The following is a 71,296-nucleotide window of genomic DNA, read 5'->3' on the forward strand; positions in this document are numbered from 1 at the left end:
AGTACATTTCTTTTTGAACACTGTCACCCTTTTCCCTCATTCTCTCCCAGTTCTTCCCTCCTGTCCAAACTCAGATTTTTATAGGCCTTGAAATCTTAGACAGTGGTTCTTATCTTTTGGAACAGGTTTCAACAAAGTTGGACTAACTTATTGTCTGGAAAATATATTCAAAAGGGGTTTTGTATTGTATGATCCATTTGTAAAGCATACTGGCAAGGACAAAATGACAGAAGGGAACAGATTGCTGGAGGGCAGAGGTGGGAGGTAGGGTCTGTAGCTCTCAGAAGGCAATAGGAGAACCTTTCATGGTAGACTTCTATATCTTGGCTGTGGAGGTCACATGAATCCACACGTGTGATAAGATTTCATAGAATTAAATGCATATGCACACAAGGCACACAAAGCAACATACATAAGTGACTACATACAAATCTGTAAGGCAGATGGATGAATTGTATCAAAGTCAATATTGCGGTTATGGTATTATAAGAGATAATCATTGGATGAAGTGTATAAAAGACCTCTGTGTTATTTCTTTTGTGTGTAGGGGGTTGGGAGTGGTAATTAGGACTCAAAACTCAGGGCCTGGGTGCTGTCCCTCAGTTTTTTTCCCCTCAAGTCTGGTGTTCTATCACTTAAGCTACACCTCCACTTCTAGCTTTTGGCTGCTTGATTGGAGATAAGAGTCACTCTGAGTTTCTTGACTGGGCAGGCTTCAAACTGTGATCCTCGTATCTCAGCCTCTCAAGTAGCTAGGATTATAGGCCTGAGCCACCAGTGCCTGGCTGGAAAGCATTCATTCTTAACAGAAGCAAGAAACAGACATTAATGTAGAAAGTTAGCAAGAGTTCAGGGGCATCACTTGGTGATATTAAATGTCTCTATTTTAATCAAAAAGGCTAAAGGACTTGATTGAGAATTTAAAACACCCCAGGGACTAGAGAAAATTCCTTCCTTTGCAATTTTTAAATTGTTATAAGAGTCTGAGATTTTCAAACATTTCAGAATGTGTCCCAAATCACAGAACAAAGATTACCCAAGAAAAAATGAAGAGTGGCCAGGACTGTCCTCTCAGGTCACAAGGACCAGCCCTGCTGACAGCCCTCCACAGCTCTGGGCCTCATTAGCTGCTCCCTGACCTAGTCTAAGGGACCAGGCTCCACGGGCAAAGGGGAGCCAAGCAGAACACAGGAGGCAGAACCAGAATCAGATCTCAGCTAGAAAAGCCTAATTATTGTAAACACCCAAATGGGGACATGGAAAATTCCCTCCCTTACATCTAGGAAGTGAAAGTGTAGAGAGCTGCGAGAGGCCGCACCTGGAAGATGGTGCCGGCTTCCGCCCTCCGCCTTCCCGATGGCGAGTGCTCTCTGTGGTAAACAACTCCTGATATGGCTAAGGCAAAGAATCTGGCTTGCTTCAGCGCACCTGAACCTATTGGTGGTTCCCACGTGGCGTATCAGGGTTGGCTACCCAGCGGGTACTTAAGGCTGTGGGGAATTCTCCCCGGGGTTGGGGTCAGAAGATTACAAAAAGGTCCTGAATAAACTGCAGAGAGAAGAGTCCGGTGTCGCGTCTTCCTTGCTGGTCGAGGCGGGTAGCGACACGTGGTGGCCCGTACGGGGACTCAGCCATAACCCCAACGAGGACTCAGAACTCTCTGCGGTCAGGGTGGTGCACCGGTAAGTCCCCAGGTAAAAGGGGAATCCGCGACAAAAGCGGGGGTAAGTCCCCAGGTAAAAGGGGAATCCGCCACAAGAGCGGGGAGTAAGTTCCCAGGTAAAAGGGGAATCCGCCACAAGAGCGGGGAGTAAGTTCCCAGGTAAAAGGGGAATCCGCCACAAGAGCGGGGGGATTTTTGCTCTTCTCGGTAGATAAAGAGAGAGTGAGAACCCAGGGCTAGTCAATAGAGTAGCCAAAAGTGAAAGTAAAAGTTTGTTTACCAGCTTTAAATGTTTAAAACATGGGCGCTTCTTCTTCGCACCCAATTTTTTTGGCTCTCAATGAGCTACTGCACTCAAAAAAGTTAAAAATAAAAAAGAGTACTTTAGAGAGATTTTTGAATGAATGTGACATCATTGCCCCGTGGTTCGCTGTCTCCGGAAGCCTCACGGTGGCCTCTTGGGAGAAACTAGGGAGGGACCTAGATTTTGCCTCTGAACAAGGAACGCTTAAGAGCGGAGTGAGACCAATATGGAAACTGATAAGAGGCTGTCTCGAGGACCAGCGTTGCAGTGAGGCGGTAGAGAATGGTCAGGCCGCCTTAGAAATGCTGCAGGAAGAAAGATCGGAAAGGGCAGACAGCGAAAAGGAGGAGAGCGGGGGGGGGGGGGGGGGGGGGTTATACCCTGATTTTGCCGAACTAGAGACCTCTGAGTCTACAGACTCAGAGGAACTACAATCACTCATAGAACAAATAGAAAAAACAAAGATAAGAAAGAGGAGGAAAGGGAAGGAGAGAGAGGACCCAGATAAAGACAAATGCACGCCCTCCGTGCACCGCCCCACACCTTCGGCCCCTCCGCTCTATGCGGAGGACCCCGGAAGTGGCAGCCCCGGCTGTTCTTTCAGTCCAGGCGTGTGGAAAGCGGTCAGAACCGAGTTACATCTAGCCTGTCCAATATTTCAGGATCCACAGGGACAGCGGTATCATGAACCCTTAGATTTTAAGGTTATAAAATCTTTAGCTGAGTCTGTGCGGACATATGGAATCACAGCCTCCTTTACTGTAGCCCAGGTGGAGGCCCTAAACAGACATTGCATGACACCCGGTGACTGGAGTGGGCTCGCACGAGCTTGTTTGAGCCCAGGTCAGTATTTAGATTGGAAGGCCTTTTTGATTGAATTTGCTAGTGAAGAGGCTGCAGCCAATCAGGCTGCGGGGAACCCAGCTTGGGACAGAGATATGCTGCTTGGACAGGGGAGATTCGCCAATCAGCAGATAGGCTACCCGGTTCAAGTTTATGAACAAATCAATAAAATTGGCATAAAGGCATGGAAGGCCTTACCAAATAAAGGCGAGGTGAGTGGCAATCTCACCAAAATCCTGCAGGGCTCTACGGAGCCGTTTTCGGACTTTGTTGCTCGTATGGTCGAGGCTGCTGGCAGAATTTTTGGTGACCCAGACGCAGCCATGCCATTAATTAAACAGCTTGTTTACGAGCAGTGTACTAAGGAATGCAGAGCCGCCATAACCCCATATAAGAATAGGGGACTAGAAGCATGGATGAAAGTTTGCAGAGAGCTGGGCGGACCACTAACTAATGCTGGATTAGCTGCTGCTGTGGTGCAATTAACCCATAAGAAAGGGGCTGGGAAGGTGGCTCAGTGGTAGAGCGTTTGCCTTGCATGCATGAGGCCCTGGGTTCGATTCCTCAGCACCACATAAGCAAAAAGAAATGAAAAAAGCCGGAAGTGACGCTGTGACTCAAGTGGTAGAGCGCTGGCCTTGAGCTGAAGAGCTGAGGGACAGCGCCCAGGCCCAGAGTTCAGGCCCAGGAAAAAACCTATTCAAAAAACGCTGCAAATTTGTCTAAACAGTTGTTTAGTTATCTTTTAGGTAATTGAACTGGGGAGTTCGACAGCCTGATGGAACAGCTCAGGGTTGCCATCGTCATGGTGAACTCGACCCGAGTGGATGCCGGATTGGCGGAGGGGTTATCTTCATGGATCTCCGCTGCTATGATTCATCTCAAGGAGGGGGCGGGTTTGGGAGCCCTGACAGGCCTCCTGGTGTTAGCCTCCTTGGTATGTCTGTGGTGCATTTGCCAAATTAGAGGTTCTCAGCGTCGCAGTGCAGCCATGATTATCCAAGCCTTTACAGTCATTGGAGCAGGTCAGTCCCCCTAAGCGTGACTTGCCACCCTAAAACAATGAACACAGATTGCAAAGCCAAAGTACTGCAGTCGAGAGGCATGAGTTTTGCCCTCGAGGAGAGCATGTTTGATTGCACACGGGTTCGATTCGCCTTTTCCCGTCCTTGTGAAAAACGAATCAATGGACAGGCTGAGTCATCCCTAGAGAAGGCGCCCTCTGGGAGAAGGCTTGTATGCAGTCCTTGCAATTGCACAACAGGGATCAGACCTCTGTTCTCATCTGTGTTCTTTAAACAAAAAAGGGGGAACTGTAGAGAGCTGCGAGAGGCCGCACCTGGAAGATGGTGCCGGCTTCCGCCCTCCGCCTTCCCGATGGCGAGTGCTCTCTGTGGTAAACAACTCCTGATATGGCTAAGGCAAAGAATCTGGCTTGCTTCCGCGCACCTGAACCTATTGGTGGTTCCCACGTGGCATATCAGGGTTGGCTACCCAGCGGGTACTTAAGGCTGTGGGGAATTCTCCCCGGGGTTGGGGTCAGAAGATTACAAAAAGGTCCTGAATAAACTGCAGAGAGAAGAGTCCGGTGTCGCGTCTTCCTTGCTGGTCGAGGCGGTAGCGACATGAAAGGATGGCACAAAAAAAAAAATCCTTCAAGCCAGACACCCACCGGTGGCTCACACCTGTAATTCTAGCTACTCAGGAGGCTGAGATCTGAGGATTGTGGTTTGAAGCCAGCCTGGCACTCTTATCTCGAGACTCTCATCTCCAATTAACCACCAGAAAACCAGAAGTAGAGCTGTGGCTCACAGTGATACAGTATTAGCCTCCAGCAAAAAAAACGCAGGGACAGTGCTCTGGTCCTGAGTTCAAGTCCCACAACTGAAGGAAAAATTTTAAAGTTCCTTTAAGTTACAGAAATTCTATCTTTAACTCAAATGTGGATTTGCCCAGTATTTTACAATATAGTACATGTTCCACACCTATTTATAAAATTGCTGAGAAAGAGGGTGAGGGGAAAAAAATCAATGAATGTTTCCCTCGTAGCCAGATTCTAAACTTAAGAGGAGAAGGAAGGAGGTATTAGCACAATGAACTCTCCACTAGAAGATTTCCACCTCTCTGGGGATGATTTTCTGATCTCTTGGTGGAAGAGTCTTCCTTTTTTTTCTCAATGACCCCAGTGTCCTCCATCACCCTGGGTGGGCAGGTCAGAGCAGCTGGCCATGTGAATAGCCATTGCTCATTGTTACCTTAGAAGCTCATCATCAGGAGTACTGTGCCAAGCACTTTTCTACCAGCTGGCCTCCTTACAACCTCACGTGGCACTTCTAGGGAGTGACTGTCATGGTGTTCACTCAGCACCTCTGAGTGACAGGGTGACATCACTGTCCAGGGGTGGGCCTGGGTCCCTCACCTCCCAGCTGCCCACCAGACAGACCATCATAGCAAGTCATGACCTCTTCCATATTCAGTACCAGTGCCCGCTGATCCCTTTGGACAAACACCTGTCCTTCTGGTCACAGAGATTATACCAAATCCTTTCTTAAATCTGTATGTGGGTGGGACATGGAAAAACCCAGAGTTTCCACTTTGAAAAGGACTTCAATTAGTGGGCAATAAAAAGTGGAGGAGGAAAGAGGGATAAGAAATGATTCAGAAACAGCTGAACTTTGAAAAACAGAAGGACACTGCGGAAAAGTGCATTTTTAAATGAAGCTGTGCCGAGGGACTGAAAAATTGCTTACGAACAGAGGACATTGGTTCAGGGAGCGGTGAACTGACAGAGCAGAAGGAAGAATTGCTGGGAAGACGGTTTGCTCAGAGACAGAAGGAAACTGAGCACACGGTCAATCAGTGACTTATAGGCAGGCACTGAGTTCTACAACTACTAAATAGTATGGCCGCTAAAGATGATGGATTCCAAATACCACAGCCACTAAGTAGCATGCTCTGAAACTGAATATTAGGACTAAAAAATATTACAGGCACTAAATAGCACTGAAATTAAATACTCCTGATACTAAATATTATAGGCATTAAGCACTAGTCAACTACATACTATAAATATGAAATGTTACATACTCTACTAAAGTTACTGGGTTTTTTATTTCTTGGGTGGTGGATATTGGGATTTGAATTCAGGGCCCTCTTGCTTAGCTATTTTGTGTAAGGCTGGTAGTGCTCTGTCAGTTGAGCCATACTTCCATTCATGGCTTTTTGTTAGAAATAAGAGCCTTACAAACTTTTCTGCCTAGGCTGCCTTCAAACACAGTTCTTATTTCTCAGCCTCTTGAGTAAGTAGACATGAGATACCAGCATCTGCATGGTCCTGAGCCCTGAGTTCAAGCCCCAGGATTGGCATGTGCATACAAGGGCATGTGTGCATGCACACACACACACACACACACACACACACACACACACACACATCAGGCACCTTGGGCCTGTGAACTGACCTCATAAGCTCATTGTCTGGAATAGCCAAATAGAATGACAGAACTCTAATTGACAGTTTGGGGCTAGAAGAAGAGGGGAAATAAGAAAGATATCACAAGAAGCCAGAAACACCTCTATTTCCTGGGCCTAGGGAGGCCCAGCTATGCTTCCTCTAAGTGTGAGTTCTCTGCCTAGGCCTGGCAGCTAGCTTATATTCGCCCAGCCTAGCCTAAGGGAGGAGCCAAGAAAGAATCTTGTCCCAACTCCACCTTCAGAGAGGTGAAACTTCTTTTCAATTTGGCTGTTCCTTTAGCTCCCAAAACCTTGTAGCAATGGACTCCTGGGTAGTACTAGTACAGCATGGGTGGCGGATGTTGGGGGTAGAAAGGAGAAAGACCCCCCCAAAAGACTTTATTTCTGAGTCAAACAATTCCTTCCAGTTGCAAAAAGGAAAGGGGAAAGAATACATTCTGGAGAAAAGGCAAACAAGGGAGAAACTAAGTATAAATGGCAAAAGGTTCTCTGTTTCTGAGGCCTGTAGTTTTGAGTTAGAAGAGTAGACAATATTTGGCTCAGAAATACAAGACCCAAAGCTAGGCTTTTGCCTCGAGATAGCTGGGTACCACCATAAGCTGTTCAAACACAAGATAGTGACATGTTACAGAAGACTCTATCCATGGATAGAATTTGAAAAAGCAGCATGGATATCATAGTACAAGTCTAGAACAAGAAACTGAAGGTCTGAACAAATGGGAGGGGACACCAGGCAGCTTGAAGAGGGGTTATCTCAGGGATTTTCTGGGAGATAGAACTGGCAGAGTTTAAATATGCTATGCCACAGAGGTGTGGCCACCATGTAGTATCTAAATTGGATGAGCAGGTGGACCATGGTGAGTTAGGAGAAAGGTGAGGGAAGGTAGGTAGGGTATCGGTCCCTGGTGCAATGTTGTAGCTCCCTCTTAGGTGACTTGAGTTCATAGCTAGACAAGCAGGAGGCTCAAGAAGTAGACCACTCATCAGTTCTTTGGTATGGTAAAGGATGCATGCCTAACCACACACACACACACACACACACACACACACACACACACACACACACACACACACACACACACACACACACACACACACACACACACACACACACACACACACACACACACACACACACACACACACACACACACACACACACACACACACACACACACACACACACACACCAAGACTTATCCCACTTAAATCTACCCTATCTCAAAAAATAGCAATTCAAGTGCCAGGGATTCACAACCTAATCCTAGCTACTCAGAAGGTTGAAATGTGAGGCTTCTGTTTAGAAGCCAGCCATGGCAGACATATCTGAGAGACTCTTTTCTCCAATTAACCAGCAAAAAGCCAGAAGTGGAGGCGTAGCTCAAGCAGTAGAGCACCAGCCTTAAGCAAAAAAGCTAAGGGAAAATGTGAGGCCCTGAGTTCAAGCCCCAGTACTGACAAAATAAACTAAAAAGAATGAATTCCTCATAAGCCCTTAGCAAGCCCCTGGTTAGCACAGGCTCAAAGACAGTGTATGAAATATATAATAAACTCTTCTTCTAGATAGAAGATGCACGCACACTTACACCTAGTGGACAATACAGGTAGGGACACCTTTGATTATCCCACTGGTAAATGACCAGTCATAAAGAGTCAAGAAATTTCCTCTTAAAAGTTTCATAAATGGCCAGGTGCCGATGGCTAACACCTGTAATACTAGTTATTCAGGAGGCTGAGATCTAAGGATGGTGGTTCAAAGCCAGCCCAGGCAGGAAAGTCTGTGAGACTCTTACCTTCAATAAACCACCAGAAAACTGGAAGTGTCACTATGGCTCAAATGGTAGAGCACTAGCCTTGAGCTGAAGAGCTCAGAGACAGAGTTCAAGCCCCAGGACCAACAGAAGAAAAAAAAAGTTCCATAAAGGCTAGGTGCTCATGGCTCCTATCTATAATCATAGCTAGTCAAGAGGCTGATATCTGATGATTGTGGTTTGAATCTAGCCCAGGCAGGAATGTTCATGAGATTCTTATTTCCAATTAACAACCAAAAATTTAGAAGTAGAGATGTGGCTCAAATGGTAAAGTGTTTGTTTTGAGCAATAAAAGCTCAGACATTGCACTCAAGCCCCAAGACTGGTCCCAAAAAATAATAAGAAAGAAAGAAAGAAGAAAAATAAAGAAAAAGGAACATCTCTGAATAGAAGGTATATAGAAGAACCTGTGGTCACCTTTAACCATGATGGTGGAAGCACGTTCAGGGTCCCCTTGAGGACGGAGGCATTGATTTCTCAGAGCGGGTGTTGGCTGCTCACAGATAGGTCTCCCCCCAGGAACCATTTCTCTCTTAGGAAAGGACAGTTCTTGAAGCGTACACAGCCCCCTACATCAGTCTACCCGAGGGCAGTTCCAGTTCTAGAGCCACTCTAGTTGCAGCTGCTTGGAAGTTTAATTTCTGTGTCCCCTACACCCCTACAAAATCTGTTCCCAAGTATTCTGTCCAATTATACCCTGGGCTCAAATCTCTGGAGGTTTCCTAGGAATCTGATTTTTTAAATTTTCTTTTCTTTTTTATTTGTTGGTCTTGGGGCTTGAACTCAGACCTGGGTGCTGTCCCTGAGCTCTTTTGCTCAAGACTAGTGTTATGCTACTTGGAGCCACACTGTCACTTCTGGTTTTCTAGTGGTTACTTAGAGATAATAATCTCACTGACTTTCCTGCCTGGGCTGGCTTTGAATTGAGATTCTCAGGTCTCAGCCTCCTGAGTAGTTAGGATTACACGCATGAGTCACCAGTGCCTGACTTTCAGGAATCTGATTCCAACCATGGAGCTCAACCCTAACAGGGCATGGAGTGGTGAAGGCACCATCAGAGATGGAACCCAAGCTTCTGGCTGATCTGTGAGGCTGCAGTGTGAGGAAAGAGTCTGCCCCTTGCACTGACTGGGTGGTGTGAGAGGCTCAGGAAGCTGAGCCGAAAACAAGGAAACACTGAATTAACCAATCTGCCAATTTTAATAATCATGAGGTTGTCTCCAATGTGTATTGCTATTAATGCAAAATATTGCAATGTATGTCTTTTTGCTTTTTTTTTTTTTTTTTTTTTTTGGTTGGCCATGGGGCTTGAACTCTGGGCCTGAGCGCTGTCCCTCAGCTCTTCAGCCCAAGGCTAGCCCTCAGCCACTTGAGCCACAGCGCCACTTCTGGTTTCCAGTGGTTTATTGGAGATAAGAGTCTCATGGACTTTCCTACCCAGGCCGGCTTTGAACCACGATCCTCAGATCTCAGCCTCCTGAGTAGCTAGGATTACAGGCGTGAACTACCGGCAACCAGCATAGCAATATATGTCTTGATCCCTAAATCCATAGCTCTTTGCACTTATTTTCAGGATAGATTTTATTTACTTATTTACTTAGCCAGTCATGGGGCTTGAACTCTGGGCCTGGGCATTGTCCCTCAGCATTTCAGCTCAAGGCTAGCACTCTACCACTTGAGCCACAGCGTCACTTCTGGCTTTTTCTATTTATGTGGTGCTGAGGAATCGAACCTAAAGCCTCATGCATGCGAGGCAAGCACTCTACCACTGAGCCACCTTCTCAGCCCCTCAGGATACATTTTGAACGGAGGGGATAATGAATTTAAAATATAACTAACCAGCACTATTCACAATAGCCAAGCTATGGAATCAGCCTCAGTTGATGACTGGACAAAGGAAATGTGGTATATATACACAATGGCATACTCAGCAGCAAAAAAGAATGAACTTCTGCTCTTTACAGAAAAATATATGGAACTGGAGATTATCATGTTAAACAAAGTTAGTCAGACTAAAAGGTCATATGTTCTTTCATATGTGGAATGTAGAACTTAAAAAAATGAATGAATATACAAGGAGGTCTGGAAGGGTAAGGGGAGCCAACAGGATGGAAGAAGGCAAAAAAAAAAGGATGATGGGGCCGTAAATATGATTAAAAATACTTTATATTGCATGTCTGAAAATAAACAATGAATCCCATGTAAATTTTATCAAAAAGGAAGGGATAAGGCAAGGAACTAGTGGCTCTTGCCTACAGTTCTAGCTATTCAGGAGGCTGAGATGTGAGGATCACAGTTCAAAGCCAGCCCAGGCAGGAAAGTCTGTGACTCTTATCTCCCATTAAAAAAGTGAAGTAAGCCAGGCCCAAAGAAACATACATGGTTTCCCTTATTTGCAATAACTAGAATATGTCTGAGACAAGCAGAAAAGGTCAGATAAGATGATGTTAAGCGAAATGAACCCCAAGATAAGGACACAAGTGGTTTTTTTCTTGCTTGCTATTGCTTCTAACGTATTTATAAGGTACCACGTGATGTTTTTGTTCCTTTGTATGTCCCTCCCCCACGGTATAACCCCTGTTTTCATTGTATTTGATGTTGGTATAATTTGGGGAGGAGAAGGGAAAAAATAAATTGTTTAAACAGGAATACAGGTTGACCCATTGCAACAATGAGATGTACAAGATGCTATGTCGAAAAACAAACTTCACAATTAAGGTGGGGAGGGGGGAGGGAGGAGAGTAGTTGTGGAGATGGGAGGGAAGGAGGAGACAACAATGCTTGATAAGAAATGTACTTATGTAACTGTAACCCCTCCTCTGTACAATATTCTCACAATAAAAAACCTATTTAAAAAAAAAAAAACGTGGCTGGGAAGGTGGCTCAGTGGTAGAGCGCTTGCCTTGCCCTGGGTTTGATTCCTCAGCACCACATAAGAAAAAAGAAAAAAGCCGGAGGAGGCGCTGTGGCTCAAGTGGTAGAGCGCTAGCCTTGAACTGAAGAGGGAAAGCACCCAGGCCCAGAGTTCAGGTTCCACGACCGGACCCAAAAAAAGACTCTGGAAGTAGAGTTGTGGTTTAAGAAGTAGAGCACTAGCCTTGAACAAGAAACTCAGGGACAGCACTCAGGCCCTGAGTTCAAGCCCCAGGACTGGCACAAAAAAGAGAGGGATAAGAAAGGTTAATTAAGGGGATGATTTGATCAAAATATATTATATGCATATATGCAAATATCACAATGAAACAAACCTCTTTTACAATTAATGTACACTAATAAAAAATAAACAATGTAACTATTCTTGAGGCTATTAAAATGTTTCAAGGCCTTGTTTTATACTTCATTTACACTGCATTCTCCATCAGCCAAATTTCCTCCATTTACAAGAGGCCTGATTTAGGTAAGGTCATTGATTTAGCTGGAGAGTTAATTATTCATTTGAATTGGTTTGTGCAAAAGGCTCCAGAGAGCCCGCAAGAATAAATTGAAAAGCTATTAGAACTAACAGGCGAATTTAATAAAGTGGTTGGATGCAAAATTCAATAGCTTCCTAGTCAACTAGCAATAACCAATTCAAAAATACAGTGGGGGTGAGTGGATAGGGGAGCAGAGAGTAACAATAACAAAAGTGCCTGGAATTTGCTATCCCAACAAGGAATAGAAATGAGAAACCTGACTCTTAAATTTTTTTCAGCTTGAAAAACGCATGAAATAATTAGATGGAAAAGCATTCATATTCTTAAGTGGGAAAATGGAATGCGTCCCAGTTAAAACTTGTACATTGAACACAGTGAAGACAGTAGTTTTGTTGTTATTAAGCATCCCACATCTATTCTGCAGTTTACTCAGAAGAATTACTTAGGCAAGAATAGTGACAAAAATATTGAAGATAATGAGAAAGAATTTTGCCTTTATCAGCTCTTAGATAGTCAATGAAGCTAAAATAATGAAAACGGTACAGCCATGATTAAAGAATTGGCAGGTACCTTCATGGATCATACCTTCCAGCAGGAGTTAGTACATAGAATCTATAGAGTACAACCAGGCACCAGTGCCTCACACCTGTAATCCTAGCTACACACGTACGCAGAGGCTGAGATCTAAGGATCACAGTTGGAAACCAATCTGACAGACTCTTATCTCCAATTAACCCTAAAAAGTTGAAAACAGAGGTGTGTCTCAAGTGATAGTGCACCATCATTGAGCGAATAAAGTAAGAAAGCACAACCCTGGCCCTGAGTTCAAGTCTCAGTACACACACACACACACACACACACACACACACACACACACACACACACACACACACACACACACACACACACACACACACACACACACACACACACACAGAACCTAGTGTCCAGCAAAGATAGAATCACAGATGGGTGAGGGAAGTAGTATTGTTTAGTGAACGATATGAAATGGTAAGTTAATCACATTAACTACTACACACTGTACATCCAAATAAATTCTAGGTAGATGAAAGACTTAAATATTGTTATGGTGGGATTGTCCTGTAGTCTTCATTGTCATCCCCACCTCCCCAGCCAGAAGATATATTGAAGCCTTATCCAGTGTCTCAGGATGTGACTTTATTTGAAATAGGGTCCTTGAAAGCAGAATTAAACTAAGACAAATCATCCTAGATCAAATATAATTAGTGTCCTTTTAAAAAGAGGACATGTGAACTGGGCATCATTCATTGGCTCACATCTGGAATCCTAGCTACTCAGGCTGAGAGCTGAGGCTCATGGTTCAAAGCCAGCCTGGGCAGAAAAGTCCATGAGACTTATATTTCCAACTAATCAGCAAAAAAAACAGAAATGTGGTAAGACCAAAGGAGGAGATTCTTAGGAGAGGAACAAAATCAGAACTGGGCGCCAGTGGCTCAGGCCTGAAATTCTAGCTACTCAGGAGGCTTAGATCTGAGGATCCCGGTTCAAAGCCAGCCTGGCAGGAAAGTTCATGAGACTCTTATCTCCAATAAACCACCAGAAAAAAATAAAGTGGCACTGTGGCTTAAGTGGTAGCGTGCTAGCCTTGAGCTGAAGAGCTGAGGGACAGTGCCCAGGCCCAGAGCTCAGCCCCAGATACCTATATGCATCTGATCATATAAAATAATATTTATCAAAATGAATTCCAGGGGGAAAAAAGCAGAAGTGGAAATGTACCTTAAGTGGCCGAGTGACAGACTTGAAAAAAAAATGCTAAGAAAAAGAGTGAGGCCCTGAGTTCAAGTTCTAGTACCAGCACAGACAAAATAAGAGGACATGTGAAGGCAAAGACTGGAGTTATTCACTGCCTCGTTTGCACCTCTAGAAGCTGGAAGGGGCAGGAACATCCTTTTCTCATAGGTTTCAGAGAAAACACAGCCCTGCCTACACCAGCCTTCTGGGCTCCAGAACTGCAAGATAATAAATTCCTGTTGCCCTAAGCCATCCCATTTGCAGAATTTAGTTATAGTAGATCTAGAAAACTAATACATATTTATAACTTGAGAATCATTTTAAAAAGTCAAAGGAAACACAGGTAAAAAGCTGCATACTTTCAAAAATAGTAAAGGTTTTATGGGCAGAAAAGCAATGGAAAGTGAAAATGAAAAATCAATACTTTTATATACTAAAAACTACATTTTAAAATAGCTTTATCAAAACTAAAAAGTCAACAGCAAGGGGAGGATTACAATCGCTACAAAATGATACACAGCATCTATTTTTAATGTGTGAGGAGAGCCCTAAGACCCTAATAGAAAATGGAGTAAAGAACACTTTCCAGCCAGGCATCAGTGGCTCACACCTGTAATCGTAACTACGCAGGAGGCTGAGAGCTGAGGATCACAATTCAAAGCCAGCCAGGGCAGAAAAGTCGGTGAGACTCTTATCTCCAATTAACAACCAGAAAACTGGAAGTGGTGCTGTGGCTCAAAGTGGTAGAGTGCTAGCATCGAGCAAAAGACCTTAGGGACAGTGCCCAGGCCTCAAGTTCAAGCCCCACGACCGACCAAAAAAAAAACAAAAATTAGACATTTCACAGAACATACTCACACAAACATCAAAAAGTATTCAACCTAATAGATATTTTTCCAAATATGAAAATAGAACAAAGAACCTTGCTGGAATTATTTTAGGAAGAAGGAATGGAAGAAGGGAGTTACAGAGGTGTAAGATTGATTGGACTATAAAATGAATGGAATGATGAACCCCATCCCAAGTATAATTAATATAAACTCAGGAAAAAGTATTCAACTTCATTAGTGATTGAATCCACAGAAATAAAAGGTAGCCCTTGCCTTTCAAATTAACATTTTATGTAACAATTCTTAAACCTGGTAAGAATACAATAAAAATTATAGCCTCCAATAATACTGACCGAAGTATCAATTTCTCCATTTTCAGAATCCAGTTTGGTACTATATAGAAAGAAGTTAAATAATCCACAGCCTTAATTGAATAGCTCTCCTAAAACTCTATTCTGTGGAAATGATTCGAATTTAGGCAAAGATGTATCTACCAAGATGTTTGTCACTGCATTATTTATGATCATTTTAAAATGGAGGCTTGCATGGTGACTCACACCTGTAATCCCAGCTACATGAGAGGTCCTAAGTAAGAAAATTGCAGTCCAAGGCAAAACTAAACCCTACCTGAAAAATAACTTGAGAAAAAAATGGGCTGGAGATGTGGCTCAAGTGGGAGAGCACCTGTCTAACAAATGTGAGACCCTGAATTCAAACCCCTGTTTGAATTAAAAACAGTCTTGATGTCCAACAATAGGGGAATCACAGCACATGATGAAATGTTAAGCTGCAAGGATCAAACGTAGCGATTTCAATGTATTAATGACATGAAAAATATCCACAAAAAAACATAAAGAGCTAATGTGTCTATACATATAGCCAAATTTTATAAACTAGATGCCCGTAGGGAAAGAAAAGTTGAATACATCAAAATATTTATCTTTCCCTCTGAATAGGATGGTCTTAACTGTTTTTTATTTGGATAAAATATGCATAATAAAATTTACAATTTTAGCCATTTTAGTTTATAATTCCATGGCATTATGCATTTTATGCAGTCAGATTATGTAACTATCACTACTGTGATAGAATTTTTTAACCTCCTAGAATTTTTTCATCTTCACCCATTAACCATAGACCCACACCTCTGTACTTCTTGATTCTCTATGGATCTGTCATAGGTACTCTGCACAAGTAGAATCTTAACAATGTTTTCAAAGTTCACCCACGTGGTGGTAGTATGTATCAGAATTCCATTCCTCTTCATGGCTGATTAACACTCCATGATATATAATTACCTACAGCATTTTATTTGACTATTATCCATCGACAAACACTTCTATTCTTTCTACCCTTGGATTGTTATGAATGATGCTATTAATATTGACGTACAAGTGTACGTTGAAGTCCTTGCTTTCTATGGAATCTATATCGGCAAGTAGACATACTGGATCCCATGTGAATTCAGTTTTAACTTTTTTTTTTTTTTTTTGGTCCATTATGGGGCTTTTAACTCTGAGCCTGGGTGCTGTCCCTGAGCTCTTTCGGCAAATGCTCTACCACTTGAGCCACAATGCCACCTCTGGTTTTCTGGTGATTAATTGGAGATAAGAGTCTCACAGACTTTCCTGCTCAGGCTGGTTTTGAACCATGATCCTCATGAGTAGCTAAGATTACAGCGCCCAGCTGTTTTCACTTTTTGCAGAATGATTTTTATTTTTAAATTTTCCTTTACGTTATTCACGTGGTCTTTCTATTGAATGCATCTTGCTATTTTTTAAATAGCATAAAATGAAAAGAATGTCACTATTTCAAATGCCTCTCATGGCTTTTCTTTCTTCTGTCTGCATATCCTAAAGCATTGTTTTCTTGGCACTAAGCAAAGCAACACTTACTATCCCCCTGAGGCCAAGGGCTTTACATGCACGAAATGACCGTTGCAGGGTACTCAGCACTTTTTAATTAGGTAAAAAGACAAAAAGAGACTCTTTTGGTGGGTAGGGGTGTTAAACTCAGAGCCTCAGCTGGCCAGGCAGCCCGAGCAGCATCTTAAGTTATATTTTTGTTTTGCTTTGCTTTAGTTATTTTCCAGAGTCTCATGTTTTTGCCATTCTTGGACCAACACCCATACACACACATATATGGCTTCTGCATGGCTGAGATTTACAGGTATGAGCCACATATCTAGTTTGTTGGTTAAAATGGGGCCTTGCTGACTTTTGCCCAGGGTAGCCTTGGTCCATGATCCTTCCAATCTCTACTTCCCAAATAGCTGGATTACAAGTGTGAGCCATTTAACCAAGGTCTGTTTCTTGAAAGAAACATTTATCACTTACAGTTCCCAAGAGCAGGAGACATGCCATGTCTTGCAGGCAACATAGAAACACATCAGGGTTAGTCAGAAGACAAAGGGAGCACAGGGAAAACAAGCCAGAGCCTTTATTGTGGTCTGCATGGGCAAGGCCAGACCAGCTGACTTCCGATTGACTTGTGAGTAATTTCAGCTGGCTTTGAACTAACAGAGTAGTCCCTAGCTGACCAGCACCTAGCCCTGGGGTGACTTAGGGCTGGAAGAATATTGGCCTGGTGTGTGAGTTAGATAAAGGAGGTGGCTTAGGGTAGGAGCTCCATACTGATTGATTTGTATATGGAAAGTATGCTTTCTGAGTCTACAATCCTAGCTACTCAGCAGGCTGAGATCCGAGGATCACAGTTTGAAGCCGGCCAGGACAAAAAAAAAAGTCTGTGAGACTCTTATTTCCCATTAACCAGCAAAAAGCCAGAAGTGGAGCCATGTGGTTAGAGTGGTAGAGCCCCAGCCTTGAATGAAAAAGCTCAGGGACAGTGCCTACCCAGACCCTGAGTTCAAGCCCCAGGACACACCCATGTACGTATGTTCATTGCCACATTGTTTACTAACTTTAGATCCTGTATTAGCTAGTCTTGGAAGGGGCAATTTGTCCAGGATGGACAAGATTCCAAGATGACAAGCTATCCTAAATAGCAATAAATGATTAGCATAATGCAGTATGTGCAAGATTTCCCCTTACAGCACTTGAAAATAGCAAAGTTTGAAAACCCAAGGGATTTCTACCATTTAAAGAGTTGCTTAAGTAAATGATGTGCCAATATGAGCAAGGATTATACAGCCATGTTAAAGAATGGAGCAAACTTCAAGAGATATTCTAATAAGTCAGCATATTCAGTGTCTCCTTTCTTCAGTAATTGGCTTTCACAAATAACTCAAGGTGGAGGCCCCGTGTGGACAAGAGCTGGAAGGGCCCTGAAGGCCACCTCCCACCAGAAACTCGGGTCTCTAGGTAGGCCCCGGGCAGGGCAGGGTGAGAACATGGACTTAAACACTGTAGTTGCTGGAGTGTGAGTGCCCAGAGGGCAGGACAGATCCTCTGGGTACTCTGCCCAGCTCAGAGAAGCCCTGGCATGGAGCAAAGGCTCAGCTGCTACTGGCTGAGTGCAGGCAGGGGTGCCTGCACACACCCTTTTAGCCTCCACCTCCTGTATTAAGGATGACAGACGCCCTGGAACCCCCTCAGCAGTGCCTGGCACCCAGCTGGAGCCTGCTAAAACGACCTTTTGGCAAAGTCTGTTCCCTTACAGCAAAATTGGCAAGTGAGGGTCACCTCACATGCCAACTGCATGTTGGGTGTGGCTGGATAGACTGCTGTGTTGAAAGGCTGCTGAAGGCCAGGCTGGGCAGAGTAGCAGGGAGCCTCATGACTGAATGGCAGCACTTACCTGGCAAAGGAGGAAGTAGAGTGGCCCAGAGGCCGCCCTGAATAGCTTCTTGCCCCAAGGGCATGGCTGGCACTTCACAGGTGCCATGTAGTGGCAAGATACTCTCTTCTCCCTGTAGCCCTAGACACCCCGGCAGAGACTGGAGGCAGTACTACGCAGAGGACATGCAACCTTCCAGGATCCTGGCTGTTCCTCCTTAGGGTGAATGCCCTTCGCTGAGGGGCAGAAGAGGTTAAACGTCATTAACCACTCACCCTAGAGGCAGGCCACCAACTCTCTCTCCTCTTGCTTGGGAGTAACTCCAGGCTTTGGGGATAAAAGAGGGGGGCAAAAGCATCAGCAATCAGGTGCCGGTGCCTCATGCCTGTAATCCTTGCTACTCAGGATCTGAGGATCATGGTTTGAAGCCAGATTAAGCAAGAAAGCCTGGGAAACTCTTATCTCATGTGGTAGAGTGCCAGCCTTAAGCACAAAAGCTTAGGGACAGTACCTGGGTCCTGAGTTCAAGCCCCAGGAGCAGCACATTTTTTTTTAAAAAAAAGCATTAGAGACCTTTCTTCACATTCTCTCTGGACACTCTGATCCCCAGGCTCATCCACACTGGCTGTTTCATTTAGTGTTGAAAGTGGGCTTTCCTATCTCTAACTCACAATGAACAGAGGACTGGAAGGTCTAAGCAATTTGTTCAAGGTCACAGCCTGACTTTGGCTTTCCCCTGTATCCCCCAGCCTCCTGGAGAAATGAGCAGATAAATTTCAGCCTCTGAAATTTGAAGGTGGACACTGAGCAGAACTTCTCTCGACCTGGAGAGCCACTGGGGGAGCCGCAGCCTTTCTCTTGTTTTCTCCTTGTCACTCACCTTTCTTGAGCAGCTTAATCACTCACTGTCTCCCCGGGAAAAGCCACGAATCCTGGTTAAGGTTTGTTTTCAACAAGAGGCTCCCAACCCAGAGGCTGTGTGGGAGCCCATGTGTTCACTCCAACTTAAACATCATGCTTCCAGAACTGACTGGGTTCCCAGCCTCCTGCTAGAGCCTCCAAAGGAGATGACTCTCCTTGCATTGGTTATAAGGTCTGTTGTACCATGCATGTCCAGAGCTGGGCAGAGAATGAAAGACTTCCTGCCGGTTTAAAAACAGAATTTGAGCAGAGCACTGAGTAGCTCAGGCCTGTAATCCTAGCTACTCAGGAGGGTAAGATCTGATGATCACGGTTCAAAACCAGCCTAGGCCTAAAAATCAGTGAGACTCTTATCTCTAATTAATGAGCAAATAAAGCCAGAGGTTAATTGTGGCTCAGTGATAAAAGCTAAAAACACAGTGAAAAAGCTAAAGGAAAGCAATGAGTTCAAGCTCCCGTACTTGAGTTGGGGGTCAGGGGAAGGGTGGAGTGTTTGAATGGCTCTGCTAAGAGCCTGAGTCCCCAGATGTGTGTTCTGAAGTGTAAAATAATGTGTGAGCTGCCAGGGCCGGCGGCATTGAGTTTCCCACCATTAAACATCTGCAAACACAGGGAAAGGGACTTCTTGGCTTCTCCTAGAAATTTCCTTCTGACCTCTGGGCATGGGTGCAAGCTAAGCCTTCCACTTAGATTTATCTTTTACACATGCCTAACACAGTAGGCAGGGTAGTTTGTAGGTGGTATTATTAATCATCATTTGCGTTGGAGTGCCCATCTTCCTGTGGAGTTTGAGGGGAGAGGGGATAAGAACCTGCCCCCTTCCTTGGCCTTGCTCCAGTGGCTGGCTGCCTGAAGAACCCACACACAGCTGGCTGCGGGCCAGGACAGCAGGGTTCCAACTGGTCAGTGCTGGCAGCCGTCCCTGCAGACCAGATCAAGGGTATGTGATTCTCTGAGCAGCCACTTCCATCCTAATGTTCCTTTAATAGCCCTTGTCAAATTGCCATGTCTCTCCCCAGAGATTTTCACAACTATGGAAAACAGCCATTATCTGATCTCCAGGGGAATGGGGATGTGTGCAGATTCCGGATTCTGGGAAAGGCAGTTATAAAAGCCAGTGGAGTCCATCCACCCCTGCTGGGCACAACTCTACCAAAGGCCTGGCTATGGCCAAAAAAAGTTACAAAAGTATTTGGGCTCACTCTTTATGACTGTATGTATATGAATGCATTTGGCTTCTGGAAACATAGGAGGGGGGAGATGTGGAGCTGGTCAAGCAAAGGGCCTAGAAATAATTTATCATAAAAATTGTTATTCATGGGCTGGGAACGTGGCTTAGTGGTAGAGTGCTTGCCTAGCATGCACGAAACCCTGGGTTATTTGTTATATGAGGAAAGTCTTCAAATGTTTTAATATTCCAAGAGTAAGAAAAGGTAAATGGCTTGCCTTTCCCTACAACCTAATTTCACAAACCTTTTTTTTTTTTTTTTTTTTTTTTGGCCAGTCCTGGAGCTTGAACTCAAGGCCTGGGAACTGTCCCTGAGCTAGCACTCTACCACTTGAGCCCCAGCACCACTTCTGGCTTTTTCTGTGTATGTGGTACTGAGGAATGGAACCCAGGGCTTCATGCAAGGCAAGTACTCTACCACTAAGCCACATTCCCAGCCACTTTTTTTTTTTTTTTGAGACAGTCTCACTAAAGTCCAGACTGGCTGGCCTTAAATTCAGGATCCCTCCTGACTCCATCTTCTGAGTGTTGGGATTACAGGTATGTATCACCATGCCCAGCTAGTAACCTTCCCCCCTTCCTTCCCCCCGCCCCCTCCCCTGCCCCGCTCTAAAAACATTTGGTATACCTAGCAAAAAGTGTTTTCAGATACAAGATAGTTCCTCAAAAAGCCCTTAGAGACAGGGCTCTGGGCCAGGCAGAAGCCTTGCTCTGGCCACAGCCCAGGTGGCCATAGAGCTCAGGAGAGGGTCTAGACTTCCTCACATCTTCTTGCTGGCCCTAATACAGGGATAACCTTTATGAGGCTTGATGTGAAGCTCACCTGAGATTGGAGAGATGAAATGGCTTTAAGCCAGGCAGTTCTCTGCCTGTCTTCATGTGACAGCGGCAATGTTGAAGGTCGGCACACATCACAACAGTGCAAAACTGGTCCTTGGGTTTTCCTTTTCATGCCAGAGTGCGACTACACTAAGTCCCACCAACTGGCAGCTGCCCCAAAGAAACTGTGCCAGTGACTCAGAGGGCTCACAATATCCTGGGATTGGGTGAGGCTTCTGGGGAGAAGTAGGCCTTGAGCCTGGACTACAATGACAGATGGCACTTGAGTGAGGTCCAGATTGGTAGACAAAGCAGAGCAGAAAAGATACAGGGGATATGCTCCAGACAGCATGTTATTAATCTGTTTTTATTCTGGGGCTATTTTGCCTGCATCACCTCAAAAAATGACTTTGATGTCTTCCCTAAGCCCAGCTACACTTCAGACAATCTTTCCAGAGTGCAACAGCATTCCAGCAACTCTAGCACTGACTTATGGGTAAATCAATGGTGCAATGTTGCAGTATAAGGAAAACACAAAATATAGTCCTTGCCCTTAAAGACAGGAAGGCCTCTCCTCTTGTCAGACATTTGGGGAAGCTTGGGGGATGGTTCTGCCCGTAGTGAAGTCTCTATGGTCAAAGGCAGTCAGCTCTGTGGAGAATGGACACATCTAAGGAAAATTGGACTTGACATTTATCAAGATGCTCCACCTGGGGGTGGTCCAAAAGGCCTTTCGGCACAACAGTTTTCTTCACAAAACTGGTTCCCACGCTGCATCCAACAGTCTTCCAGTATATTCCTTCCTGGGCAAGAAGCTTGTCTGATGCCACTCACCAGTTCAGAATCAGAAGCCAGTATAATCACAGACTATACCTGAACATCATGTGGACTGCTCTATAATGCTATCAATGAGGGATTTCTGTCTCTGCAAAGAATCCGGACAGGAAGCAGTCCTAGGACTGGAAAGAAAGATCCGAAAAAAGCAATGCATGCAGACAACCTCTAAAGTGGGTCAACCCTGGGCAATGGGAAATTTGGAAATATCTGCTTGGTCTGGGAGAATTCTCACCATGGATTTAAAAATCCCAGTCAGAGATGAGTTGAAAGCAGAAGCTGAGCTGGTGGCACATGCCTGTGATTCCAGCACTTGGGAGACTGAGGTAGAAGGATTTCAAGTTTAAGGCCAACCTGGATTACTTCAAACAATAGCAGTACAAAGCAAGCTAGATTTGAGGATCATATGAGACAAGGTGAAATACAAACTTGTCTCGGAATCTTGCCATCCAATAATGATGTAGCTTTTGAAGCTGTATGGACAGGATTGCTCCTTACACCACAATCAGCAGACGCTCGTCAGTCACTTCTTAAACAGTGAATCACAGGGACAGTAAGCAAGGAACTAGCTAAGTGGGTCAGCTAGAGAGCTGAGACTACAGATTCTGGGGGTCAGTAGTCACTGTGGCACATTGGCCCCTCTCATCTCAGACAAATGAAGGCCAAATGCATGCGAAGGGGATTTTTGGAGCCTCAAGGTTCTGGTCTTTTCATTTCTAGTTGGAAAAATCTCTTTCCAAAAGAAAAAAGGAAGGATAGACATGTTCTGCATAGTGTCATTTTAGTCAATGATAGACTGTACATATGACAGTGGTTCCCACGGATTAAAGCTAGTTATACTATGGCTACCTTAGTTTGTCTAAGTACACTCCGAGATGTTGGCACAATGACCAAAGTGCCTGATCATGCAGCAACACATGCCTCTATTTCAAAGAAGTAATCACATGCTCTCATGTTGAAATGGAGAAATCCAGCGTTCTCATTTCTATGTCTGCTGAAACATATTCCTTGACACAGTTAACTCTAGAAGGAATTGTACAAGTTGCTACACAGAAAATACTAAGAATCTGGTATGAGCTGGGGCTGGTAGCTACTCAGGAGGCTAAGATCTGAGGATCACAGTTCGAAGCCAGCCCAGGCAGAAAAGTCCTTGAGACCCTTATCTCCAATAAGCCACTCAGAAGAAACCAGAAATGGTGTTATTGCACTAGCCTTGAGCACAAAGAGACTCAAGGACAGCACCCAGGCCCTGAGTTCAAGCCCCAGGACTGGCGGGAAAAAAAAAGAATCTGCTGTGCATCAACTTGTACAATTCCTGCTGGGGACCCATCTCAGTGATAAAGAGTACCTGCCTAACATAAGCAAGGCCCCAGATGTGATTGCCAGCAACCACGGGTGGGGGAAAGAAACTACCAACTATCCAAGAAAAACAAACAAATACAAACCCAATAAAGGCACAGAAAGCTGCATACCATTTTAAGATTTCAAGGTCTTATCTCTGAGCCAGGCTATGTCATCAAACAAGGAAATGTGAATGTAATGACTAGCCTGGTTAATGTCATTTTTGATGTTTACTGGCATTGTTAATTAAGCAGTCTGTAACTCCACCCTCATGATAAGTGCAGAAAACCTCAACTCCTGAAGGTGAACACGACTCTCACTGCATTAACAATCCTAAGGCAAGGGGTCAATGAGCTGACCAAAGAACCCAGGGGAGCCTGTCTCAGAGGACACCAGATATGGAGTCTGGTTGTTGAGAAAGTGCATGATTCGTCCTCTTATCACTCTTTTAAAGAACTGTGCAATAATAACTTTCCAAGCAACTGACTGGTGTTTTAACATACTGGGTTACTAAAGTTGTTAGAAGAAATATCTGGATCTAAGAGAATCTGGCAGCACTATGTGAAAGAGTAGCATTTATATATCTTCATATATTAAGGATATTTGTGCACTGAGAAAACTGTATCTGAGAAGCAGCTAGAGTCAGCTAAAAAGCAGATCAAAAAACAGGTGAGTTGGGGGCTGGGAAGGTGGCTCAGTGGTAGAGTGCTTGCCTTGCATGCATGAGGCCCTGGGTTCGATTCCGCAGCACCACATAAGCAAAAAGAAAAAAGCCGAAAATGGTGCTGTGACTCAAATGGTAGAGCGCTAGCCTTGAGCTGAAAAGCTGAGGGACAGCGCCCAGGCCCAGAGTTCAGGCCCCACAACTGGACCAAAAAACAAACAAACAAACAAACAAACAAAACAGGTGAGTTGAGGCCATTCTGGCACAATCTTTTTCCCCCCCCAGTTCTGAGACTTGAATTCAGCGCCTGGGCACTGTCCCAAGCTCAGGACCAGCACTCTACCACTTGAGCCACAGCACCACTTCTGGCTTTTCTGTTTATGTAGTACTGAGGAATGGAACCCAGGGCTTCATGCATGCTAGACAAGCACTCTATCACTAAGCCACACTCCCAGTCATGCTGGCACAATCTTAATATTTTTCTTCCCCACACATCTCTAGTGTAGACGCATTGCTGACACATGAGAACAATATTCATCTCTCCCCTGTTACACTGCTGTACTAAGTAACCTTGAAGATAATACCTGTCCTTCTGAACGCTCCAAAGGGTCTAAATGTTTTCACAGCCTCTCCTTCATCCGTCTCCAATCCAATCAAGGACATTTTGGAACACATTGATTTCCTAAGACACTGCCATGAAATCGCACTGTCCCTCGCCCAGCAACCATTCTGTGAAAGTGTCCTTAGTGCACTGAACTGGACTGAGAACCAAGCACTCCTGAAAAATGTTTCCTATTTTTTTCTCTTGCCTACTGTTTCTGTCTTTCCTCTTTGTTCTTTCAACAAGTATTTATTCCATCTCCACTATGTGCATGGGTCAGAACTAGGTACTGTCACTATCAGAGCAAACAAGAGAGTCCCTCTTGGGGCTGGGAAGGTGGCTCAGTGGTAGAGCCCTTGCCTTGCATGCATGAGGCCCTGGGTTCAATTCCTCAGCACCACATAAGCAAAAAAGAAAAAAGCCGGAAATGGTGCTATGGCTCAAGTGGTAGCATGCTAGCCTTGAGCTGAAGAGCTGAGGGACAGCGCCCAGGCCCAGAGTTCAGGCCCCACGACTGGATCCAAAAAAAAAAGAGTCCCTCTCATGGAAAGACATTTGAATAGTGGAGGCAAATATTTTTAGATAGTGTTTAGTGCCAGGAAGGAGATAGATGGGTAGAGAATTCAGTCAGTGTAAGACAGAGGGGAGGGAAAGCTGAGCCTGGAAAGTCAGGGAAGTGCTCCCGGAGGAGCTGACAGCTTACAGATGTAGGCAACAAGCACAGGAAAGTACAAAAGGCCCCGAGGTAGCACAGACAAGAGGACTGAAGGCAGACTTAGGTGGCCAACAATGAACACAGAAGGATAGATAAATGAAGCAGAAGGAATAGGGCTTGAAGACCAAGCACAATGCTTGTTGTAATTCTAGAGAATTGAGGAGTTTGTTTTAAGCAGGGCCTGAGCTATCTCAAGAAGCAGAGTTAATGAGGATTCTGTTACCCATGCAAGGGCTGAACAGCTGCTTTCTAACATGACTTCCACTGACTCCACACCTCCTACCACAAGTATGCAGCTGGGTTTTTCAGCCCTAAGCACAAGGATTTATATTTGTCCTCACAGATTTTTATCCCCAGACTTGGTCTATTCCCTCAGGCCATCAAAACCTTGTGGACCTTCTTACTACTAATACTCTCCACTCCCCACACCAGCTTTTCTTTAGAAAAGAGAAGGAATATGCAAATGGGTAAGAACCAACTAGAAAAAGAGCTGACAACTGAGAATCATCAGAAAGAGTGTTTAAATTTTAAGCCATGAAGAGAGCCCATAGACATTTGAGCTAGAGTCTGGGCCTACTTTTTCTACCACAATCACTCCCTGGAAGTCCCCAGGAGTCAGTGTGCCATGGGAGGAATGAAGGTTAGTACCTGTAGCAACTGCAAGCTGATTTCCCATTAGCCATTATCACTCATGTGGCAGACAGGCACACTGCCCTCAATTGTTCTCAAGTTCAATGTCTCCTGCCTGCAGAGATCAGGTTAGTAAGCATTTTCTCTACTTCTAGTCTGTGAACTCCTAGAGTACATAGAACTATGTAGTTGAGTTAGTTATGAATGTCAAAAAGGCTCATTCAAAAGGGTTCATAGCTAAAGCAAGAGGCCTTGAATTCAAACCTCAGTTCTGCCAAAAAAAAAAAAAAGCTTCATGAATAATGAAAGGATTTACATTTATTAGAAATCAGTCTATTATTCAAAAAGCCACACAATTTCTCACTTAGAGGACACTTAATAAAATATACATCTTAAAAAGTCAGAATGCTTTTTACACTTAATTCCATTGGAGAAGCACAGTAAAAATAGGCAACAATCATTTACACAATTTCATACAATAATCCAGGTAATATGCAAGATTTTTCTGGATATGTCTTTGTGGCTAATCAACCACACACCAAGGAGAGACCAAAGTTCAGGTGTGCACAGCCCACAAAGCCTCCAGAGAGGGTGCCATCTGGGACCTTGCTTCTCTCAGTGAGACACGGGGGTGGGCTAACATCAGGAGGAAATGCACACTGGGCTTCTTACCCAGTCTTCTGGTATCATCAACTATCAAACCATTTGCTCCTCTTTGCTAGAGGTGCTCCTTTAGAAGGTCCCAACAATTTCTGCTTGTACTGTTCAACTAATTGGTTGAAGTGAGTTTCTGCCTTATTTCCCTTAGCCTTTTTCCTAGATACCTACAAAAGAAAGGAGATATAAGTCAGTAATTTCAAACACTAAATATTACCTTATCCTCATACGACACAAGAAAGAAATTAAGTAGGTACAGAGATCATGTTCACCAGGAAAAGGTGGATTTCCAGAGAGATTCTTAGGAAGAAAAGATCAAAAAGATCCATTGATTAGAAAGTGAAGGGGAGCAGGACCTGACTTAAGTGCTGTCTGGGGTTTCAGAAACTTCTAACACTGTTGTTCCCAAATGCTCCCCTTCATCTGAACACAGCCCAGAGTTTGAACATTCTTACTTGACCTTGCCTTCATCAAGATACTTGACAGCATTTACAGCAAAAGCTCCAAAATGTAGTATGGTATAGTCAGAAATTTTTTGGAAACAAATTTCTTGAGAATGGGAACCTAATGATTCTTTTACTCTTTTATTTATTTATTTATTGGTCAGTTGTAGGGCTGGGTGCTTTCTCTGGGCCTGGGTACCGTCTCTCAGCTCTTCAGCTCAAGGCGAGCGCTTGAGCTCTTGAGCACTTGAGCCTCAGTGCCATTTCCAGTTTTCTGAGTGGTTTATTGGAGATTAGTCTCACAGACTTTCCTGCCTGGGCTGGCTTTGAACTATAATCCACAGATCTCAGCCTCCTGAGTAGCTAGGATTATAGGCGTGAGCCACTGGCGCCCAAATGGACCATTATTTTCTATGAAAGCTCTTTGGGATAATGGCTGTCAGGACCAGGAAAGAAGTGTGTAAGATGATTCTGGTACAACTTGTACAAGAAGACAACACTACCAAAGACAGATATGGTCTTGTCTGAGGAGCTGCCAGTTCTTTAATCTGAAGACTTACTGTGTGTTCAATTAAGGTATGCTACTGCTGGCGGCCCACAATGGCCTCACACCACACCAAACCCAGTGTCCTTCAGAACTCACCTGCATGGAAGACAACTGCTGCTTCTCTTGCTTCCTCTTGTTTACCTGGGGTTTTGGCTTCTTAGGAGGGAGGGATTTTACCTTGCCTTTGTCTCGCAACCTGAAATAAAATGACCAGGTAAGTGTCACCCTGAGTTCTCCCTCCAATCTGCATCTCTCTTCTCTACAGCAATTCTTAAGGCCAATCACTCTTAAAAGGAATCCCACAACCCAATCTCAACATTAATGTACTCACAGAACTCACAGAGACCTCCATTTACTTAATAAATATTTTGCAAGGATCTACTTTAGTACATAGCACTAATCTGTCACACCGTATGTGTGTGGTCTGAGCTGACAGAGCCAGCCATGTGCAGAAGAGGAAGCTCTTCAAAGAAAAAGAGTGGACTGAAAGCTTCTCTGAGGCCACTCTGTGATGTGATCAAGAGTAACATCTCGGATGGTGCAGACTTGAGCACCAATCTCCCATGCAGAATTGGCACAGCTTAAGCATGCCTATCACACACACAAATGCCAACAAAGAGGCAACAAGTGAGGCAAACACAGATACACTTAAAAACTTCCCTGTTCTATGAAACCGTCCCAAATCTCACCTAATCTTGGGGCCTCGATGTGAGGGGAGCACCAGGACCTTTCTTCTCTTCTTCCCATCTGGCAGCTCCACCTGCTCTACTTCAGCCTTGGTCTGAAATCCTGCCCATGAGGTGGAAGCCTCTTTCCTGGTCTGCTCTTGGGGAGCCTTGTTTTGTTCTAATGGGAGATTCTGAGCCGCCTCCTGCTGCTTGTCTTTTCCAGATTCTTTTTGCTTCTTTTGGGGTTTATTGTTTGAAGGCTTTGATTTCATTTTTTGCTGTAAAACAAGGAATTTCCCCCTGGTTTCTGCATGAGACTTTAACACTTGGAGTCTTAGGGAACTGAGAGTAATGAATGAAAAGCCCTAATTGGGTAGAACCACAAACTGAAGAGAAGCTTAATTATGTCCTTCAAAAACTGAGCCGGGCGCTGGTGGCTCATGCCTGTAATCCTAACTACTCAGGAGGCTGAGATCTGAGGATCATGGTTCAAAACCAGCCCAGCCAGCAAAGTCCATGAGATTCTTATCTCCAATTAACCACCAGAAAACCAGAAGTGGCACTGTGACTCAAGTGGTAGAGTACACTCCTTGAGCTGAAGAGCTGAGGGACAGCGCCCAGGCCCAAAGTTCAAGCCCCATGACTGACAATAAATAAATAAATAAATAAATTGGGGTGCAGTAGCTCATACTTATAATCTTAGAGGTGGAAATCAGGAGAATCATCATCCAATGCCAGCCAGGGCAAAAAGTTTGAGACCTCATGTCAATCAATAAAAAGCTGGGCATAGTGGCTCATGCCTGTCATTCCAGATACCTAAGAAGCATAAATAGGACTGTGATCCATGCTGCATAAATGAAAGGCTCTATTAGAAAAAACAATGAGAGCAAAAAGGAATGTGGCTCACGTTGTAAAATGCCTGTCTGACAGGCCCATGGCTCTGAGTTCAAAATTAGTACTGCCAGAGAAAAGAAAAAAAATTAAATTCCATACCAGGCCTCTCTGGATCCTTAGTTCCTTCATTTTAAGTTTCCTCCGATCTTCCAGAGAGAACTCCACTATTGGTCTCTATGATGGGGGGGAGGGGGGAGGGAGAATTCATTTATTAGACTTTGTAATGTGTGAATACAATAAGCTGAGCTATCCTCCCCATTTACATCTCTCTTTGAAAACATGAGGCCAGTTCTGAAAGCAAATTACAGAGCTACTTATAACTTGGGATTACCACTCATTTCCCCCAGCCCCATCCTCTCCACTTGCTACTCTTTCTACCACTCAAATGTCAGAGGACACTGGACATTTCTGCAGAGGAACAACTGGGAGCAGGTCTTCTTAAGGGTGAGGCTTACCTTCTGAGGCCCAAAGATCTCTGGATTATTGTTGATATGGCGGAGCGCTCTCAGGGCATGCTCATGCTCCTGGAACTCTGCAAAGGCATAGCCCAGAGACTGGCCCTTCACTTTTCCTTGGGTTCCTTTAAGGTCTCGCATCACTCTACACTACGAGGAAAAACAGATAAAGAAGCAGTTGCTGGGCACCAGTGGCTCATATATATATATAATCCTAGCCACTCAGGAGGCTGAGATTTGTGGATCTTGGTTCAAAGTCATTCCCTGCAGAAAAGTGTGTGAAATTCTTATCTCAAATAATATCCAGAAAACTGGAAGTGGAGCTGTGGCTCAAAGTGGTAGAGCACTAGCCTTGAGCAAAAAGCTCAAGGATAGCACCTAGACCCTGAGTTCAAGCCCACGACTGGCTCCCTATTCCCCCTCAAAAAAGAAGCAGTTATTAAAGAATGAGAAGCCTTGTCTGACATCAACTGTGTTGACAGATTCCATGAAGTAAACGCACCACCGCCTCAGAAAACATACTAGAAAACCACTTATGAATGTCTGATTAAGATATTCCTATTGACAGTACAAAACAGGTTAGATATTTTCTTCCCTTCCAAATGTTTATAGCCATCAGCAAAGACCTAAAAATGTGCCCATAAAGAGTAAAATTTGGAGGAACTTCACAATTTGTGAAGCTGAGAGGCACATAGTACTCTAGAGTGCACAGCAAGTTATCCCTAAGAATGGAGAGCTGTCTACAGATCTCTCTGATGAAGAAAGTCCCACTAAATACAATTCCTGGAAAAAGGAGGGAAGAAAGCCTGATGGCTTTGATGAAAAAATAAATAAATAAAGCTTCTCATTATACAGGAAGAAGTTTCAGGTTCTCTCTGTTTGGAATCAGTGCCACTCTGGCATGCTATTTTCCCCATATCCTTACTCTGGGTAAGGTAAGCATCCTGAGACCTTGAGATACGGTAGGGATCTTTTTTTTAAATTCATTACTTATATGCTCTGACTCCTGAAGCTGCTTTTCCTATATAATGGAGAAGTGTAAATATGGGGGACATATGAATGCTACACTAGTTTACATTCAGTATCCACTCTATACTCAGACTAACTCTGCATGGCAGAAGAATCAAGAGAAGCATGCGTAACTTCCTGTCTTAAAGATGCTCATTACCTTACTGCAACACAATATTTATACAAATGAATTAGGAAAAAAACAATCAAACACATATACTATAAACTGTAACAGGATTTAAGTAGGTACTCATCTACTGAATACTGCAGATGCTAATATGAAAAATTACACAACTGACAGGCACCACTGGCTCACGCCTATAATCCTAGCTACTTAGGAAGTTGAGATCTGAGGATCACAGTTCAAAGACAGCCCAGGTAAGAAAGTCCATGGGACTCTTATCTCCAATAAACCACCAGAAAACTAGAAGTAGCTTTGTGGCTCAAGTGGTAGAGTAGAGCTAGCCTTGAGCTGAAGAGATCAGGGGCAGCGCCCAGGCCCAGAGTTCAAGCCCTATGACCAACCAAGAAAAGTAAGGAAAATTACACAACGACAGCTACACCAGTCATACCTCAAGCAGTTTACTAAGAGTGTTGTCAAATATGTGCTGGTAAATTCATGTTTTCTCACGGCATTGCCTCAGTGCCCAATGCATACGTTTTCAAAGGGTTTTTAGGGGTAAGAATAATAAGGTTCAGAAAGCAGACTCTTAACTACCAGCAAGAGCACTTTTTTTTTTTTTGGTTGTAGGGCTTGAACTCTGGGCCTGGGCACTGTCCCTCAGCTCTTCAGCTCAAGGTGAGTACTTCTACCTCTTGAGCTACAGTGCCACTTCTACTTTTCTGGTGGTTTATTAGAGATAAGAGTCTCATGGACTTTCTTACTTGGGCTGTCTTTGAACCGTGATCCTCAGATCTAAACTTCCTAAGTAGCTAGGATTATAGGCGTGAGCCAATGGTGCCTGTGGTGCCCAGGCTGGCTTTGAACCATAATCCTCAGATCTCAGCCTCCAGAATAGCTAGGATTACAGGCGTGAGTCACCGGTGCCTGGTAACAATAGCACTTTTTTTTAAAATTTTTATTTATTTTTTATTGTGAAAATACTGTACAGAGGGGTCACAATTACATGGGCAAGATAATGAGTATATTTCTTATCAAGTATTGTAGCCTCCTCCTTTGTTTCCCCTTCCCATCCCTTCCCATCCTCCCTCCACCCCCCAACAATAGCACTTTTTAATAAACATAAATTGAAACATTATTTTGTACTGAGTATCATACAAAAAGCTGAAGATAATGAGATACTGCTTGCTCAGTCTGGTCAAGACAACTTGACACAGACAATTTCAGTAGATGGTATAAAGGAGACACACAAGGATGCCATGTGACAGAAAAAAGAACTCTATTCACAGAGTCAACCAAGTCCTGTTGTAAACCCAGTGTTTGCCAAGTCACCTGCCAAAGATGTACATGGCTCCCTGTGCTCACCAGGCCATGAGGGATTCTCACCATTGTCAGGTTAGAGCCTAACTGGTATCGCACCATTTGTTTTCTCTGAAACAAAATGTATAGCACCCAATGTAATGCTGAGAACACAACAGACACTTAATAAATGCTTGCTAAATAAATTCATGACAGAGACTACTTCACATCCTGTTATCTTTGAGATGTGAAAGGCAGATCTCAAAAGAAAAACAAAAACAAAAGCCTTTCAAACTCAGCCTTGCACTCTGATATGTCCAAAAGAAAATTATTGACATGCTGGCACCACAGCCAGAAATAAATGCCTGATCTGGCCCAGAATGGCAGAGCAACTCTCACCTCCTTGATGCGCACCCCTTTCTCCCCTCTAGTGGCATCTAGTAGCAGCTTCCTGAGCTGTTGGTCATTCACAGACTTTGGAAGATTGTGCAGGCAGATCCTTGTCTGGGAGACAAATATATTCTGGTTCTTGAGTTTCTGATGCTTCAGTAGCTCAAACTGGAAAAATAAATTGTTAGCAGTTCAATACATCCTTTTAAAAGGCAGGCTCATAATTCTCCAAAAAGAATCAGGACTCCATCCTATAACCAGACATAGAATAAAGAAGGAAATCACCTATTCTGCTTTCTCACAATCTAAGTGCAGAAAAAACATGAAATTTTAAGGTTCAATTATTTCATATACAATAAAATGGAACTGCACTGAGTGAAGGTCACTCAGACCTACAATCCTATGTACTCAGGAAGCTGAGATCTAAGGTCATGGTTCAAAGCTAGCCCAGGCAGGAAAACCCTTGAAATTCTTTATCTCCAATTTGCAAAAAGCCAGAAATGGAGCTGTGGCCCAAGCCTTGGGCAAAAAGAAACTTAAAATAAACATAATCTATTATGCTGTCAAAAAAAAAAAAAAAAAAAAAAAAGAAGCTGAGGGACAGTGCCCAGGCCCTAAGTTCAAGCCCCAGGAACTGCAGATCAAAATATGACTCTCCACAATGATGTGAAGCCAAATGAAATTATATATAAAAGTATTACTACCTCAAAATGGGGCTCAGCAAAAATATTCTTATAAATAATACTGTGGTTAATTTGGCATCGATGCCTAGGCCCCAATTACCCACCAACTTAAACTAATTACCTAGTGCTTCTTCCCCAAAAGAACTGGGACTTATTAAAAGAATACTTCGTAATATGGTGTGTCATCTCAAGTCTGCCACCTTGAGGCAAAAACACATCATGACCACAGAAGCACATTTGGCTCTTAGAAGAGCTCCCCAACTATGCTGCCTCCAACACCAGTTTCTCAGAGTGACTATCATTGAAACAAAATGTAGGATGACATTCTCATAATTTGTTTTAAAAAACTAAGCAGAAAAAAAAACTCTCAATACTCTTGTCAAATCTTCTTAGTCCTACTACTTCTTGTTTGGTAAAGGTACCAACAAATTGCAAAACAAATACTCTGGAAATGAACATCTGGAAGGCATATCTGAAGAGGCTACCATGTCTAAGTTCAACAGACTATTTTTCTCCCAGGAAAAGCTGTGACTGATGTGAATTTAAAATGTATACATGTAAAAGTGAGCATTTTGCTAGCAAAATTAATTTTAAAATTCAGTACGTCATTATTGTACTATGGTTAGAAAAGGACATAAAATGCTTCTCCAAACACCACTATAGCCAGATGTTTAGTGCCAAAAAGGTTGAAAATACCAGTATAGGGGGGAGAGGGGAGAAAGACTGGGGGGGAGGATGGGAAGGGGAAACAAAGGAGGAGGCTACAATGCTTGATAAGAAATGTACTCATTACCTTGCCCATGTAATTGTAACCCCTCTGTACAGTATTTTCACAATTAAAAAAAAGAAAAAAAGAACCCGTGTATGTGGAAAAACCATTGCTGTCATTAGTCTCACCTCTGCTCAGAATCTGACACTTCAAGACTCTACAGCTAATTCTGCCAATAGTTATACATCTTTGCCACTCTGGGCTGGTTTGTTTGTTTAAGTAATCTACTTGGGCAAAAGTAACAATTACTGAGAAGTGACATTACCAAGCAGTAAAGGAATTTTAACAGTATCAGTTTATAGTAGAAACTCCTAGAACATGGAGTTTTACCCAAATGATTTTTATCATCAGGGAATACAATTCCCTCCAAGTAATAGCTACTTCCTCCAAAACTCACATCTCTTCCCTATCCTAATAATTCCAGCCCATACTGAGCTTTTTTATATTCTTCTACATTTATACCAATAATTATACACAATCCCAACCTCTTGTGTCTGTGTGACTTACCAGCACACTACTGAACAAATGTTTACTGCCGGTATTAGAGGAGAAAAAAAGAGTAATACCCAGTTCTTATAATGGTGCTGAATGCTTCTACCATACTGTGAATAATGTAGGGCTATTTGCTCTTTCATTTATAATAAGAATATAAATAGGATTGGCAATCTATACCTAGCTCTCCAGTGAGCAAAATGTTGCATTCAATTATTTTTGATTGACTTATCAACCATGCGGAACTTAGTTAAAGGCTGGTGCCTGATCGACCTACCCGCTCTCGTTTGGCCATATCTGAAGCACTCACACCCTCGGCTGCCTTGGTCCCAGCACGGATCACTGCAGAAAGAGGGCAAAAGGCCAAGACATCACCAAGGGAATTTTCACTGAGCAACAAGTGGAATGCGATTTGAATGATGCAAACTCTTTGTACAGAGCCCAGAGGACTATGTTGGCCAAGACATGGTGGCATTTGGTTAGATCCAAAAATGGGCTACAGGCTAAGGTCTGGGCTTAAAGCTTTTCTTCAGGACTAAAAATCTGAACATTTTTTTACTTCATTTATCTCTCCCCTCAAAGAAGCTTGATAATACATAACCAAAGTTAGAAACATGAGAAGGACATTGTGAAGTTAAGTATAATTTAGGCCTTTGGAATATAGTATGTTCCAGCTAATAACCTCACCCTGAAACTTAGTGGCTCCCCAGTACCGACAGAACTATCAAGATGGCCGCTTAGGATCAAAGGCTGACAACCTGACATTAACAGTTGGGACTGCATAGCTATAAGGGAGACAAGCAGATAAATACTGTGATCTAGACAAAAGGATTTTTTGTTTTTAACTTAGAATGAATTTGATTACATTTCTGACACTGAAAGATATGAGGTGTACATTTAAATTTATGAATAATACAAAAGTAATTTTAAGCAATTTTCAATTCCTTCAGAAAACCTCTGATCAAAAATGATGACAAGAAGCAAAGATAAGTTTGAATTCTTCCTGTCTCTGAGCCTTACAAATGCTGTAAAGTCTAGAGGCAACCAGGCAAAAAAGAGAACGAAGGACTATAGGCAACAGCCATGAATAAAAAGGCCAAGTGATGGGGCTGGGAAGGTGGCTCAGTGGTAGAGCGCCAGCCTTGCATGCATGAGGCCCTGGGTTCGATTCCTCAGCACCACATAAAGCAAAAAGAAAAAAAGCCAGAAGTGGTGCTGTGGCTCAAGTGGTAGAGCGCTAGCCTTGAGCTGAAGAACTGAGGGACAGCGCCCAGGCCCAGAGTTCAGGCCCCACGACCGGACCCCCCCCCAAAAAAAAGGCCAAGTGAGAGAGTGGGATCAAGTCCAAGCCCTGGTATTGGCAAAATAAATAAGAAATACATAAATAAGAAAATGCACTTGTAAATGAATATACATACACAGGAGAACAAAACTGGGTAAGCTAGGGCAACAGTGGCTCACTCCTGCAATCCTAACTACTCAAGAGAGCCTGAGATTTGAAGATGGAGGTTCAAAGCCAGGCTGGACAGGAAAGTCTTGAGTTTGTTATCTCCAATTAATCACCAAAAAAACAGAAATGAAGCTATAGCTCAAGTCGTAGTTCAGTCTTGAGCAAAAAAAGCTTAGGGACAGTGCCCAGGGCCAGAGTTCAAGCCCCAGTACTAGCACAAATAGGTGATAATCCACAAATAGGTGAAAGCTACAGTGGAACAACTATATAATTACCATTAAGGAGGAATTCTTCTTAATGTGAAACATGACCTGAAACATACAACTTCTAGATTTACTGTCATGGCATGGGGCCAGCTACTTAGATGTCTGGTTCACATCTCCTCCACTACTCACAGCCTTCTCGGGCCAGATAGAGATTGCGGGTCCCAGTTGGTTTCTTCACCTTCTTTTTCTGAAGCTTTGCAGCCTCATCTCGGGTAACCGCCAGGTCCATCTTGAGCTGCCGGCCGTCCAATTTAAGCCCACCACCCTGTAACAGATTGCAACCCTCTCTTCAAGTACATATAAGCAGAAACCAGAACCTGAGAAGGCATGCCAAGAAAAGGGAAACAGCACATCCCAATTATTCTATGGAAGGCAGGCCCCTGAGTGTTTCTGCCTGGCTGGCTACAAGTGGATCCCTGAGCCTCACAATATTTAGTGTAGCTGCCCCAAAGGTCATATTGTATACTTAAGTCAGCAGCGGGGTGCCAGTGGCTCACATCTGTAATCCTAGCTACTCAGGGGTCTAAGGTCTGAGGATCATGGTTCAAAGCCAATGTGGACAGGAAAGTCCCCATGGAAACTGTTATCTCCAATTAACCACTCAAAAACTGGAAGTGTAGCTGTAGCTCAAAGTGGTAGAGCACTACCATGAACAAAATAGCTCAAAGAAAGCACCCAGGCCCTGAGTTCAAGCCCTACAACTGGCAAAAAAAAAAAAAAAAAGCCAATCCCACAAACATTACTGAGCTGTTCCTCACCTAAGAAACAGGAATAACTAAAAAAGAAAAAGAAAAAAAAGAAAGAGGAATAACTACTTCATACAGTGATTAAGTAAGGTAATGATTGTAAAGTTCAATGCCTATCACACACTAAGTGTTTGAAAACTGTTAGCTTTATTGTTATTATTACTACTACTACCAATACTAATAAAACTTCATGGAAACATCAAATGTTGCCCCTACGAGTCAGTTTCCTATGTGTGAGACGGTGGGAGGGTGGGGGGGACATCTTTCTTACCTCAGTCTCTGGAGAAGCAGCTGCAAGGCATTTCTGAGCAGCTTCTTGAGTCATAAACTGTGCAAATGCACAACCTGCACATAGATATAGAAGTGAGACCTGAACTCTCATTGGCCCAGCTACAAGACAAAGAGAGTTCTACAAACAACCTGACAGTCCTGGCCTGATACAGATGAAGGAGTAAATAGTATCTATTTATTAGTACTATGAATCAGGCACTGTTTGGCAATAAAGGGTCAGAGGCAACTATGATAGCATACGTGTAATGAAATTTTATTACTTCCTTCGCCATTTCTAATGAATCTAAGAATTTTGGTCTTATCAATTCTCTCCTTAGTAATAGTCACATGAAATGGCAGAGAAATTCCAGCAGAACATTTAATTCAGCACATCTTATTAAGTGCCTATTAGAGGACTGAAAGATGAGGCAGGAGCTACTTAACCCTGAAATTAACATCATCTCACTGTCTCCAAGTCACCTGGGAGGCATCAGGTAACAGCACATCTGCCTCCTGGGATAAAAGAGGTCTCTATTACATGAATATCATAGGAAACCTGAAAGCTATGAGCATAATTCTTGGCTCCTGCTCTAGAATCTCCATAAGGCATGGCTCTTATGATTAGATGTAGGGCCAATCAGACTGAACAAATTTCTGCATTGGCAAAAAGTGGCTTTTGGGCTGGAGGTATAACTCAGGTTGTATAGTACTTATCTAACAAGCACAAACCATGAGTTTAAATGCCCTCTTCACCACAAAGAAAAAAAAAAAAAGCTTTTTAAGTTCACCTCACAGTAGATTCCGAAAAAAAGTAACTTTCAATCTTTTGTTGGTACGCCTTTAAACTTTAGATATTCTCTCATTAAAATGAAAGCAAGCACCATCCTATCTCCTAGAGCTCTTGGGGCACTACCTTGGCCCCCTATAGGAATGAATGGCATCAGTTAAAGGGACCCATGTGGCAGGCCAAACTGAAGCGTCACCTAGAGAGATCTGTCTCCTCCAATCAGAGCTGAGCACACCCTCTTCTGTGTTCCCACTCCTCCCACCCTCTATCCACCTCTGATAGCGATGGTCAGGTGTATCTTCCAAAACACAGTAAATGTTTCAGAAATAAAAACTGCATACCACAATGTACATAATTAACTGATGCCAGATAGGGGGAAAATACAGTCCAACTTCCATATCCAGGGTTTCATTTGGAAAAAAACAAGTGTGTCTATAATGAACATGCACAGCCTTTTTCCCCTTGTCATTCCCTAACCACTATATTTTAATAGCTATTACATTGTATTAGGCATTGTAAATCATGTAGAGATGGTTTAAAGCATACGGGAGGTGTGTAGGTTATACGAAAGTTCTGTGCCATTTTACACAAGGAACTGAGTACCTACAGATTTTTTTGTTCTGCCATGATTTAGAACCAGTCTCCATCGCTACTGCAGGAAAAGTGTAATTAAATAAATATGGGGACAGGTTTCTAATAGGCAGATTAACCTAGTCATCCATTATCAAGAATACAGGTACTTCTAATTGGGTAAGAATTTTATCATTGAAATTTCCAGGGTCAGTACTTTAAAATAGCCCCAAAAGTTGTAAATAATATACAGCTTCCTAGGTAGTAATATGGCATGTTCAGGATAAACCCATAGGAGGAGCACAATGCTGCAGGAGTAGGCAGAAAAATTTAATATGAGCTAGGGAAAAAAAATACATTAAGGGCTGGGAAGGTGGCTCAGAGGTAGAGCACTTGCCTTGCATGGATGAGGCCCTGGGTTTGATTCCTCAGCACCACATAAGCAAAAAGAAAAAAGCCGGAAGTGGCATTGTGGCTCAAGTGGTAGAGCACTAGCCTTGAGCTGAAGAGCTGAGGGACAGCGCCCAGGCCCAGAGTTCAGGCCCCACGACCGGATACAAAAAAAAACAAAAACAAAAAGAAATACATTAAGAAAAAAAATTATACTTTTAAGATCATTAACTGTGATGGGTGCCAGTGGCTCATGCCTGTATTCCTAGCTACTCAGGAGGCTGAGAGCTGAGAATCGCAGGTTGAAGCCCACCTGGGCAGTAAAGTCCCTAAGACTCATCTCCAATCAACTACTCAGAAAAAGCCAGAAGTGGTGCTGTGGCACAAGTGATACAGCATTAGCCTTGAGCAAAAGAAGCTTAGGGACAACACCCAGGCCCAGAGTTCAAGCCCCAGGACTGGCAAAAAAAAAAAAGAAAAAGAAAAAGAAAAAAGAGAGAGAGAGGGATCATTAACTGTTAACAGACCAAAAAAGACATCTAGTGAATCAATTGTAGACTATATTCCTAAAGTGTCATCCCTTTATACTACTGTACTCAAAATAGGATTAAAGATGCAGGATACCATTAAAGTAAAACATAATATCATACCTGTACTTAAAACATTCTAAGCAATTCATTACCCTTTTTAGAAAAACATAGCAGGAATAAAGAAAACCCAAAAAGTACAATTTAACATTAGAAGACACCTAGGTAGTTACTCTAGTTGAACCCAGTAATTTTGCCTAAGAAACATAAGCAGCTCAATGATTTGTCAAAAATCACCTGGCTGCTCTGCAGCATAGCTGGGATTACACTCCTAATCCCAGGAAGCTGTTCGGTACTTGTTTACATTTTTTAGCTGAGTAAAATAATCAAAAGTAATTAAGTTTTATCAATCTGGAAAATAAGCTTTAGGATGAAGGTTCTTAACGCATGGATAAGTTCTAGAAAGCCCACAAACCCACAAAAAGTGGAATGTTACTGGTTTATAGCTTTGCTTAGATCTCAAAGAAATCAAGAATCAGAATAAATGTGATTTTAGCAGAATGATTGCAATCCATGAAGTAAAAGATTTCAATGGAGAGAAAAGATGCTTCCCTAACAGCATAAGAATGAGAACTGGTTAACCCTTGGAGGACAAAATAAATAGCTTCAGTAAAAAGTATGTCAGGCAGCACTCATGCTACAGTTTTCCTTCTGACTGTTGCCACGCAACGAAGTTTCTCTGTCAGCTTCCATCTCTAACAAAAGCAATGAAGGAAAAAAGATCCCCCAGTAATTTCAAGCACTGTGGAATGATTAATACCCATGAGATGCTATCACATTTGAAATTCAAAAAAGACAATAAATGGAATTCATTACCCTAAAGTAAATAAGCAAGAGCTTAAAAAGCTTAGACGAAATTATGTCTGGCAGCACCATTAAAATGCTGAGCTTGACAAGATGGAAGACAACCTCAAAATGTCCTTGGGCTTCCTTGAAAGCCAGGGGATGGATAGCTCATGGAGTCCCCAGAAGAGCATATATTATGCTCTCATTGTAACCTACTGGTGCCCAGGGTAGTGGGTGCAACATTCAGGGCCTTGAAAGCAAATAGCAAATACCTTTAGAATGCTCTGTGTCTGGATGCAAGACAATACGAACATATTTGAGATCTCCAAACTGCTGGAGGAGCTCCCCAAGTTGTTCTTCTTCTGAGTCAAATGACAAGTTTCTATGGAAAATAACAGATCAACTATGAAGTGAGATCTTACATTCTAGCACAGATAGTTAGACATCAATTGGTGTAGTTCCCTTTCTTATAAGTACCCCTCCCTGGTCTAGAAATAGCACCAATACACAAAAGTGGCCTCAAATAGCCAGGTCTGTTGTATGACTCTGCTCCTTGATTCCAATTGACTTTATCAATCACGTTCTTGTACCCAGGAATTTGATATTTAAATAAACATATACAAACTAAAATTGCAGACGCTGATTCACTACAAAAAGCAGCACAACCCACTTGAAGGAGAGTTCTGAGATACTGGAGATACTATCATTGTGACCTAGATAATGGTTACATGAATATATAGCTATGAAAAGTTCCACTGAGCTGTACCAATAGGGTAATGAACTTTACAGAATGTATGTTGTACCATAAAGAAAAACAAAACAAAACAAAAAGTTGCTAGGCCTTTTTTAGTTCTCTGGCAACCAATTCTATAAGCTGCTTCTATGTTCATTCAACAAACCCTAATTTTCACTTAACATGGCCCAAACTACTTTCTCATAAAACCAGAAGACTCAAGCAGACTAGCAAGAAAAATTCTCATTCATTCACTTTCTGTCTGTCTCTCTGTATCTCTGTCTCTGTCTCTCTTTCTCTCTTCCTCTTTGTGTCGCTATATTCTGCTTTAAAAGATAAGGCATCTATAGCCAGGCACCAGTGGCTCATACCTATAATTCTAGCAACTCAGAAGGCTGAGATCTGAGGATCACTGTTCAAACAGGAACATCTATGAACTCTTATCTACCAAAAAGCCTGAAGTGGAGCTGTGGCTAAAATAGTACTGTGCTAGCCTTGAGCACAAAAGCTCAGGAACAGGGCCCAGACCTACAGTTCACACGGTAGGACAGAGAAATCATTTGGTAGGACAGAGAAATCATTTGGAACAAGTGGTATATCACCCCCTAAAACAAAAGCCAGAACCAACATGGTTTTAACAGCTGAGGAATTTCACTTGTCCCAAAAGATGCCCAATCAGGACTCTATGACCAGTTACCTTCCATTTTATAGTTTAGTTTCCTGTATTTCTCATCATTTAGTATATATCTGGGATCAGATAAGCTAATAATCTTAACACCATTTAACTTTCTGGATTAGATAACAGAAACAGTACCCAAAAGACAGACAAGGAAGAGAGATGATGTGAAGGCGATCTGGGTGTGACATGTCAACTTACTAATCACCAGGGCTGATTTGGCTGATCTGGCTGGCTAGACAAGTGTCCTCTTCCTCCCTCACCATTACATATGTATAACTTCCAAAGGCACTCACTAGGTCGAAGAAAATGGTCATCCTTAATAGTTATGCTCCCCAAACAAGCTCCCAAGGAAGAAAAAGATGGAAGAAGGGAGAGGAGAAGAGAGAAAGGAGAAAAGAAAAAGGAGAAGGGACTACAACAGAGGAAGAAAGGGAAAAGAAAGGGAAGAGAGACCCATACAGGCAATGCAAACAGCACATCTCAAAGCAAACAGCATACCTGATAAAAATCGTTTTCCCTTCATTCACATCAGAGGGTAATTTCCTCTTCTTTTGCTTTAAAACTGGTCCATCTAAGGTTAAAAAGAAAAATAAACTGAAAAAGACTAATGCAGGTCAAATCACAAAAAGATTAGCTCCTTAAATATATGAAGATCTTGCATAAATTATTTTTTAATTTAGATAGACAAGCATAAGAAGATGCTCAAACTCATAATTTTAAAAAATAACACAGAAGATAAGGGAACAGCTCAGTGGTACAGCCTGTGTTTAACACATACAAGGTCCCGGCTTCCATCACCAGCATCAAGCAAAGAGATACATAGCACAAGAAATGAGATGCCATTTTTTTTTCCCACAGATAAGTGAAACCACAAAGATTGATGGAATTCAATGTGGTAAAGGTATAGGAAAAAGACATTTTCATACACTACTGTGTTGGTGTCAACTGTCACAACTCTCTGGAAATATGACCAGGTAGAACGTTGGAGGAGAGAATATATACAGACTTCACAAACATACACTATATTTTGTGTATGCATATGAACTGTTTCTGCTTTTCAATCTATTAAAAATATCCTTTAAATATACAACATTGGTTGTCTCTGGGTACACGCCCTCAGATCAGTCTGGCCAATGAAAGACTCACTGCTTGAAGAAGAACATATGCTCATCCATATACAGAAAATTTCTGAAACAAGTATTACTCTGAAAAATGGCTGGAGGAATGGCAAGGAACCTTCACTCTTCCTATTAAGTTCTTCTATTCTGAGTTTTTTCTTTCTCTCATATCTACATATATATATATATATATAATGATAATATATATATAATGATAATATATATATATATATTATCATGCATCCATCTGACAAATTTTCTGGGTGGAAGAATGGTAACTGGCAGCAGAATCTGGGCTGCAGATGCAGGATCTCACTGTCCCTTTGATGGAAAGGCCTTGACTCTAATGTGACCACCATTCTATTTTCATGAAAGTAACTAATATCTCTTTTTTTTCCTCTTCTTTTTTTTTTCTTGGTGCGGAGGGCAGTACTGGGGTTTGAACTCAAGACCTCATGCTTACTAAGCAAGCACTCTACTACTTAAAATCGAGACATTACTTTTTGCTTTACTTCTCAGGAAAGATCTCATGTTGTTGTTGTTGTTGTTGTTGTTTTCTTATAAGTTGGCCTCAAACTTTCATTTTCCTATCTACTTCCCACATTGCTGTGATTGTAGGGACATACCACCAAGTGGCCCAGCTTACTGACGGAGATATAGTCTAACTTCCCGTGCAGTCTGGCCTTGAAATCCTCCTAATCTCCATCTCCCAAGTTAGATTCCATCTACTGTGCCCAAACTTCCTCTCATTTCTTTTTTTTTATTTTTGTCGGTCGTGGGGCTTGAACTCTGGGCCTGAGCTCTGTCCCTCAGCTCTTTAGCTCAAGGCTAACGCTCTACCACCTGAGCTACAGTGCCACTTCCGGTTTTCTGGTGGTTTATTGGAGATAAGAGTTTCACAGACTTTCCTGCCTGGGCTGGCTTTGAACCTAGATACTCAGATCTTAGCCTCCTGAGTAGCTAGGATTACAGGCATGAGCCACCAGCGCCCAGCATCTCATTTCTTATATAGTCAGACCAACAAGCAGATTTACAGAAATGGACACAAAAAAATAAATAAATGGAATCAAAAATTTAAAAATAAAAAGTGAAAAAGGGAATGAAATTGATTGTAAGCATTTGAATGTAGCAATGAACTCTCCCCACTGTATAACTAATCTAAGGTAATAAAAAGAAGTGCTAAAAACAATCTTTTTAAATGTTCACCCCGATAAAACAACGTTATTAGCCATTTCTCATTTTGTAATGACCTTTCTCAGTAAATGAGTTTATTTTCAACAAGGTAGCAATGAGGACTAGTAGTAGTTTTTTTTACATGCTCCCAAAAGTCCTTGTTATGAACTTAAGTGTGTCCTTCCAAAATACAGGTAATTGAATTAACTTCCAATGCTGTATTATTTTGAAACAAAGACCTTGAGAGGTAGTTACGATTAAGTAGGGTCAAAGAGATAGTGCCCTAATGCAATAGGACTGGTGTCTCATAAAAACAGGAAGACACACCAGTTTATTGTGCTAGTTCTCTCCATCCCATCCCCATACCCAAGCATGAAGGTCAGGGAGGACACAGTGGAAGGGAGCCACCTGTGGCCAGAAAGAACCTTCTCACCCCCAGAACATGAGACAAACACTTCTAATGTCTCAGCCGCCCATCTCAATTCAGGAGTTGTTTAAAACCCACTTTGGTGTCAACATACAGGACATCCTGTTTATCCAGACACTCATTCAACTCAGACAACCAAGAAAGGTGGTACCTCTTCCTAAATTCCTCAAGTCTTTATCCTCAGATACCAAGCCAAACTCATTTAAAAAACAAAGCAAATAACAAAAATACAAAAGAAGTAAAAAACTTAATCTAAAAGAAAGGGTCAGGGGGCTTGGAAGGTGGCTCAGTGGTAGAGCGCTTGCCTTGCATACCTGAGGCCCTGGGTTTGATTCCTCAGCACCACATAAGCAAAAAGAAAAAAGCTGGAAGTGGCACTGTGGCTCAAGTGGTGGAGCGCTAGCCTTGAGCTGAAGAGCTGAGGGACAGTGCCCAGGCCCAGAGTTCAGGCCCCATGACCGGACCCAAAAAAAAAACAAAAACAAAAACAAAGGGTCAGAAGGTTTCCTATTCAGTATTTAATCATAAATTTGACAGACCTTAAGAGTCCTGTTTAGAAAGAGGCCTAGTCAGAACTAACTTGGAGTTTACAGGGGTTTATGAAGATCCAAGCAAACCTTCCTCCTCCTCCTCCTGTTCTTCTTCGGTGCTGCTAGGACTCTGCGCGAGTCCCTCTTCTTCATCAACGCTACCTCCTTCCTCCAGGTCACTGTCCTCATCAGAAGGGTCCTCCTCCTCACTGCTTCCAGCTGGGACTGCTCTTTTCACTGCTCTGCAAGGGCACAAGTTCAGAGCTACACATCTGGGCTCACAAAGGGCCTCAACTTCATTATACATGTCAACTTGCAACGAATGGGAGCAGGAAGACAAGAAATGTTTCCTTTAAGAGAAAATTTTGTATTTTTCACTAGTGTTTCAGAACAAGCTGAGCTGCTTACCTCTTCTGAATCTGTATACGCTGGGTAATTTTTGATTCTTTAGTCTCTTCTTCATCTTCATCATCAACATCCTCATCATCCTCCTCATCTTCAACATCCCCATCATCACTTTCCTCCCCTTGCAACCCTGCATTCTTTTTAACTGAGTTCTGGTGTTTAGGTCCACAGCTCTTCTCTTCATCTATGGAGAAAGATAAAAGAAAGTTAGGAATGTTAGGAATTTGTTTAATATCCAACAAGGTCTGTTTGGGTTTGGGTTTTTTGCAATTTGGTAGATTGAACTCAGAGCCCCACACTTGCCAGGCAGGTTCTCTACCACCCGAGCCATGTCTCTTGCCTTTTCTTATTCATTATTCTTAAGGTGGGGCCTTGCTTTATGCACAGGACTATCTGGGTTGAGTTCCTCCTACTCCCACTTCCCTGCCACTGGGAATGACAGGGGCATGCCAATGTGCCCAGACATTGTGGTTCCCCCACAGCTAGACTACCAGGCCTGTACCACCACACTCAGCCACTGGTTGAGATGGATTCTTGAGAACTTTCATACCCAAGAGAGCCTCAAACCAGAATCCTCTGATCTCAACCTTCCCAACAGCTAGGATTCTAAAAAGTGTGAGCCACTGTGCCCTGCTCAAACTAGGTTTGGGGTTTCTTGTGTGTGTGTGTGTGTGTGTGTGTGTGTATGTGTGTCAAGCCCCAATCCTGGGGCTTGAACTCAAGGCCTGAACGCTATCCTTGTGGTTGTTTTGTTCAAAGGTAGTACTCTACCACTTGAGCCACAGCTCCCTTCACCTTTGCTTGGTACTTACTGCAGATAAAGTCTCAAAGACTTTGCTGCATGGGCTAGCTTTGAACCTTGATCCTCAGATTTCAGCTACAGTGCCCAGTCAAACAAGGTTGTTTTAACAGAAGTACTTAATTTTCTGAGTTCATAGTTTATTTGGTTTTTCAGAAGGTCATGAATTTGCCGGGCGCTGGTGGCTCACGCCTGTAATCCTAGCTACTCAGGAGGCTGAGATCTGAGGATCGCGGTTCAAAGCCAGCCCGGGCAGGAGAGACCGTGAGATTCCTATCTCCAATAAACCACCAGAAAACCGGAAGTGGCGCTGTAGCTCAAGTGGTAGAGCGCTCGCCTTGAGCTGAAGAGCTGAGGGACAGAGCTCAGGCCCAGAGTTCAAGCCCCACGACCGACCAAAAAAAAAAAAAAAAGGTCATGAATTTTTTTTTTTTTTTTTTGGTCAGTCATGGTGTGTAAATTCTGGGCCTGGACACTGTCCCTCAGCTCTTCAGCTCAAGGCAAGCACCTTACCACTTCTACCACTTGAGCCACAGTGTCACTTCCAGTTTTCTGGTGGTTAATTGGAGATAAGAATCTCATGGACTTTCCAGCTCAGGCTGGCTCTGAACCACAATCCTCAGATCTCAGCTTCCTGAGTAGCTACTAGGATTACAGGCATGAGCCACTGGCACCCAGCTAATGAATTTGTATTACTATATAACCAACCCTCAATATCTGTTGGTTCTAAATCCTGAATTTTTTAAATATTTTACCTGTACTGAAGATGTACAGACTTTTTTCTTGTCATAAACTCCTATATAATTCAATATAACAACTATTTGTATAGCATTACACTGTATTAGGGGTTGTAAGTACAGTAAGCCTGTCAAAACGAATACAGTTTTGACCAAGTGCAGTCAAAAAATGAATTTTAAGCTGGGTGCTGGTGGCTCAACCCTGTAATCCTAGCCACTCAGGAGGCTGAAATGTGAAGGTTCGAAGTCAGCCTGAGTAAGAAAGTCCCTGAGACTCTTATTTCCAATTAACCATGAGAACACCAGAAGTGGGACTTTGGCCCAAAGTGGTAGTATGCTAGTCTTCAGCAGAAAAACTCTGGGACAGCAGTCAAGCCCTATGACCAACAAAATAACAATAATAATTTTTTAATCAAAAGAAATTTTAAAACTAGCTGGGCGTCAGTGGCTCACGCCTGTAATCCTAGCTACTCAAGAGGCTGAGATTTAAGGATCGCAGTTCAAAGCCAGCCCACGCAAGAACATCCATGAAACTCCTATCTCCAATAAACCACTAGAAAACCAGAAGTGACGCTGTAGCTCAAATGGTAGAGCGCTTGCCTTGAGCTGAAGAGTGCAGGGACAGCGCTCAGGCCCAAGTTCAAGCCCCACAACCGACAAAAGAAAAAAAGAAAATTTAAAACTAAAAAATTCAATTCCTACATGTGCATTATACAGCCCATATGATACAGAAAAGCTCTCAGCCAGCTCCATGTTATTGTCAGTTACATTTAACTCATATAATTGCTGAGAGCTTCATTCCTCTTAATTTTGTAAAAATATGTCTCCCAAAAAGCAAGTAGTGCCCCAAAAGCAAGATAAAAGTTATGGTAAGCTTTCAAAACCAAAAAGAGGATGTACTAAGTTTAAGTGATATAGTGAAAATTTTTGATTTGTTGGCACTCTGATTTGTTCCACTTTAGTGGAAATTGGGTGGCCATATGGGGAAAAAAAATGAATCAAGCATCCACAGTATTTGAGACAAAGAGCATGAAATACAGTTTTCGGTGAATACTATGAATATGGCAGTCATGTAGCCTACCCCATATGGTTTCCAGGCTATGGATGATCATGGTGACAAAACACCAGCCCAGTTAAGTTCAAGGTCTTGGGTCTAAACTCAGTACCAAAAAAATAAAACGTCAAGTTATGGATGCTCAGACCCATTGTCACTGACTCTGCAACCTGAGTGTTCATTAATGGTTTTTCCTCAACAGCAAGCTGTCTAGTTTACTGCAATCTATAGATGACTTAAAATACATCCAAGGATTACATAGCGTTCCACGCAAACCTACACCATCTGATAGAAGGGACTTAAGCATTCAGTATTTGATATCTGAGGAGGGTTCTGATACCAATTCCTCGAAGTCTACCAAGGTATGACTACATGGAAAACAAGAAAATGTTTTTCACTGGCTGGGAAGGTGGCTCAGTGGTAGAGCACTTGCCTTGCATGCCTGAGGCCCTGGGTTCGATTCCTCAGCACCACATAACCAAAAAGAAAAAAGCCGGAAGTGGCGCTGTGGCTCAAGTGGTAGAGCGCTAGCCTTGAGCTGAAGAGCTGAGGGACAGCACCAAGGCCCAGAGTTCAGGCCCCACGACCGGACCCAAAAAAAAAAAAAAAAAAAAAAAAAATCAAATATTTACTCATCAACATTGAAAATACTTCTGACAAAAAGATCATAATTGTTTTTGTAAGCCTTTGCTTAACAAATTTAATGAAGTTGAAATCTAAAGGAGAGCTGCTAGCTTAGACTAACCTCTTGTTATTTAAAGGAAAATCTGGAAAAAAAAACTCAAATATTTTTTGTCATTAAAAAAATTGCAATACACAAAAATAAAGTGCTTTAATCATAAAACAAAACAAAAACAAAGAAAATGGGGGAGTGAGGAAAACAAAAGACAAAGCAAAAAACCTTCATCACTCAGATTCCTCTAAACTTTGTCCCATTCATTAGACACCTGAAGGGTAAACTGAATATAAGTAACAAGTGAACAAGTCTGCAAACAGGCTACTACTTGCACACCACAGCCAGCACAATGCTTACTGGGGGCTGCCCTCAACTGCAGCCTCAGTGAGTTATACTCTGTGAGATTCAAAAACTAATTGTTTTCTATTGAGAATGTACTCTGCTTGAACACATGCCTAACATGCACAAGGCCCTGGGTTCAATTCCCAGAACCAAAGGGAAGAGAAGAAAAAAATGTGAAGTGTTTCCTAAATATAACTCAAGTTTTTAAGTTACTCTGTTCTCAATGGTCCTTACTCCTTATGAAAAGCTGGGAAAAGAGACCCATAGAGTGAACAATGAACTTGAGCTCAAGGTCATCTCTACTCATGTCTATACCCCAGGAATGGCTCAGACTCAAAAGATCCAATGTTTGAGAATCTGATCACCAGATGGTACAATATGAATTAATACACAGCCTCATGCTCATAGAGCCCACAGAAATTCAGTGTTTTCTGAATAGTATGATTTGTTCTTTTGGCTACTCTTGTGCCTTTGGCATATCTAAACTAATATTCCCACTCACAATCAGATTTCCTTATACTTTTAGAATAAAAAAAAGAATTTTTCCACTCTCTCACCCTCTATCCAACACTATGACACCTTACCTTGGGCAGAAACAGCCTGGGTATCTTTATACTTGTCTTTCGCCACAGCCCAATCCACAGCCACAGTCCGTCCTGTCAAAAAAGTAGCATGAGAAAAGCTTTCCTCCTTTTAACATCCTTACTTCCTATAAAGGACTTCCTACCCACCAAAGATAGTCATGGAATCAGTGAAAATGAAAAAATTCAAATTCAGATTGCTAGTGCTTAAATGAAGTCCTCGGTAGGGAAATAGAAGCAGAAGGATCATAAGTTTGGGTCCAGCATGTACACCTAGCAAGACTCTGTTTCAAAAGCAAAACAAAAAAGTTCCCCAAAGCTGTACTCTCTTTAATCATTAACCTTACTAACAACTAACAAAACCCGAAGTCACTATGCATTTTTTTCCCCTGCACAGTACCCAATGCTAACAGTCAGTTTAATGTAATAGCCCATGGACCCTAAATAGAGGTTGCAACCAAGGTGAAGGAATCTAGATACCAACCTACATTTATGTGATTATTTTCAGAGTATTTGTTGGGAATTTCAAAGCATGCTCACCAAATAAAGGAAGAATCCTAGCATGGATTCTTTTAAGTTAAACCTTAAATCAAGTACTAGAGACACTTCATCAAAACAGCTACTGTATTACTGCTCTGCAGTGAAACTACCTTTGGAGCATACAGAAAAGTGGGTCACTGTGCTAATTCACCCAAGCTCCCAAAATACTGGGTCAATAGTACCAGTATAGAAATCTTACCTTTTATCTCCTTCATGTTCATGCCTTTGAGGGCTTTTCCTGCTTCTAAGAGGTTTTTGAACTGAACAAAAGCAAAACCACGCATCTTTCCATCTGTGTACAAATAAATTAGAAGCAGGAGGTGAGAGCCAACAGAGCACTAACAAGGAAATTAGAGCAACAAAGCTGACAAAATGGCTCAGCAGCCAAGAGAGCCAGTCCTCAAAGCAACAGTTTATACTCTCTTGTTGGGTAAACTCTGATTCAGACTTGTAGAGAACCATGAGTCAATGCCATCAGTAACTAAACTTCTAAAACTAAGTCTTATCTAACTAAAAATACTATCCAGAGAATAGTGTTATTATTTAGGTCTTTTACTCCCTTCAAGCACTGTGTCAGATACCCATAAACATATCTTCATGGGCTCAAAAAAGCATGCCATGAAGCCTGCATTTCTAATTCAAGGGTAATTTGGAAAAAGACCTGTTTAAGCCACATGCCAGTGGCTCACATCTGTAATCCTAGCTACTCAGAAAGCTGAGATCTGAGGATCATAGTTCAAAATCAGCCGGGTCAGGAAAGGTCATGAGATTCTTTTTTTTTTTTTTTGGTCATGGGTCTTGAACTCTGGGCCTGGGTGCTGTCCCTCAGCTCTTCAGCTCAAGGCTAGCCACAGCGCCACTTCGGCTTTTTCGGCTTATGTGGTGTTGAGGAATCAAACCCAGGGCCTCGTGCGTGCAAGGCAAGCACTCTACCACTGAGCCACCTTCCCAGCCCCTCGTGAAATTCTTATCTCCAATTAACCCCAGAAAACCAGAAGTGGCGCTGTAGCTCAAATGGGAGAACAGTAGCCTTGAGCTGAAGAGCTGAGGGACAGCTCCCAGGCCGAGTTCAAGCCCTATGACTGACCAAAAAAAAAAAAAGGCATGTTAAGTGATATTAATGCAATACACACTAAATAAAGGCAATCTAGTACCTGGCTTCCTTGGGATATTTACTTCCAGCACAGCACCAAATTGAGCAAATACAGTTTTCAAGTCATCTTCTGAACACTGGAGCCAAAAAATGAAGGAAGATGAGAAATATTATCACATCAAGTAAACCTGAAATATCAACTACTAATTCATCATTTTTTTACTCTTTTCTTACTTTCAAGATTAATATATCAAAGAGCTGTGCGTGAATAGACAACATCTTATTTGTATCTAAGAGGCCAAAAAAGACACCAGGTGCAAGAGAGCTATTTCTGTACCCCACTTTCTCAGAAGCAATTTCTCCAATTTGAAGGAATCATCTCAGTGTCTTTAATAAATTTTTTTTTTTTTTTGGTCCGTCATGAGGCTTGAACTCTGGGCCTGGGCACTATCCCTCAGCTCTTCAGCTCAAGGCTAGTGCTCTACCACTTAAGCCACAGTGCCACTTCGGTTTTCTGGTGGTTAGTTGGAGATAAGAGTCTCACAGACTTTCCTGCCTGGGCTGGCAATGAACCTTGATCCTCAGGTCTCAGCCTCCTGACTAGCTAGAATTACAGGCATAAGCCGCTGGCACCTGGCTTTAATAAATTCTTATGGTCCCGTATTTTCAACGTGCTAAGGCTCATTCCCAGGAGGGATAAACCCAGTAAACACCATCATAGTGAGATGTTCCACCAATGAGCATGCCTTAGCACCTTCCTAACATGATGTTGCTTCTCTGTCACTTACCTTAAAGCTCAAGTTCCGAATAATTAACCGGGCTTTCTTATCTGCCATTTTGGCTTTCGTAGGCTTTGGCTCCTTCTTTGGGGACTCTGAATTTTCTAAAAAGAGAGGCTTATCAAAAGTCTATGCACCCATTGATATCACAGTAAAATGTTACAAGAAACAACAGCAGTAACACAGCAATAAACATTCACTCTCTAGGAACAGCAGATTTTTCAAGACTAAGATGGAGACTGATTAAAATGAGGGACAAAACATACCAGATGATTTTGAATATTGAAAAGGAACTAAGAGCTCACAGTTCTCGAAGTTACTTTCCCTTCTCTCATTTTCATAGTGCTCTTCCTCACTCCTAGGAAGAAACTCACCATTTTTCCTCTTTTCCTTGGGCTTATTCCTCAGTTTTTTCTTGGCCACGGTCACATTGATCTTGCATCCTTCAAAGGTAGTAATTTCCTTGAGGGCCCTTTGAACATCTTCCAGCATAGAGAAAGTGACATAGCCAAAGCCTCGACAAGTCTTACTCCCTGGAACAAGGCAAGAAGAAAAGGAGTGAGTAGGGATGGAAAGGACAGAGAATCGTAGCCAAGAGAACAAAATCTGTACATCTACAAAGCCTAAACTAGCAGATATCCTACACTAAGCCATGCTGCAATCAGCAAGACTCAGGAGGAAAAGAAACAAAGCTGTCGCAGCCTCTTTTCTATCATGCCTAGAAAGCATTAGGCTAATTTGGGGGTTTGTTAGCTCTTCTTTTTTCCCCTGTCCTGATAATCCAAAGAATATGGAAGTTATATGCTATATATTAGGCACCCTCAAAGACGACCTCAATATCCAACAGAATGAAAGATCATCAAAGAAGAAAAGAAAGTACAGTGAACTCTGAAAATTCAAATATAGTAACAATCTCTCTTTAGAACAGTTCAGCAATAAATGCCTTAGGTCCTGGCAAAAGAGCCTCAAACAATAAACACTGCTTTTGGAACCTGTAGACTTTATCATTATTACTAATACCTTAGCTATTCTCCATTAAAAGGCTTCAAAGTCACTGGGCACTGGTGGCTCTCAGTAGGCTAGGATCTGAGGATTGCAGTTTGAAGCCAGCCAGAGCAGGAAAGTCTGTGAAATTCTTATCTCCACTAAACCACCAAAAACACAAACAACAACAAAAAATGAAGCAGAAGTGTAGCTCAAGTGTGAGAGCAATAGTCTTGAGCAAAAAAGCTCAGGGACAGCACCCAAGGCCCCAAGTTCAAGCCCCAGGATTGGCACTATTTTTTTTTTTTAAATAATTCTCCAGGGCTGGGAATATGGCTTAGTGGGAGAGTGCTTGCCTAGCATGCATGAAGACCTGGGTTTGATTCCTCAGAACCCACATACACAGAAAAAGCTGGAAGTGGTACTGTAGCTCAAGTGGTGGGGTGCTAGCCTTGAGCAAAAGAAGCTCAGGGACAATACTCAGATCCTGAGTTGAAGCCCCAGGACTGGCAAAAAAAAACCTCTCCAATTCAGTGTCAATCTCTAACCCATTTTACCTCTTTAACCCATTTTACCTTCAGAACACCCCAAGGTAGGTGAAATGATACCATCCCTTTGTTCCAAAGAATAATTCAAGACAAGGGAAGTAAAGGAACTTCTCACTGGATGTTAGCAGCTGAATTAATTACTGCTCTCTAGTGCTCTGGATCTTATCACTTAATTCTCTTCCCTAGCCATTTCCCTCCCAGAACCCTGGCCTCCCTGCTACTCTTCTCTTCTCATGTAATAAGCACACTCCCGCTCAGTATTCTCCAGCTTGCTGTTTCCTCCATTTGGACTGCTCTTCTCCCTGAAAGGGAAGTTTTCTCTCTCTCATCCCAGTCAGGCCAAGGCTACCCTCACACACACATACACTACACAGCTATTTCCTATCCTTCTTCTCTTATGTTTCAGATCCTTACCATTTACAACCTTTATTGCTAATATTTGTTTACTGGCTGTCTTCCTCCACCATTAAAAAAAAATGAAGTATCACGATTTATTTGTGTTCTGCACTGCTACAGCCTGAACTCCACACCCTGAGAAGAGTTAACAGTGTAGTGGGACACACCTATTCAGCATGTTGAACGGATGAATGAGTATCATACTGAGAGTTCAAGTCAGATGACCAAATTCTGGATCCACTACTTAACTAGATATACAAACTCAAAAGTTACTAAATATCCTTAAGGTCCGGATTCTTGTATGTAAAACAAGTTCAAGAATCTGCAGGAGGGCTGTTGCAAAAATTAGATGACACAACCTGCAGTAAGATTGCGGTGAAAATTAAATGAGACAACCCGCAGTAAGATTGTTGCGAAAACGAAATGAGACAACCCGCAGTAAGACTGTTGCAAAAACTAAATGAGACAGCCAGGCGCCTCGGAGGCTCACACCTGCAACTCTGTCTAATTCAGGAAGCTGGGATCTGAGGATCGCAGTTCAAAGCCAGCCGGACAAGAAAGTCAGTGGGACTCCAATTAATCACCAACAAAGTCGGAAGTGGCGCTGTGGCTCAAGAGGTAGAGCACTGGCCTTGAGCAAAAGGAGCTCAGGGGCAGCACCCAGGCCCCAGAGTTCAAGCCCCACCACCGTCCAAAGTAAATAAATACTAAATAAGTACTAAGCAAGCCTGGGTCAAACTCAACCGACAGTCTAACCAGTACTTAATGAAAAGCTATTTCATCATGCCTAAATAAGATCGTGTAAGGGAAGGCGAATGGTAAAAGGAAAGCGAAGAGACACCCAAGATGGGCCTGTCTAAAGCAGAATCAGCTTCAGAGAAGAAACTCATTTCCCAGTCCCTCCTCTTGGGGGCGAGTAAGGAAAGAGTCGCTCGGCCCCTGGAGCTTGGGAAGGGAGGTCGCCCCTCCCCACGCGGGACCCGGCCTCCACCCGCCCCTACCTTTCTCTGTCACCACGAAGCACTGCTTCACCGGCCCCACCTGGCTAAACAGCTCTTCCAGCTGCTCGCTGCGGGCCGAGGGCGGGAGCCGGCCCACAAACAGAGTCAGGCCGGCCATGAGGGCCGGGAAACCGAGGCTGGCAGCGAGACCAGAACCCAGTCGGGCGCACGCGAGGAGAGGGAAGCGCTTCAGCGGTGTCACCACGCCAAACTGCCGGGTGACTCCGGAAGTGCTCGTTACTCAAACAAGTCGGGAGGAAAACTTGGTAGGGAGCGGAAAGAACGTTCCGGGGAGGGGGAGATGTGTAACTGGGAGGGCGTAGCTACAGGCTCCACCCAGTCTCTACAGACTCCTCCCCCTCTCAGGATCACACCTCTTCCATTTGATGTCCTCCCTTCCTCTCTCCTTCCTTCCCTTCTTCCCTCCCTCCCTCTCTCCCTTTGTCTCTCCCTCCCTCCCTGTCTCTTCTCCCTCCCTCTCCTCCTCTACTCTCCCCCCCTCCTCCCTTCCTCTCTTCTCCCCTCCTTTCTTTTCTCTCTCTTCCCCCCACTCTCTCGCATTTCCTCCTCTTCCGCCTTCTCTCTGGTCTCTTTCATTCCCTCCTTCACCCTTCCCTTCCCCTTCCTCTCTATCTCTCTGTTGAGCCTCACCTCTAGATACTTTTTTTCTTCCATTTTCAGACAGCTGGCTAGCTTTTACTTCCATCCTTTAACCTATGCCTCTTCCTTCATAGCTGGGATTACAGACACATTACCACCAATGGCTTTTGCTTGTTGAGATGAGATCTTGCTAAATTTTTGCCATAGCTGAACCACTATATTTCTGATCTCATCCTCCAGAGTAGCTGTGTTCTGATCTCATCCTCCAGAGTAGCTGGGATTGCAAGTGTGCACAACCGCACCTGGCCCCAATTTCACCTCCAGGACATCAGCCCCAAATTCACCATGACAGAAAGAAGTCAATTTTCCCTAGGCTTTACTCAAGAGCTGTCATAAAATTGATGTTCAATAAATATTTTCTGAAGTGTCTCCACAGATTCCCAGGTTGTATGCTGAAACCACCGAATACCATGTCATAGGCACAGGTATATAATACACATCATCTGAAAAATCCTCATGTCCTCAGAGAATAAAAAAACTACTTATGTATACACAAATGACACATAATTATTCTTTCAATAAATACTTACTGAGCTCCTACTATATACTAAACAGTGATAAAAATGGTGAGCTAAAAAGGAAAAAACAGAGTCCCTCCCTTCATATTAGAATACAATCTAATAAAGAGACAGAGGCTCACATCTGTAATCCTAGCTACTCAGGTGACATAGCTGTAAGGACCGAGATTTGAAGCCAGCTGGGGCAGAAAAGTCTGTAAAACTTTAGCTGGCAAAACATCAGGTTGGAGTCATGACTCAGTAGTAGAGCACTTGGGAGCAAGCTGAGCAAGAGCAGGAGGCCCTCAAACCTCATTAACAGCACATGTGCATACATATACACACACCTCAAAAATAGACATCTCCTCTGCGATCACCAGAACATCGCAAATCCAACAGCACACAGCTTATACACAAAGACAGACCTAAAGCCCAGCTCCACCAAAACACAGATCTTTCCCCAGGAGTGCTTATCAGGCAGACACCTAACAGAGGGGTCTCCCTGGGCAGGAGGAGATTTGGGTGCTTCTGGGGTTCTGGAATACAGTGTTGCTACCCATGAGACTTAGGAACTGATAAACGTGCAAGAATGTTACACTGTAGAATACCTGGCTTAAAAAGTACCTCAAGGAGTTTTTAAATCACTGCTTTTTTTTTGTGCCAGTTCTGGGGCTTGAATTCAGGGCCTGGGTGCTGTCCCTAAATGTATTTTATCCCTAAACTTGTAGTGCTCTATCACTTGAACCACGGCTCTACTTTCAGCTTTTTGGGGGGTAGTGAGTTGGAGATAAGAGTCTCACTGCTTGGCCTGTCCTTGAACAATAATCAGATGTCAGCCTCCTGATTACAGGATTATGGGTATGAGCCATTGGTACCCAGCTTAAAACATTACTTCTTTCTTTTTCTTTTTCTTTATCCTCCTCCTCCTCCTCCTTCTCCCCCCCCCCCACCTCTTCCTCCTTTTTCTTTTGTTGATCATAGGACTTCAACTTAGGGCCCGGGTGCTGTCCCTGAGCTTTTCTGCTCAAGGCTACTGCTCTATCACTTTGAGCCGTAGCTCTACTTTTTGTTTTCTGGTGGTTAATCAGAACCAAGAGTCTCACAGACATTTCTGCCTGAGCTGGCTTTGAATCGTAATGCCCATATTTCAGCCTTTTGAGTAGCTAGGATTACAGGCATGAGCCACCAGCACCCAGCTTAAATCATTACTTTTTTTTGTTGGTTGTGGGGCTTAAACTCTGTGTTTGGGTGCTGTCCCTGCACTCTTCAGCTCAAGGCAAGTGCTCTACCACTTGAGCCACAGCACCTCTTCCAGTTTTCTAGTGGTTTATTGGAGATAAGAGTCTCACAGATTTTGCTGTCCAGGCTGGCTTTAAACCGTGATCCTCAGATGTCAGCCTCCTGGGTAGTTAGCATTACAGTGTGAGCCACTGGTGCCTGGCCAAATCATTACTTTTAAATGACAGCAGCATGGTAGTTGGAAAGTGCAAAAGGCATGAGAAGTTTCCCTTTCTCCTCAAGCCATATTCACTGTCAATACATTTGTGATGAATAATCGTTAGTGATGGGAGAGAAGGATGCAACACATCCAATTTATGAAGCCCTAGCCAGCTCCAAGTAAGTAATATGTGCTTCCAAAAAAGTTATTTTTAAACAGATAACTTAAGAGATAAAACATTAGAATACAAAACAGGTTGTTGAGACTACTAAGTTAATTCATCCTGGGTAAAGATACACATATAGACAAAAGGAGTAAGTTGGACAATTTGAACAAAGTTAGTTTAGGATTCCATATTCTTCCTTCTTTTTCCTTTTCCCCTCCCACACCCCACCACCCTTCCTTCACCCTTCTCCTCTGCCCCCAGCATCATCTTAGGTACCAAAATGTCATGCCCAAAGACTACATTGTAAATCTCAGTCCTCATCTGTTAAGAGGGCTTCCCAAAACTGGCTGCAGTATGTACAGGGAAAAGAACCTAGAGAAAATTTTCCCAATATCTATCTGCAACACTCCGTACAGATGCTGTCTTTAAAATGCTAGACCAAAAAAAAAAAAGAAAAGAAAAAAAAAAAGCTAGACCATAAACCTGAACTATGTCCCTGTGCCCATCAGGGGGCAGCAGCGACCCACAGTGCAGGGTTCTGTGCCTCTCTAGGAAGACAACAGGACACCTGCCCCCTGGCCAGTCTCCCCTCATTCAGACCTAGGTCCCATCTATTTGCCAACCCACTCTCTCCTATCCATTCATACAAGAAAAGTACATGATTTTTCAATCAAGAATATTTGCTCATCCATCTCCCCAGGACACATGCAGCGTTCTTTATTAAATAGCAGGAGTCGTGGAACCTGCTACGCGGCTTCCAAGGGAAATAATCCGCCGGCCTGCCCCTCATCCATCACTGGAAACCTGGAAAGGAAGTAAAAGGGTCCTGGAATGTTCTCAGCCTCTCCCAGAAGGAAGGCCTTCTGGCTCCACTATTCCCTGCAAACCAAATCAAACCTCCCATAATACTGTTCTCATTCTTCCCGTTTCTCATAACTGGAATTAATTACTGTGCTATTTTAATTATTTCTGTGATTTGTTGTTTAATGTTTGCCTTTTCCCAAAGGACTTATGACTTCACAAATCAGAGCTAGTATACTTATTGTCCAACTCTATCCCTAGCACTAGCGCATGTAGCATGCAATAAATGTGTGTGTGTGTGTGTGTGTGTGCACATGCGTGCACACACGCCTGTACTGGAGTTTGAACCAGGGTCTGGTGCTGTTCTTTAGCTTTTTTTTGTTCAAGGCTAACACTCTTCCACTTGAGCCATAGCTTCACTTCCAGCTTTTTTGCTGGTTAATTGGAGATAAGAATCTCATGGACTTTCCTTCGCTGGGCTGGCTTCAAACTGCAGTCCTCTACTTTGGACAAGAGATAGGGGAAGATCTAACCAGTATCTTGACCTCTTTGTAGACTCAAAGACCTGAGATAATTCTTTTTTTTTTTTTTTGGTTGGTTGTGGGGCCTGAACTCTGGGCCCAGGTGCTATCCCTCAGCTCTTCAGCTCAAGGCTAGCACTCTACCACTTGAGCCACAGTGCCACTCCCTGCTTTTTCTGCTTATGTGGTGCTGAGGAATGGAACCCAGGGCCTCATGCATGCAAGGCAAGCACTCTACCACTGAGCCACCTTCCCAGCCCTGAGGCAATTCTTACTAAGAAAAATCAGCGAAGTGTTGAGACTGATGAACAGCAGTCTTTATTCCCCTGGCCTCATCCTTCCTCGCCAGCCCCATTCAGAAAGCTCAGAGAAAACAAAAGTATGCATTAAAGAGAGTCATACCAAATGGGGGTGCTTGGGAATTAGGCTGCTCTGTTGGGTGAGGTTGTGCATGAATTCAAGAACCCTGATGGAGGAGGGCGGGGAGAGCAAGCAACTGTCCAGGGTTAGAGTGAAGAAGAGACGACCGAGAAGGGCTAGGTGTGAGCAGAGCCAGGTGTGAGGCAGATGGAAGGAAAGTGGAAAGAAAGGGAACAATTGCTCAAATCTGCAAACACACTCCTTACGTGACACAATACAGCACTGGTGCTGGGCCTACAACAGCCACTAGGACACCAGTGAGAAATGTCTGTAATTAGGAGGCTGGCAGTTCTCTGGGCCTCAGCCCAGAGTGACGATGCAGCAAGAATTTCTGAGCCATGCTGAGCCAGGTAATGGAGAAAACACAGACAAAAACACGCCAGGCCCATCTTTCAGCCCTGCCTGCACCACTGCCTCCCATTTCTCTTCCCCACTAGGACTCTTACTCTCTCCTACACATGGCTGGCTCCCCTCCTTCCTCCAAGGTCTGAGGTCCTGGATGGATGCTCCTCTCAAACAAGACAAAGCTTCATCTGGAAGGAGAGCTGTGCTTGAAATCTCCTATTAGTGCATCTGACCTAGCCTGGCCAATGGCCCAGCCCCTCTGGGGTTCCCCGCCTGCTTTGCTCTTGGTGCCCAGCCTCTCTTCTCCAATTCCCACCAGCTATGTCTAGAATTGGAAGGAAAAACCACTTGGGTTCCTGTTTTTCCACTTTGAGTTTAATGTACATGCCCCTGCAAATCTCCTTGTGATATGCAGGATATCTGCCAAAACACTGTCGGATTTTCATTTTCAAACCGAATCCAAGACCCTGCTTTTTGTGCCATTCTGAAGCACTGAGTTGAAGCTGAATGACCAATGTGTGTTATATAGAGCTCCAAGTCCAATGCAGCAGGAAAGGCAGGGATACCAGGTGCCTGTTAATGGGATGTGATAGTGTCTAGGCTGGAGCTGGGGGGGGGGTGTGAAAAGTGAAGGCTTTCTCCAGTGAAGCACCACATCCATAGCAGATGACAGCTCTGCAGGGAAGGGGGCGGTGGTAGTGGTTTTGAGTTTAATCTTGAAAAGACCCTATTGATGGTTGAAGATAGGTTTCCTTTTTGTGGATCCCAAACTATAGCAATATGACAGAGCTGCTACTAGAAAATCCAGCTCATGGCAATCTGGCACTTTCACTGGTGCATACACATTTCTAGCCAGTTTCTAGCCAGCTGTTTTCCAGGATCTGCCACCAGGCTCCTAGGAATGCTCCCAAGGACTAAAGAATTCTGCCACACCTCTCAGGACTGTGTTCCACCCCTATGAAAAGCCATTTCTGGGGAGTCAGATAGGTTTTCCCGGACCCTTTCCAGAAACCTCCCTCATCCCAGCCACAGGGCACACAAGACTCCCTGATCTTATGTGAAGGTCCCTGGGGTCTGAGGTAAACCCACCCCGTTCCCACTTCTGATGCACCCACTGCTGTGGTGATCCCAGTTCAGCTTTCCCAGGAAGGCCAGCACATTCTCCTCTGAAAAATATTTTATTGATAAATTAACTCTGAAAGCGTTCGCCTCCCACCCAAATGTTGTAAGGTCTCTTGAATGAGTCATAGACCCTTCTGTGGGGAAAGGATCCATGGAGGTCAGGGAATCTCTGCACGTGGAGGGTGGGATTTCCTGGACATGGCAGAGGTGGGTATGGGGCTGAGGCAGGGCCTGGGGTGTTCTGAAGAGAGCCCTCTCACTCAGCACCAGAATAGGGAGTGGTGGTCAGAAGTGCAGCACCGTGGAGCTTTATTGCTGGTGAAGGCCAAGGAAAGTGGGACACCCCCTCCTGCCAGCCTGAAATTGCAGCTGAGGGCACCAGTGTCCAGGGCTCCAGAGAAGGTGGCACTGATTCCCAATCCACAGAACCTGGCTGCTGACCCACCCACTCACCCAGTGTGGCCCCTGGATGGGGAAGGAAGTGGGGAGAGGTATCTGAGCCAGACAGAATTGGGCAAGGGTTACAGTGTGCAGGTCTTGGGCAGAGTAGGCGCCAGAAAGGGGTGAATGGCAGGCGGCAAGTTGGCCACCTCTTCACAGGTCTATAGTGTCGCTGCCCATGCTCAGCTCGTCAATCTGTCGGCAGGCATCCAGGAATTGCTCCTGCAGCAAAGCCTCCTCGGCCTGCAACTCCGCAGCAGGCTCTGGGGAGTCGCTGGAAGGTGGGGACAGAGCCTGGTAGGATCCCGAGGCCGGGAGGCTGGGGCTGCTTCCGGAGGGTCGCGGAGGACTGAGGATGCAGACAAGTGGACAACGCGGGGGTCTGTCTGGGCTGGAGCAGAGCAACATGGACGAACTGTCCCTTGAAAGTCCGCAAAGCGAGCCCGATGAGGGGCTGCTGCCTGCCGGCCAGGCCCCAGGAGAAGGAAGCTCCGGGGGCGCTGGAGATCCGGGGGCCTCCTCCGACCTACCACTGGGCCTAATCCCTGTCTGGGTCCCCAGCGAGATGGTGCGGTAGAGACCGAGCCCAGGCAAGGCTTCGCCGAAGGCAGGGCCCTGGAAAAGGCCGGGCGCCAGCAGCGACTCGCTGCACAGGGCCTCCTCGATGCTGCGCCGCAGATTGATGGGAGAGGGCGGGCGGAAGTCCACCGTGCAATCGCTGCAGGGGGACGAGGCCGAGGACGGGGCGGGATTGGCCGCGGTGCCTTCACAGCCTCGGCAGCCGCCGCCCTGCAGGAGGAGGTCAGGCCCTGGCCCTGCCAGGGCGCACAGCTGCAGCAGCTCCGCGTCGCCACGTGCGATGGCGCTCCCCAGCGGCTCCTTGTCCCGAGGCCCGGCGACCCAGCCTCCGGGCAGCAGCGGCGCTGCATGGCCCGGGGACAAGCGGAAAAGCTTGGCCCAGCAGCGCGGCGGCACGCGGGGACTGCAGAGCGCGGGGTAGAGACCCAGCAATGCCAACGGGAGCGCGACCCCCACCTCGCCCAGGCGCAGACCTAGCTGGAAGGCCCACCAGGGCCAGGGCCCCTCCAGGCCGGGTTGGCCTCCGTAGCCCAGGGCATGCAGCACCTCGTAGCCCTGCAGGGCTCCGCTCAGCAGCCCGAAGGTGCCAGCCACCGGGGCCGTGCGCGCCGCGCGCCGCCAGGACTCCCGAGGGGCGAAAGGGCTGCGCGCCTGCGGGACAGGGGTAGCGCCCTTGAACCCGGATCCTCCCAGGGGCGCTCCAGCCCGCCGCCGCCGCCCTCCCCAACAAGAGAGCGCCAGCAGGAGCCCAGAAAGCAGGGCGGCGAGGAAGGCGTGCAGCCCGCGGGAGGCCAGCCTCAGGGGCCGCAGTGGGTGGTGAGCAGCGCTCCCCAGAGCGGCCGCAGCCGCCAGCCCCAGCCCCAGGAGCAGCAGCGCCGCCAAGCCGGCGGGGCACCGGGGCGGGCGCGGCCGGGCCAGCAGCAGGCAAGCCAGCCCCAAGCCAGCAGCCAGGCAGGGCAGTGGAAGGTCCTGCAGCAGCAGCCAGGCGAGCACCGGCAGCCGATCGCGGTGCCCGTACGCGTCGTAGAAGAGCGGGAAGGCCCGCGTGGTCCCAGCCGAGAGCAGCAGCAGGTCCAGCAGCGCCAGGCAGGGGGCGCCAGGTGGGCAGCGCCAAGGCAAGAGGGCTAAAGCCAGCAGCGCCAACAGGGCCACTAGACCGAAGAGCGCACCTGCCCCGTACACGTGGGCCTCCCAGGCCAGCCCCCATCGTGCCCTGGCCTCTGCCCAGTCGGCCTCCAGGGTTAAAAAGAAGAGCGGCACCGGCGAGGCTGGAGACTGCTCCTCAAGGCCCGGCATGTCTCCGTGTCCACAGGGCTCTGGCTCACACTTGGGCTGCTCTGAAGGGTTTCCCAGGCTGGCAGGAGAGGGGTCATCTGAGTCAGAGGTGGAGATAGTGGGGTCTGTGGGGAAAACAACAACATTTGGCTGAATCGATTGCACAGCCCTGTCCTCCCCCCACTCCCACCCCCCCGGCCCCCAGTAGTCTGAAAGAATGATCGAATGACTGAGTGTCCATTAGAACATCTAGAAGGCATTCGGAACCTATTTGTCCTACACAGGAGACTCGCAGACATGTTGACATTTCACTTTCCCCTGCCCCATTCCAACCTCTCAGGCTGAAGCTTCAGTTCTTGCCTGTATACCCATCCTTTGCTCATTTCCCTCCCTCTCTTTGTGTTTCTACTGAAAAGGAGTTTTCTTCAGAAGTCCAGAACTGTACAATTGGAATTTTTTTTTTTAAATGGCTGGCTCCTTCCAGTCCAGTCCTCACACCAGAAAGAGTTTTATGAGAACAGGATTTTTGTTTTCTTTGCTCACATCTCAATCTCTATGACTAAATGATTTGTGGCACCCAGTTGGCACTGAGCAGATAGCCATTGAGTAAATGAAGATTCTGAGGCCCTGCAGAGAGGCAAAGAGACCTGTACAAGGCCACACAAATGGGCAATGTGTAACCAGAATCCAGATCTGAGCACCAATCTGAACATCTTTCCAAATCCTCCTCTTAATACTAGTCTGCTTAATTTACATTCCTGGTGCCTAACTTTCCACCTTGGCACTAGGAGATGCTTCTCCTGCCCTTTTTTTTTAACAGCTCCCCAATTTGTTCAAGTAACATGCATACACACCCACAGAGTCAGAGGAGAGAGGCAAGACCTCCTGTCTCCAGGACTCTAGAACACCATTCTTTCTTGCCCATTGCCATTTCTATCAGCTACACCTCTATTTTCAGCCAGTGTGTGGTTGTGGACTCCATGCTGACTCATCCACACAGCCATTGCTCGAAGGCTCTTGTTATACATGCCTCTTGGGTTCTATCCCCATTTTACAGAAAGTGACATTGAGATGGACTCAGACGCCTGTGAGTCCCGGAGGGTGTCTTTGAACTCTTGGAAAGGAACAATTAGGGAATCACATAGGATGAAACCCTCGGGTGTGCTGGGGTTTGCTAACTCAGGCCCTTGCTCCATTCTGTGCTCCAACATCTCTCTACATCCCTTGGGGAAAGGGGGACTCAACTAAGCTGGGTGGGTGATTCTGGTCTCACAGAACAAGAGAGGAACCGCTTGGAGTTAGACTCGGGGATTCTCCCCAGAGTCAGGCAGAAGAGAAGATGCTGGAAACTACTTTCTCCCTACCCCCATCTCTCAGGCTCATCAGAACTGCAGCTGCAGGCCAAGATGGAGGAAGAAAGGGTGGTGGTGAAGGGCAGGTTCAGCCTTGTGGGAGTGGAGAAAAGGACAGAAGACAGATGTGGAATGAATTCTCATACTCTTGTCCCAACTGCCTGGCCATCCTCCAGATGGGCAGTACTAAAAGGCACAGGAGCAACTCTTCCCCCCTCCCAGAAAGCAGCAGCTCACACTTAGGAACAGACAAAATACAGCAGCTCTGAGAACAAGGTAATGAAATGGGGGGCATAAGTCAACTCTAGGCTGGGGCGGGGGGAGGAGAAGAAGATGGAATTGGAACAGCCAGAAAATTAAATAGATACAGCTCTCTGCCAACTGCAAATGGCAGCATGCACCCTGCTTCCCATTCCTTCTCATTCCTCAAATCCAAACTGTGTAAGAATGCCTGCTGCAAAAGACAGTTATGAGGATAAATGAGATGATGTGTGTGAAACTCTACAGTGCCTGGTATGGAGAAAAAAATCATTCAGTATATGATTGTGACTGGCATCATTATTTTTGGCTAATGTTTATCATGGATTAATCATGAGCTTGTGTTTGTGTGTGACCACTTCCAGCCTCAAACTACTTCTTGATTTAACTAACTGAAGGCTGTAGTATAGATTAAAAGTCTTTGGCACATCCTAAACATGTCTAGAAAGACAACCATCTGTCAAATGAGTGAGCATCCACATATTGACTGGGTTATAAAGTCTGTTTGAAGACCACCATGTTGATGGCCTAACCACCCCTGAGCACTGACAGCAGCCATCAGTTAAATGAGAAACCGTTCAGCTGGAAACTGGGTGGTGATCAGGGAGGGCAGCAGTCTGGCAAGGGTAGGATCACATACATCCACTCTGCCACTTCTCATCCTCTGTGTCCCACTGATGCCCTGGTCTAACCCACTGCTTCTGCAAAATGCTTTGACCTTTGTGAGCTCTGCAGAGGCATGGAGGGTCACAGCCTGGCCCAGATCGCTACTTCACAACTCCCCACCCTCCTTGCTCTCTATGTAGATGAGTACAGCTCTGTGAGGTCAGCTTCAGTATACCCTCTTCCAACATCACTGCTCACCTGTGGGCCCCAAGAAACCTATCTGTCATCTCCATTCCCAAGTGCTATGACAACTACAACAAATTGCAACATTCATAAGAATCCAGAAGGGGAATAAAACCAGAAAATAGGCTAAGTACTAGGGCAGCTCAAGTGTCAGAGGAGTTTGGAATTAGAACTTCTTCCAAGGGTCCTAGATACCCAGATCAACACACACACACACACACACACACACACACACACACACACACACACACACACACACACACACACACACACACACACACACACACACGGGCCAGGTATGGGTAGAAACAGATGAGAGAAAGCCTAACTTCTGCCTTCAAAGAATCTCTTTATGATCCCTGCTTTCCCCATTTACAGCTTCCTTCCCCAGAAGAGCTGTGTGTTTTACTCAGAAGATAGTGATGTTCTCATCCTGCCTTCCCAGGATCCCTCTCCTAGACAAGTCACTCCTCCAGAGAGGTCCCACTCTGGCCCTGTGGCCCCTCTTGACCTCTAGGATGCTAGAGGAGATGGGATGTCAATGTGAGTAATTGGTAAGGCAGGAGCTGGCTGGGGAGGGGCAGGGGGAGGGACCAGCTGGTTCATGGAAAAGCCAGACCTGATTATCCACCAGCTGCCCAGATCAAAGAGCTCTGGAATTGAATCTCCACTCTAGATTCTGGAAGCTGTAGCCTGGTTAGTGGCCTGACGCCACCCCTCTCCCAACCCCCACTTCCAAGACTGTGGAGAACTGATATTCTTTGCAGCAGTGACACCCAAAATATTTAACAACTGAATGTCCTAGGTGCTGGCTAATGAGAACAGAACAGAGTCCTGCCTGCCAGCTTTGTCAAGGGGTGGGGGTGGGGTCACTGCAGGGCACTGAGAGTACTAAGTGCTTATCAACCAGTGTCTTGATATATTCCAGCCTGCTATAACTGCGGGGGTATGGCTAGGCTGCATACAACCTCTACCATGGAGAAAGGGACCCTGCTCAAGGAATCCAAAGTGTGAATAACACCTAGCTTAGAATCCAAGGTGAATAACACCTAGCTTAGAAAACTCCTAGAGGAGACTCAAAGAGACTGTCTTTAGTCCCTAACTGCATGACACTACTTCTACCAACACACACACATACACACATACACACACACACACACACACACACACACACACACACTCCTCGTGTGAGCAAGGAAGGGTTGGCTCTCTCCCTGGGAGACCTGCGGTCCTCCTGGATTCATCAGAAAGAAGCAGGGCTCCTGCAGCCACCAGTGAAGAGTGGGGTAAGGGCAGGGCTGGTCAGCCTCTGATAGTGTCCAGACTCATTAAACCTGCCTGGCCAGCACTGTCACCCAGGCCGACAGACTGCCGGCCAGCATCTATCCCCAGAGGCACAGACTCCTCCCTGCTCGCTTACAGCAGATCCTGCCTCTGCTGCACACTGGTTGAACAGTAGGGGGGAGGGGGGAGGGCTGGCTCCTCACCTACCACCAAGGGAGTACCATGATGGTGGCTTGAGGAAGCCAGAAAGGCAGGAGAGATGTCTACTCTGAGACTGGAAGAAGTCAGAGGGCCAGAGACATCCATGGCTCAGCCTAGTATGACATCACTGAGGGCTTATATAGTTACAACAAACCCTTAGCAGAGCAAAGCTAGGCCGGGAAATCCCTCCTCATGGCATCTGCACCCTCTACCCAGTGGGTTGTGTTGTCACCATTGCCTGGAGCTAGGGTGTCTGCGAGGTTGGATGCAGCGGGATATTGGGATACAGTGAGGGAAGAGAAGCAGGGTTAATAGGTATTATTTAATGAACTACTTCGTGCCCAGCACCATGTCAAAAGTTTACTTTCTCTGGAAGGTTTACAGTTCCTAGGCAAATTCAGTACTGTCACTAAACCCTAAATATACAAGAGCACTCCAGCTCAGGAAGATTAAACACCTGCCTAAGGTCACCCAGTTCAGAAGCAAATAAAGGGACTCACAACCAAGTTTCCTGATGCCCTGGCCTGTGGTCTTTGCTCTGTACTACTCTCTTGTCTGCCTGCATGTTCTGAAAGGGTCCCTTGAATGAAAGTGACATTTCTGCTCACAGTCTCCTCTTCAATGCTCAATAAGGCACTCAGCTCTGCCCATATCTGACTGCATGTCATGTCCAATCAGATGGAAGAGGAAAGGGCCCCAAGGTTGAGATGGGTGGGAGCAGGAAAGGCAGGCCAGGCCATCTAAGGTAGAGGATGGGGTGAGTAGAGAAGCTATGGAAATCATGGAGTCCTGTATAATTTGGACCTGATCCCTCTGTCCCCTTTCTACTCTTATCTAGGATAGAGGATCGTGACTTACTTGTGTGGGACTTTCCCTGACAACACTTATTAGACCATCAATATGTATATTTCCCCATCATGATGATGAAAAGAATGATGATTGCAGTTGTGAGGACAATGAACTACAAGATCCCAGGAATTCATGTGCAGTAAGCACTCAATGAATGTCAAGTTCAAACGCTCTATACTTACCATGTTGCGTGGGTGTTGTCTCAACTGAAGCAGAGCTTAACAAAGTGGCTGAGTCCAGCAGGCCTGGGCTTGAGAACTTCCTTTCCAGGAGAGGTGGGAGGGGGGACAGAGTTGTGCCAAAGAACCCTAAAACAGGAATACATGGGGCTCAAGAGCCACCCTCCCAGCAGGCCACAGAACTTTGGAGAAAAACTTGTCCTCCAGAGCTTGCCTAAAGGAAGTCAAGAGTCCCAGGAATTGTAGCTCATATATTTCTTGTGCTAAGCTACACGCACCAACCCAGAGTCAATACAGCAAAAAGAAGTCTCCCCTATAACACAGTACCCCTTTTCTAGGGTCTGGGAGAAGCAGAGTCTTCCCTTGAGCCAAGAAGAGAGTGGTCAGGCCACTAGCACAGCGCCTGGCCTGGGGATGCCCCACAAGTGTTTGTTGTAATGAAAAAAGAATGCTCACCTGGAGAATCTGACATTCTGGAATCTGAGCTGGGGAGTGTCGTTGTTCCTGGGAGGCTAAAGCCTGAGAAATTCCGGACTGGGGGCAGAGTAGTACCAAAGAACCCTGCAAAAAGGAGATCAGGCTAAAGCTGCCTCCTACCTGCCAGAGGGCAGTGGGTTCTTAACAACTGGTGCCCAGAAGTGGTTCTGTTCAGCTGTGGTAGGTACTCACCAAAGGGTCCCAGGCGCCCAGCAATCTCTGCCAGGCTGGCCCGCAGGCTGGGGAGCAGGGGCAGTGTTCGATGTCCGAGTGTGGGGGCTGCACCTGCTCTCAGTGCCACATCAAACTTCAGCTCCAGCTCACTCTGCTGGGGTCTGGGAACAGTGGATGGAGGTGCCGTGGCTGTCAGAGCAGTGGCCCAGGTCACAGTGCGCGTCCTGGGATGATAGGAGTCAGTGGGACCAGAGAGGGGCGATGTGGACTCCGGAGGCAAAGAGGAGGCCCAGGGCGTAGAACTACCTTCAGCAGAGCCCCACTCCGAGGGAGAGTTCCCCAGGGAGCCTACCAGCAGTTCCCAAAAGGGGTCAGTCCTCAGTCCACTGGCCACCTCTTCCCCTGACTCCTGGCCTGGACCAGGCGAGAGAGGTTGGGTCTCGGTGACCGGGTTCCCCCACACAGCAGCAGGTCCCCGAAGATGAAATTTGAAGTTTAGTCCCAGGTTGAGAGACAGCATAGAGGACTCGCTCTGAGGTGGCGGGGTGAGTGTGGTGGGAAGGGCGCCCGGGACGGAGGAGGCAGGCTGGGGGCCCACCGGAACAGCAAGCACAACCCAGCAGAACAGCCCCAGCCCCAGGCAGCCCCGCCCCGCCATGGCCCCACGTGGCCTCAAGGTGGGCAGGGTCTCACTTCTTCAGAACCTTTTGAGCAGATGGTCCTGGAGGGAGGAGAGGCCTTGTGAGTCCTGGCTGCCACCCTGTTGCTTTCCCAGAACAGAAATGCCCCCCCCCCCCAGAAGCTTCCAATTTCAGAGAAGCAGGAGGTGGGGGTCAGGATGTAGTATGTTCTCCCCAGGAGGGAGAGAGCTCTTCTGTACCTTCAGGCCCCAGAACATCCCAACTCTTGCCTATCAGGGACTGAAATGGGACTGCAACCCTTGGTTAGTCCTCATCCTCATCCTCAGCAGAGAGGAATGGCTTGAATTCTCAGACCAGAGCTAGCCTCTCTCCCTCTTCACCCACCCCTTCTCTCTAGCTTTCTTCCTCTCTCGAAAATCCAGAGGCTCCCTAGGTGCCAAACACTCTTCTAGCAATACAGCTGTGAACAAGCAAACTCTAGGGAAGGCATGCGATGTGACACCCACCTCCAGCCCCATCACTGGAAACAGGCCCCAGTGACCTGGCAGAGTGAGCAGGCTCCACCTGAGAAGCAGTGGCCCTAGTCTTGAAGACCCTACAAGTATTGGGGGGGGGAGCGCTAGGCCACTGATTGCTTTCTGGGAAAGATGAGGCAGGGAAGCTGGGCAAGGGGCAGCGGCACCATCCCCAATCCCTCCCCAGAACTCTCCCTTACACACACACACACACACACACAAAATCTGGTGGGGGAAGGGAGGGGAGGGGAGCCAGGGACACACGTGTACCCAGCAGGCACCCTTACGTCACACACACACACACACACACACACAGCCACACCTAGCACCCATGACACACTCACCCACTCACCCTTCACATGCCTCTGCACGCGGGTGCGCGGGGTGGGGGCGGGGGGCGCGCGCACACACACCGCATCCTGCTGAGCCCCCTCTTTCCTACATGGGTTGGGACCCAAGGTCTGTGTGCTCCTGGCCCCCTCACACACACCCACACACATGTGTACAGAGAGGCGCACACACCCACAACGCATTCACACCGTACCGACACACATCGGAGCCGCCATCCCCCACACCCCTACACACCCACCCGCCCCTCGGGGGCACACATGCACGCGCGCGCGCACACACATGCACACACTCACTCTTCCCCGAGTGCGGACCCGCCGACCTGCTCCTCTCGGTCCTCCCTCAGGCGGGTCTCCGCCGCCAAGTCCCCCAGGAAGGGGCGTTTGTGGCGGCCCCCACTGGGGCAATGCTCCGTGGAGTGTCGCCGGTTCTTCCCGAGGCTCCGGGGCGCCCAGGCTGGCGATCGGGATCTCCAGACCCCGATGCCCCTGGGCCGACCCGCGGCCCCGCGTCTGCCCCCGGCCCCTGCCCGCGGCCCGCAGCGCCCCCCCTCGCCCAGCGGGCCCGGCTCGGGCTCGGCACTCGGCGCTCCCTCCCCGCGGCGCCGCCTCCTGGCTGCGATCCCAGCTCCCGGGCCCCGCGCGCGCGCCGGGTCCGCGGCAGCCGCCTCTGACGGCCCTCCCTCCGGGCTCCGGCGCCTGCCCGCCCTCCTCTCCCCTCCTCCTCCTACCCGGCCCGCGGTCCGCCCCCTTCCCCGGGCGCGCACAGCGGCTCCGAGCCCCACGCGCGCTCATTCACCCAACGCTGCCAATCCGCCGCGGAGAGTGAGGGCGCCTCCTTCTGAGCCCGGCGCTGGCAGTCACACACTCCTGGGGCGTCCAGCACACGCATCCACACGGGCTATGCAACACACCTGCTGGCCGGGCTGCCCTGCGCGCGCGTGCGTGTACACACACACACACACACACACACACACACACACACACACCATGCCCCAGGAATGGCACCCCTCTGTAATCCCTTCCCATGAATAAAGCATGCATCGCCCCCTCCCCATTCTTTCTCACACACAATTCTGTTCCTGTCCCCATTTTACAGATAGGTACAGGGCTTGAATTCAGGGCTTCTTCTGCTCAAGGCGATTACTCCACCACTTCAGCCACACCTTGATTCCTGGTTTCTTGCTAGTTGATTGGAGGTAAGAGTCACACAGACTTTTCTGCCTGGGTTGGCTTTGAACTTTGATCCTCAGATCTCATCCTCCTGTGTAGCTAGGATCACAGTAGGGAGCCATAATCGCCTGGCCAGATGGGTAACAGGAGAAAAAAAATTACTGGATTACCCAAGATTGCACAGCCTGGCAGAGACTTCAACTCGGCCTCTCTGCTTGTCCTGTCACTAGTGGTGGTTTGCAAACAGTTGTACTACTACA

At 45.2% G+C, this 71,296-nt stretch overlaps 2 protein-coding genes across 3 annotated transcripts; both read right to left on the minus strand.

Annotated features, from left to right (window-relative positions):
• Positions 1-25,914: 25,914 nt before the first annotated feature.
• Positions 25,915-54,669, minus strand: Rbm28 (RNA binding motif protein 28). 2 transcript variants are annotated; one of them, XM_069996699.1, is made up of 19 exons: positions 54,473-54,669; positions 51,918-52,076; positions 51,553-51,647; positions 50,826-50,901; positions 49,871-49,963; positions 49,135-49,206; positions 44,946-45,126; positions 44,625-44,779; positions 41,788-41,860; positions 40,150-40,259; positions 36,759-36,832; positions 35,871-36,006; positions 34,303-34,367; positions 32,091-32,249; positions 29,264-29,413; positions 28,908-28,982; positions 27,936-28,192; positions 27,343-27,442; positions 25,915-26,423 (listed from the first exon to the last, which is right to left on the minus strand). In XM_069996699.1, the coding sequence occupies exons 1-19, from the start codon at positions 54,588-54,590 to the stop codon at positions 26,289-26,291; spliced, it is 2,283 nt and encodes a 760-aa protein (XP_069852800.1). In that variant the 5' UTR covers positions 54,591-54,669; the 3' UTR covers positions 25,915-26,288. The 2 variants fall into 2 exon arrangements, with proteins under 2 accessions (XP_069852800.1, XP_069852801.1); XM_069996700.1 differs by having other exon boundaries at positions 54,513-54,530.
• A 5,830-nt stretch (positions 54,670-60,499) lies between these two features.
• Prrt4 (proline rich transmembrane protein 4) lies at positions 60,500-70,253 on the minus strand. The gene is made up of 5 exons (XM_069997306.1): positions 70,187-70,253; positions 68,379-69,081; positions 68,166-68,270; positions 67,713-67,838; positions 60,500-62,862 (listed from the first exon to the last, which is right to left on the minus strand). Exons 2-5 carry the CDS (start codon positions 69,016-69,018, stop codon positions 61,037-61,039), a joined length of 2,697 nt encoding a protein of 898 aa, XP_069853407.1. The 5' UTR covers positions 69,019-69,081; positions 70,187-70,253; the 3' UTR covers positions 60,500-61,036.
• Positions 70,254-71,296: the final 1,043 nt, after the last annotated feature.

This window comes from Dipodomys merriami, unplaced genomic scaffold, assembly GCF_024711535.1.
Source record: "Dipodomys merriami isolate MVZ:Mamm:240054 unplaced genomic scaffold, mDipMer1.0.p SCAF_5, whole genome shotgun sequence".
Taxonomy (NCBI): Eukaryota; Metazoa; Chordata; class Mammalia; order Rodentia; family Heteromyidae; genus Dipodomys; species Dipodomys merriami.

Coding starts and splice junctions, on each gene's coding strand:
- Prrt4 (XM_069997306.1), bottom strand. CDS start 69,018: ATGGCGGGGCGGGGCTGCCTGGGGCTGGGGCTGTTCTGCTGGGTTGTG. Junction 68,271..68,378: donor TGGGCGCCTGGGACCCTTTG/GTGAGTACCTAC, acceptor TCCTTTTTGCAG/GGTTCTTTGGTACTACTCTG. Junction 62,863..67,712: donor GACAACACCCACGCAACATG/GTAAGTATAGAG, acceptor TTTTCCCCACAG/ACCCCACTATCTCCACCTCT.
- Rbm28 (XM_069996699.1), bottom strand. CDS start 54,590: ATGGCCGGCCTGACTCTGTTTGTGGGCCGGCTCCCGCCCTCGGCCCGC. Junction 50,902..51,552: donor TTCGGAACTTGAGCTTTAAG/GTAAGTGACAGA, acceptor TTTTGGCTCCAG/TGTTCAGAAGATGACTTGAA. Junction 40,260..41,787: donor GGGAAAACGATTTTTATCAG/GTATGCTGTTTG, acceptor TATTTTCCATAG/AAACTTGTCATTTGACTCAG.